The sequence below is a fragment of the Nyctereutes procyonoides genome, unplaced genomic scaffold (assembly GCF_905146905.1).
Source record: "Nyctereutes procyonoides isolate TBG_1078 unplaced genomic scaffold, NYPRO_anot_genome, whole genome shotgun sequence".
Lineage (NCBI taxonomy): Eukaryota > Metazoa > Chordata > Mammalia > Carnivora > Canidae > Nyctereutes > Nyctereutes procyonoides.
In genome coordinates this window covers 32,387,934-32,457,541 of record NW_026575020.1, presented here as the reverse complement: position 1 = coordinate 32,457,541, position 69,608 = coordinate 32,387,934, and the positions used below count along the sequence as shown (strand labels likewise).

At 58.5% G+C, this 69,608-nt stretch overlaps 1 protein-coding gene, 1 long non-coding RNA gene and 1 other non-coding gene across 5 annotated transcripts; 2 read left to right on the top strand and 1 right to left on the bottom strand.

Annotated features, from left to right (window-relative positions):
- The first annotated feature begins 4,092 nt into the window (after positions 1–4,092).
- Positions 4,093–5,850, top strand: LOC129513409 (uncharacterized). Its single transcript, XR_008665243.1, has 3 exons — positions 4,093–4,406; positions 4,583–4,702; positions 5,458–5,850. It is a non-coding gene; the product is annotated as an uncharacterized LOC129513409 (long non-coding RNA).
- A 42,666-nt stretch (positions 5,851–48,516) lies between these two features.
- Positions 48,517–48,642, top strand: LOC129518419 (U6atac minor spliceosomal RNA). Its single transcript, XR_008666191.1, has one exon. It is a non-coding gene; the product is annotated as a U6atac minor spliceosomal RNA (small nuclear RNA).
- A 2,850-nt stretch (positions 48,643–51,492) lies between these two features.
- WDR5 (WD repeat domain 5) lies at positions 51,493–69,406 on the bottom strand. 3 transcript variants are annotated; one of them, XM_055327149.1, is made up of 16 exons: positions 69,324–69,405; positions 68,772–68,982; positions 68,545–68,632; positions 66,351–66,536; positions 65,592–65,700; positions 65,224–65,297; positions 64,736–64,825; positions 64,450–64,539; positions 64,169–64,252; positions 60,444–60,499; positions 57,147–57,193; positions 54,723–54,798; positions 53,901–53,934; positions 53,510–53,584; positions 52,914–53,001; positions 51,493–51,873 (listed from the first exon to the last, which is right to left on the bottom strand). In XM_055327149.1, exons 4-16 carry the CDS (start codon positions 66,429–66,431, stop codon positions 51,773–51,775), a joined length of 1,005 nt encoding a protein of 334 aa, XP_055183124.1. In that variant the 5' UTR covers positions 66,432–66,536; positions 68,545–68,632; positions 68,772–68,982; positions 69,324–69,405; the 3' UTR covers positions 51,493–51,772. The 3 variants fall into 3 exon arrangements, with proteins under 3 accessions (XP_055183124.1, XP_055183115.1, XP_055183121.1); XM_055327140.1 differs by lacking the exon at positions 68,772–68,982 and having other exon boundaries at positions 69,324–69,406; XM_055327146.1 differs by lacking the exon at positions 69,324–69,405 and having other exon boundaries at positions 68,772–69,287.
- Between the last annotated feature and the right edge of the window lie 202 nt (positions 69,407–69,608).

Below are 69,608 nucleotides of genomic sequence, written 5' to 3'. Positions count from 1 at the left end.
CTCTGATCCTCCAGGCCCCAAAGGACTCTGCCAGCCGATTGGGGGCTTGGCATCCCCACTGGTGCCCTACCCTGGAAACTGGCACCAGGGACATGCCACCTGGCTGCCAGAGGGGATGCCACGCAGCCCCAGGAGGGGTCCCTGTGTGCAGGGGTGGCCTGGACTGGCCACATTAGGGGCCTGTTGCAGGGGCCTCTGCTCCAGCCCTGGAGCCCCAACTGCGGACACCGGGGAGGTGAGGGCCAAGGGGCCAGCCCCCCCAGGACTGGCCGTGCTGTTCCAACTCCTCCCCCTCCTAGGGTGGCATAGCTCAACCTCCCTGGTGGTGGTCTCCATTGCCACCGTCTGTAAGGGTGCGAGTCTGCCTTGGGAGTCTCAGGGGAGCTGCTGTTCCCACTTCCAGTGAGGAAACCAAGGCAAAAGGAGGCAGTCACTTGTCCTGGCTGTGCAGGTTGTTCCAACTCAGGCCCATGGGCTCACCTGGAGCTGCACTGCCCGGGACAGGGGTTGGGTAGGGTAGGGTGAGCAGCCTGGAGGAGCAGCCAGAGGGGTAGGTCCTGGGTCTCAGCAGACTTAGACTCTTTGCTCCCTCAGCCCCTCAGGCAGATGTCCTGCCCTGACTGATCCCGAAGTTCAGGGGCCCCCCATGAACTGAGCAGGGCAGCCCCCTGCTCCCAGGACAGCACCCAGCCGGAGACCTGGGCCAGCACCAGGGAGGCACCCGGAGACCTGGGCCAGCACCAGGGAGGCGGCGTCCAGGCTGCATCCTCCCCATGGGCTGGGTCCGCAAGGGAACAGAGCAGCCCCCTGGCCTCTGTCCCGGGCCTTCGATGCCCCTGGGTCAGGCCCAACTGCAGCTGGGGAACCCAGGGCTCACCCAGCTCCAACACCACCCCAGCTCGGCAGGCAAAGGGAGGGTGGGAGCATCCTGGGATGAGCCCACACCTGCCTTGTACACGTGGGAGCTGCTCCTTTCTCAATGTGAGGCATGGGGCAGCGTGGAAAGAGAGAATGGTCTTGGGGTGCGGAGGGGAACGCAGGCAGGCAAAGTGCACGATTCTGCACCAGTAAGTCTGGAGGTGTGCTCGGGAGGGGCTGGGGTGGGCCCTCGGGGAGGCACAGGTCGGGGAGAGGCCCTGCCCTGTCTGGCATCTGGGCTTCTGTCCTCACTGTCAGTGTGGGCTCAGCAAGGCCGAGGATGTGCCACACCGGGGCTGGCTCACCCTGTGCACGCCGCACTGAAAGAATCAGGTCTCCCTCCAACCTGCGGTGGGTGGGGCGTCAGGCCCCTGCAGTGGCAGGTGGCGGTGGTGGGGATGCAGGGAAGCCCTCTGGGTGGGCGGTGCCCTGTGTCCCCAGAGTGGGCCAAGGGAAAGGGACCCAGAGGCCAGGGAGGGCAGGAGGTGCCTGAGCCCTCTGCACGCCCGGGCTCTGCACACGCAGGGCCCTGGGTCCCATCTGCCTCCAACCCGCCCTGGTCCCCAATCTGCACTCAGCCTGGAGCTGCACCACTGCTCTCCCTCCCTGGGCCCAGGCGTGGCCCCAGGCTCCTCCTGCTGAAATGCAAATTATCATGCCCTGAGCCCTCAGCAGGTGCCACCTCTCACAGCAGCTTCCAGCAAGAGCTCTGGAAGAGATACACGTGGGCTGCATCTTCTTCAGACCACCTGCCCCTCCAGGCCTGGATTAAGGATCCTCCAAATAACGTCATAAGAGCCTTCTCTCCCGAACAGGAAGAGCCTCCCTTTGGTCATATGTCCCTTTTTGCCCTGGCTGCTGGGAAGCTCAGCACCACACTCAGGACAACCACTTGGTCCCTCTGCTTGCTTCCCCACCCAACCATGCCCTCAGGAGTTGGCTTGGCTGTTCCATCTGTCTGTCTTCTTTGAAATGTGTGTGTTCCTGGCAAACCTCCCCAGACCTTGGAGGAAAGTGGTGGGTTTGGCCTTCGTTTGCCTGAAGTCACATGCAGCAGAGCTGCACCCACCAACAAGGCTGATGTCCCAAAGGCCCCAGGCTCAGGAGGCCATGGGGCCTGGGGCCAGACCCAGGAGCATGGGAAGGGGCGAAGGGGAAGGTTCTGCAGGGGGCGCTCAGGAGCCTTGCTGGATGTCAAGGGGCCATCGCTGTGGAGGCTGGAACCTGGCGGGGCTGAGCAGGGCAGAGGCTCCAGGAAGAGGCCGTGCGGGGAAAACCCAGACCAGGGTCATTCTCCAAACTGACAGCAGCTGGGGGATGGGGGAGCTGGACCCTCACACTTCCCCTGCAGCCCTCTGCATCCCCACTCGTCTGGCCTGCTCCAGGGTGCACCCGGCTATCCCTTTAAGGAGCTGAGGGCTGCTGCTGGCACTGCGTGCCATGGGCCAGCACAGAGACGGGCACGTTCCTGATCCTTCTGGAAGCCTGGCTTGCAGAGGAGACAAAATGTTCTTGCTCAGCTCAGTAAACAAGCCTGAAGTGCTTTGAAAGCGTCTGCCGATACAAAGGACTGAAATAAAGGCAAGCATTGCAAAAGGAGGCCCAGCTGCAGGGAGGAGTGTGCGCGGGAGGGCATCCAGGCTGCTTGCCGCCCCAGCTCCCAGGAGGTCACCTCGAGGGTCACTGTGTGTGTGCCTGGGCTCCCAGCCACGGCCTGAGTGTGCAGACATGGGCTGTGTATGCGAGCTGGCTAGGGCGTATATAGGCCTGCGTCCCCAGGTAGGAGCCCACAGCACGTATCATCACCCGTGGGGTGCCTGTGTCTGTGCTAGAGCTGAGGCAGGTGTGTTTGCACACGCACGGAGTGCACACACGTGGGTACACACAGCTCCCCGGCTCACCCCAACACGTCCCGGGAACCCCGCTGGAAGAGAGCCAGGGAGCAGGGAGCCCAGCTCTCCAGGGAGCTAATTAAGGGCCTGTGGAGCAAGGAGACCTGGCGTCTGAAGGCGAGGCGTCTGCGGGAACCGGCGGCCAAGGCGAGTCAGGCTTGTCAGGCAGGCTGGGGACCCCTCCAGGAGCATCTTACGCAGTAATCACAGTGCCGAGGGCAGAGGAGCTCCTATGGGGCTCCCCCAGGCGCGAGGAGAGGCAGGTCCTTGCATGGCACCGACGCCAAAGCCTGGCCTTCCTGGGAAAGACCGGGCTCTGGTGCCAGCTCAGGCATTCCCAGCCCCGTGCACCCAAGGCAAGTGGTTGAGGACTCTGAGGCTCACTTGTCTCATCTGTAAAATGAGCAGAAGCCCATCCGCCTGTGTCACTCCCCCTGTCATCGGCTCTTCCCCACCATCGCTCCCCAGCACCCAGGAGCCACTAGACCTGGTAGTCTGCCCGACTCAGGGCTGGGCACGGGAGGGACAACCATGCTACCCAGGCCAGCTCACCCTGCAGGGGGGGCAGGCACAAACCAGGGCCTGGACAGTGGGAGGTGCCAAGCCAAGCTGTGGGAGAGACACACGTGTGGCCTTGGGACCACAACAGGACACCAGCCTGGCATAGGGGGTGAGGGAGGCAGGAAAAGCTTCTGGGAGAAGATAACGCATGAAGCCTGCAGGAAAGGGGAACAGGGTAAAGGCAGACAGACCAGGAGAACTGGCCAGAGCAGCCCCAGGCACACAGTAGGTGCTCAATTAATGCCTGATGAGTCGGTGACTGAGCCTGTGAAGCAGGAGAAAATGGAAAGCCAGGGGGATGACCCTTTAAGGTCACAGTGTCCCCAATTCGCCTGCCCTCCCCACACCAGCCTGCATACCCAGCAAGGGAGAACCACAGCCTGTAGACACCCCGAGGCCCAGCACGCGGACCCTGGAGCCCACACTCTCTCTGCTGTGCTGGCAAGCTGAGCAGCCTGGGAATGGCCAAGTCCCTGAATTCCTGCCCAAACCCGCGGGGCGGCCTCCAGGGAGGCAGAGAGCGTCCCCCGCTCCTGGCCTGGCCACAGCAGGAGACATCCCAGCCAGGAGGCCCATTTAGGAAATGGGTGGCGGGGAGCTGTGGGGGCGTGGGGGGCAATGCCTGCCAACCAATGCCAGGGCTGCCAGGCCGTCCACCCTCTGGTCTCCCAGGAGGCTGGGGGAGCTCCCCGGCAGGGCCCAGCCCCTGGATACCCGCGAGCCAAAACCACTCAAAAGCCACAGGCCAAATGAATCCACTTTCTGAAGTGCCCAGGGAGTGAGGGAGACACGGCTGTCTGTGTTCCCGCGCCCCGGCCCAGTGAAGCGTGGGCAGCACCACCACGGGAAGGGGCGGGTTATGTCTCCCCAGCTGCCCCTACCGGGTCCCCAGCCCTGGGCTGACTGTGGGCAATGGGATGCGCGTTCAGGACACCCTCCTGTACTTGCAGGGCAGGTCCTGGCCCTGAGGGGTCTTCGGATGCCTGCTGTGCCCTCTCGGATCCCAGGGAAGGGCCCCAAGCGTGTCCCAGGCAGGTAGGAGCAGGTGGGAAGGGGTGACCCAGCTAAGCCGCCAGGACTGTCTCACAGGGGCCCAATCTCTTGGCCGTGGCAGCGTTCCTCCTACAGTCTGGGTCCTCCCTCCTGGGAGTCAGGTGGGGTCTCCTCTCCCTGGGCCCCAGGGTCCATCCACACAGCACCTGCTGCCACAGGGGACCCCAGGCTGGGGGCGGCAGGTGCACGCTGCCTCACTTCTCCATCACCTGGGAACCGGGTGCCAGGACCGCACCGGGGAAGCTATGAACATCCACCTATCATGTCCAGGGCACAGGGTAGGTGGAGAGTCCCCCTGAGTGCAGGGGGGCTGCAGGGTGGGAAAATTTGGGGGAGGGTGCAGGGGGATGATTAAGAGTGAGGAGGGCACACAGGGGCAGAGTGCAGGGGCAGGAGGGTACAGAGTAGGGACGGTGCAGGGGGAGGGTGCAGGGGGATGGTGAGGGAGAGGGCATAGGGGTGGAAACATGGGGAGGGAGGAGGACCCGGGGTGAGGGAGGGAATGGGGTACAGTGGCCCCCGCCCGAGGACTGGACAACCCTGAGCCCCTAGGCCCCTCACTGGCCCCCTTTCCCTGTCCGGGAGGAATGGGGAAGCCTCCCCAGGCCCCATGCCAGGCCCTAGGGCAGCGTGACCCCAGCAGACACGGGTCCTGCCTCCAGAAGCCCCTCGGGTGTCCCTGCAGACACGGGGAGGACGCTCTGAGGGGCCTGGTGTCCCAGCCTCCCCCCCCCCCCCGACTGCAGTGGTCCTTGGGAGAGGTGTGGAAGGGTGTTAGGGCCCAGCAGTCCCCTTGGGACTGGCACCCAGGACGTAGGACGCCTGCACCCCACATGCCTCGCTGTCCCCAGCAAAGCCCTGGCCTTACGGGGAACAGAGTGGCCGCGGCAGGACCTGTGGGGGCTGGGTGGGGGCTCCAAGGCCAGAGGCAGTGAAAACCCACAGGGGATCTTGGGTGCCTGAGCCAACCCTCTGAGCACAGCCCCTGAGCTTCTTTTTTTTTTTTTTTTTAATTTTTATTTATTTATGATAGTCACAGAGAGAGAGAGGCAGAGACACAGGCAGAGGTTGAAGCAGGCTCCATGCACCGGGAGCCCGACGTGGGACTCGATCCCGGGTCTCCAGGATCGCGCCCTGGGCCAAAGGCAGGCGCCAAACCGCTGTGCCACCCAGGGATCCCCAGCCCCTGAGCTTCTGTGGTGAAAGAGGGAAATGAGCTGAGCGGGGAAGGGAGGAGGGAAGGGCACAGAGTGGCCCTCTGTGACCCGGGGGCGTCTGAGACGGGGCAGAGGTGCTCTCCCCACCCTCACCTCCGCCCGCCCCCCCTCCCGCCACCTCTGTGCCCCGGAGCCCTTTCCCCGGGGAGGGGGACAGGGACAATGCTGACATGCTGACCTGTCTCTGCCTCTCTCTCTCTCTCTGTCTCTCATGAATAAATAAATAAAATCTTTTTTTTTTTTTTTAAAGTGATGCTTCAGCCTTTCAGGGCCCTCCCCCTTGAGCCCACAATGGGATGGTGATGTGACCAGCCTCAGCTCGGGTGGTGGCAGGGCTGGGTCAGTATCCCAGGGGTCTGGCCTGTACCAGCCCCAGCTGAGAACAGGAGACTGAGAGAGCCTCCTGACCCCCAGAAGTACCCCCGGTCGTGGGACTCCAGGAACCAGAGCAGGGGAGCGATCTGTGGGGAGTGGGTCCCCGGCCCTAGTCACCAGGCAGGCGTGGAGGCCACAGGCCTGCGCATTCCAGGCTAATTGGCGTCTGGCAGAGCACGCTCCTCCACAGCAGGCCTGGCTCTCCAACCCCTCCACACTCTGACACCACCCCCGGAACACCCCCCAAATCCAAGCTGACCTGGCCCTGTCCCTCCTGGGCCACCCCAGAAGCTGCTGACCCTGGCCCTCTCGGAGCCCAGAGGCACCACGGTGGCGGGGGTGCAGGCCTGGAAGGAATGTCTCCCTGACCTGGGGGCCCCAGCATCGTGGGGAAGCCAGCCCGGGGCAGGCACGGACGCCAGAGGCCCGGGAGATTAGAGCCGCCGCCTAAACAGTGATAGGGAACCGCGTCCGCGCTCATCCAGACGCCGGGATGAGGAAACCGAGCTCCGGGCAGAGCGTGGCCCCGCGGGGATTGCCTAACGGGTCTGTCGCAAGGGGTTTGGATTCCAGGGCCGGGCCTCTAGCCTCCCTGCCTCCCGACCGCCCTGAGCACCTAAGGTTTGGGGACGGCAGCTGCCAAGCAGAGCAGAAAGGTCAGATGTCCCTGGGCCCCCACACCCTGTTGTCTGTGGGCTAGACGTGATGGGGCAGGGACAGGGCCTCAGGGCAATGGGGCCTGGGGCTGACCCTTCCCTCCCGGCATGGCCCTGCAATACCCTCCTGTCACGCCCAGGCTGTCAGACCACCATGGGCCTGCCTCTATTTCCCCTCCACGTGCAAGCGGGTGCGATGCCATTTCCTCTTCCCCCCCACCCTGAAGCCAACGGCACCACCCCCTTCCACAGGTGGGGATGCCAAGGCCCAAGGAGGTGAAGGGATGCAGCCGGGACCGCACCCAGAGCCATGGATTTCACTCCTTGTTTGTGGGTGGACAGCAAACCAGGCACCCACAGACAGACCCCATGCAGCCTGTGGGTCAGAGAGACCCCTGTGGCCTGGGCCCTTGGTCCCCATTTTGAAGTGAGGGTCCTGGGAGGATTGGGCACAACTGTCTGTGGAGCAGTGGCTGCCTTCTCAGTCTTTAGGGCCAGGCACCCCCCATTCTGCATTCATTCCCCTGGTGAGATACCCACCATCCAGGGGCTCAACTGCCCACCCCAGGGACACACCTGGCCTGGCACCCAGGAGTCAGGTGCACAGCTCAGCAGTCAGGTGCCCCTGACACCCCTTCAGAGGCTCGGTGTCATCTGCAAAACAGGAGCAGTGGCATGCCCACCTCAAGAGCCAGCTAGGAAGACATGCGTGTGACATGTGCTCAGCACATGGCGAGCCAGCCCCATCCTCCTTATTGGGGGGCTCTGCTTCCTAGGACAAACAGCCCCACCTTTCCCACGCACTAGCCCTCCGCAAGCCACGTCCCTGCAGGGAGCTTGCAAGGCGCGGTGCTCACACTGAGGCGCTGCGGTGGGGCTCCCTATGGGCTGTTGCCTGGGCACCCCTGTGACATGCTGGTCCCTGCCCCCCCCCCCCCCCCCCCGCTCAATCCCCCTCGCCTTTGCAGAACTTCAGGCCAGAAGCAGGACGTTCGGGAAGTTTCAAGGGGCCCGCCATGGCTGAGAGCCCTGCAGTCCAGCTCTGGCTGTGCTCAGGGCGTGTCCGGGCGTGTCCCACGACCCGTCCATGCCAGGACCCATGTAATCCGCCCAAAGCAACATGGCTAGTTAAAAGTTTTATTGATTGAACACAATTGACTGTAAGTAGTAAAAGTTCTCCCGATGTAACCCACTTTTTCTTAATGGGTAATCTCAGACACTCGAGTTTGTATGTTAAAGGAGCTTTAGGACAATTTAATAGCTCATAAAATTTTATAGTCCCAGTTGAAATCAGAGTGATAACTCTGGCCTGCGCAGCTATAGTTCGCTAAACGTCCCTCATCTATTTTTTCCCCCTCTGTTTATTGGAAAGTTAACATCTGCTCTGCTATGGGGGTGAGCGGGGGTGAAGAAAGAAAAACAATGATCTATTTTTCCAAAAAGAGAGGTAAAACATTCCGGCTCTCCTGGCAACATCCTATTTTCCAAACACATGGTTTTCTTTTAAGTCAGAAGGAGGTCTGATAAACCAGCTGACCCACAGTTGGCACCATATCCCAGCAAGCATGGGTTCCCCTGGAGGTACAGCCTATCTGGGGCTACCCAGGCCACACCCATGGCCTGGGGTCGGCCACAACCTTGTGGGGCCCGTCCATAGTCACAACCTGGTTGTTTATAAAGTGCCCACTGTGTGCACAACCTGGGAGGGAGGGGGTGGGCATCCACACACGACGAGGATACAAGCTTCGCCTTACCTCCAGAAGCTGAAGCTGTGGCTGAGGCCCGCACCCAGGCAGACGGGTCAGCCCCCCCGAAGGCTTCACGGAGGAGGTGCACACGGCACGGGGCCCCATGTGCCCGTAATACACGGGAGCTCTGTCCAGGTGCCAGAATCCTGGCTGTGCCCTCGGCAGTGTGTCGCCCGACCTCGGGGAGCCTCGGTGTCCCCTGCCTTTCAGATGGGATCACTCAGTGTCTACGCCTCCGGCCAGTGAGGACAACAAGGAATGAAGCATGTGGAGCGCCAGCCAGAGCCGGCGCTTCAGGCATGTTATCAAGAAGAAGGAGATTCAGGAAAACAGTTTGCGGTTCTTTGAAAAGTTAAAACCTAGAATTACTACCCTGCCCAGCAACTCCACTTCTCCATCACGCACAAGACGGCTGCACACGGGGGCCTCCGGCAAGTCCACGCACATGCGTGGTCATGACTGCCAAGAGGTTGTGCCCGTCCGCTGGGCGGCAGTCTGCCACGGGGTGGGGTGGGGGGATCCACCCGCAGAGCCACAGAGAGAAGTGAGGTCCCGATGCACACCGCAGTGTGGGGAGCCTCAGGAACATCCGTGCCCTGGGAGAGCCGGTGTCAGGTTCCTCCTGTAGAGGCAGGAAGCACCTTGGTGGTTGCGGGGCTGGATGAGCGAGAGAGGGGGCTCCTCCGGGCCAGTGAGCATGATTTGGGACTGAAACACAGAGGTGGTGGGTGCACAGCCCCATGAACGTGCTAAATGTCACTGAACTGCACACTTTAAGATGGTTCCTGTTACCGTATGTGAATTTCATTTCAGTGAAACAAATTTTTCTTGAAGGAAGGAAATTTGGACCGACAATGGGGCGCTCTCCGGGGACAGACCCCAGACCCCGCGCCTCCTTTACCCTTCTGGTCTGTGCAGGGGTCCGACCCTGGAAGCTCGGAGCAGGGTGGCAGGTCAGCAGGGCCGAGATGGGGCAGGCGGGAGCGGGGGCACGGGCTTGCTGCCCTGCCAAGTGCAATCACGAGGCTGTGTCCTAGGGGCCGCGGGAAGGGCTGCGTTACACCCGAGCTCACTTACGGGAGGGTCAGCACGGGGGACAAGCTCTCAGGCACACGGAGCGGGGGGTGCCCGCCCCAGGAGGTGAAAGGACATGCTCCGTGAGAGAACCACAGGGGTCAGTGCAGAGCCCCCACCTGCCCCAGGCATCCCGGGGGGCCTGCGTCTCCCTCCAGTGCCCCCAGCCACTCCTCTCTCCTGCCTTCTCTGGATGCCTCCTAGAGGTCCCATTCCTGATTCCTGCCCAGGCGAGGAAGCAGGGCAGGGGAAGTGCTGTGCCCTTCTCGAAGGCAGCCAGGCCCTCACTGTACCCACGGAGCAATCAAGCGATCAAGCTGAACAGGAGGAGGCCCCGGCCACACGTGGCCAGCCGTGAGCCAGGTCCTGGCCTCTCCCACTGACCCACCGCTCCCTGGACAGCCCTCCTGGGCTTTTGCCCACCAGGGAAAAGGATAAAATGAGGCCACCGGGACCTTTGTCTCCTGCCACATGAAAGCACTCATGCACGGTAGGGCAACACGGTCAGATGCCAAAGAACAAGCAGGTGTTCAGCGGGTTAGTTATGGTGGGACCAGCCCCACCACCTGGTGGGACTTTGGGGCCTGGGGAGGCCGCACTGCCACACACGCCCCAGGTCCTCCAAGCCACCCTGGATTTGCAACCTCACTTGACTGGCAAGAAACATGCCTTCTAGAGAATTCGTAAATGCCCTTGGGGGCGTGGTGACCCTCTGAGATGCAGGCGGGTATCAAAGGATCATGCACGGGGTCGCCCCGCTGCTCGTAACCATCCCGTGTGAACAGCAGAGTCATTTTCCGAGCACACGGCTCTTCTCGGGGTAGACTTGACGTTTTGTCCAAGGGGCAGTTCTGGTCCCTCTGGGGCCACCTACACCTCTGGGGGAGGGTCTGCAGCTCAAGCAGAGGACAAGGTCCATGTCACTAGCTCTGCCCCCCGGCCCCTCAGCCTCCACCACCTCGTCTGTCCCAAGCAGGCACCTGTCCACTGTCTGTTCCCCTAAATCCTCCTCCTCCTCGAAGCTGTCCCGACCGCACACCTATAGACGTACCCCCCAACCCGGGCCACTGAGGTGGCCCCTTGTGGCCCACTCCATGATCTCATCTGTGTTTCTTTCCTGCCTCGGCCTCCGTGGGACCTGCCGCGATCCCCACTGGACTCCCTAGCACGGAGCCCTAGAGGCATGTAAATATTTGTTGAGTGATGCCTGAGTGTTGAAACGGAGAACACGCTGTGATCAGGACACCGGAGCTTGAATCCCAGCCCTGTTGCTGCCTTGCATGGTGGCCGTGGGCAGTGACTTGGTCTTTCCCATGCATAGCACAGAGAGAAGGAAGACCGAGGCCAGCCGCTCCCCACCGCTCCGCCAGCCTGCAGATCCTAAGCATGAAAGGGTGTTTTGAGAGATCTTGATAGCACCCCCACCCCCCAAAGAGAGAGGCTGCCGTGCTCGCTGCTCTTTCAGCTCCTGAGCTCTTGGAGACGCTCTGATGTGTTGGCACGAGTGCATTGTGGGCACCAAAATAATCAGATTGCAGGCAGAGGGCGAGAGGGACGGGGAAGGTAATTGAATATCAGAGAGGAAGCTATCCTCAAGCCGGCCATTTCATGGCTCCTTCCCACACTGATGTTCTCTAAGAGGTCCCCCAAATAAAACAGTTCTATTATTTTAGGACTCATAAAACACATGTGCAAGTTACAGCACATCATAGCCAGAATCATAACCACGCTTGCTAAATACCTACTACGCACCCGAAAACACTCAAGGTGGGTCTGACGCTCCCACTCTGCCTGCAGCCTCACCGCTCTGGCCACAGGGCCACCCTGGTCTTGGCCCCAGGCCACTGAGCTGGAGGCCACTGTCTCCCAGCCCTGCCACCCGTTCCAAGCCCTGTGCAGGCTCCCTGGCACCTGGGCTCAACCCTCTCCCATCACAGTGTGGCGCCCCACCACTGTTCATTTCCAGGCCTGGTCACTACAGAGGCAAAATGAAAAATGAGCCAATAACGCAGGGACTCTGAGCCTCTCGGCAAGAAATGCAATAACAGTGGAGAGGCAGTGCCAGCCAGACAGATTAAGCAGGCGTCGCCTCTGAGAAGCTGCCCTCCCAGGCGCTGGGTGACGTTGATAGGGCACAGAGAGGTCTCAGCCCACCAGATAGACAGGGTCACAGCCTGGGCGGGGGCAGGTGCCTGGGACCCCGCTTCAGCCCGGACTCGCTCGCACAACTCATGAGGGGCCTGGGCAGCTGGCTTTGCTCCTCTGCCCCTCAGCTTCCGGGTCTGCACAACTGGGCACCCATCTGGGGCTGCCCTGGGACCTGAAGAAAGTGCACGGCTGGGAAGTTCTGGCACCGGGTGAGGGCCCCATGAACGCGCCCACCCCCGTTTATGCAAAGACAAGATCCTGCTAATCTAGAATAACTATTCCCCCAGAGAGAACAGGGTGGTGAAGGCGTTTCAAAAGGAATGCATATTTAATACAAGTTACGGGATAACTAGGTGGATCAGCAGTTGAGCATATGCCTTCATTCAGCTCAGGGTGTGATCCCAGGGTCCTGGGATCAAGTCCCACATCAGACTCCCTGCATGGAGCCTGCTTCTCCCTCTGCCTGTGTCTCTGCCTTTCTCTGTGTGCCTCTCCTTAATAAATAAATAAATATTAAAAAACACAGACACGCACACACAAGTTGTCGGTCATCATAGGCCGCGTGCCCCCACCCCCACCCCCGCACCTTGGAAAGGGTCAAGGGGCAGCTTGACGCCAACTCCAGAACAATCTACCCCCCTAGACTCAGAGATCCACTGGCTCTCAATCCTGCTGAACCTCATGGGGGAGGATTCTAGACATTTGCGCTCAGGCCCAAAGACGTATTTTACTGGCTTAGTGTAAGGACCCCAGCCCAGACCACTTGACCCCTGTGCCCCACAGGGCACCCAGCAAGTGGGCCTCCTGCCTCTGCACCCTCCTGAGGGGGCCAGGAGGCTCCCACCCCCCGAGTGGGCCAGCACAGCCCAGTTCCACAGCAGCACCAAGTCCCACGGCCATTTGCATGAAGTTATGCTGCCCAGGTGAACCTCACAGACACCCACCAGGCCCAAGAGCCTGAGAGCTCCAGTAAGTCTTGATGGAACATGGACGCCAACAGGCCAGCACCCTGGCCTCCCACCTCCATGTGAGGCCACGGGACCCTGAGTCTGTCATGTGGGGACCCAACAATGCAGCAAAGTAAGGCCCCACCTTTACTGGTGTCTGGCAGTGTGGCCATGAAGGGAACACTCTGAACATCACCGGAATGCGCCACAGGGTCACCCCGAGCAAGGGAACCCCTCTGCCCAGGAGAGAGCCGGTCAGAGCCGAGTGACCCAACAGCAACCTGCCCCCCCCCTGAGGCGAAAGGAAAGGTCAGTAATACTGACCCTCTATATTTATTGGATGTTTGGGGTATTTTGTTCATTGTGGACATTTTGCTTTAATTTTCATTTTTAAGAATGTTGCACGAAAGCATTCTTTCCCTGGATTGAGGAGTTTCCCAGAGCCTAGGTGGAGTGCCTGGCTTTCCTCACCCCGGTTCCAGCCCTGCATCTCCTGTGCTGTGTCGTGTCGACGCCACCCTGCCCACTCTCTGGGCCTCTGGACACTGTGCCGGTCATGCTGGGGACCCGCCAGGCCCCCCAGCCAGTGAAGACGACCTCTGTACAGGCTCCATATGTCCCCCAGAGTACTTCACGGCGGTTAAAAGCTTCCCCTCCATAGGGGCATTTTGGAGATTCAGGGAGTGCTCTTCGGGGTCATCACAGTGACTGTGGTGGGAGTAGTAAGCAGGGCTCCTCCATTGTGAGGACCCCCACCAAACACAGACCCCCTGAGACGCACACAAACTCTAACAGTCCCACTAGACGATCTGGGACGTGAAACTTAACGACCCCTGAGCATCTTTCGTGCATGTCTAACAACCACCCGATTTCCCAGGAAATCACCTCCCTGTGAATTGAAGGCAACGCGCCTTGCTCTGTTTGGGACTTTTCCATTTGGGGCAGGCACGTCCCAGACACTGCCTGAAGCGACGGCGACCCCCACACACGTCCCCTGCACCACCTGCGTCTCTGGCTGGGGCCATGCAGCAAATCTGTGACCTGGAGCGAGACTCCAGGGAGCCCCCACTGGGGATGGGGGATGGGCACTCACCTATTGAAATACACATTATTTTATTATCCATGATTTTCCTTTAGTTTATCCTTTATGTTACAGTCAGAACATTATACAGATTTTTCCTGAAATTCTACATGAAATGAGTTCTGTTTCCCATGATTCTCCTCTTAGACTGTCAGTTTAGGGGATCCTGACTACACACACACACACACCCCAGAGTGCCTGGGAATGTTACAGAATGCTGCTACACCTGGTCTGGGAGGGGTGAGGGCAGGGGTGAGGCCAAGGGGCAGAGGAGATGCTCTCCTGTGCAGCCCCAGTGGGGACCCTCAGGTGTCAACCCCAAGCCGAGCAGGTGGCCCCAGCCTGCTGGCCTCTGCTTCCTCATCCATACAATGAGAACGTTCCAGATGCCCCCAGAGCCGGGCGCATGGACCCAGGAAGGCCGCAGCTGCTCTCATTGTGGTTCACATCCTCCAGACCACACGAGAGTGCATCTATCCAGTGGCTTCACCACTTCCACAGCCTGGGCCCTCCTCACGGATCACACAGTAGGTGCTCATCAAAGGTGTGTAGTCCCCACATGAGCTATCCCAGGGCCCCTGAGGTGGTGAGAGGCTCCCATTCCTCAAGGGGGGCTGCTGAGGGCTTCCCCTTCCCTTTGGGGCGGGGGTAGCACAGTCCAGGTAGCCAAGGGGATGACATGTCCTGCAGATGCAGCCTTCCCCCTCTCCCCAGCCATGAGCAGCTGTGGGCCAGGACCACCACCCAGGGCAAAGGCTCAGGATTCCCGCGGAGGGAGGGAGGGAGGGAGACCCATCCACAGTCACTACTCCCACCTGCACACGATCTGCACAGGGCTGTCGGTGGCCATGGAGGCGGGGGACTGGGGGTGATGGAGAGACCACCAGCCCCCACATGCAGCTCTGGAGCAGCAGGGAGGGGGGCAGGCAGAGGTGCTGGTCAGCAGGAAATGAGGGATGGACCCCTCCCAGGAGCCTCCTTGTAATCCCAATTACTGTTATGGAGGAGTAAGCAAATGGGAGGCCCCCCACCTTGGAAGAGAGCCCCCGATGCTTAATTAGCACATTATCTGCCAGCCACCCGACTGGAGTGGGAAAGTGAGCCAAGGAGCAGAGCGGCTTTGGGATTCCAGCTCTACACCCCCCCCCCACACACACACACTGCACAGCGTATTTTAGGGGCTGGTTTGTTTGGGTGCCTGGTGAAGGCCCCAGCAGGCCAGGGAGGATGGAAGCAGGGCCTGGAGCCGGGAGATCCCCCCATGGGGGCAGACCGCCGCCTCCCAAGAGCCTGGAGAGAGGCAGAGGGACAGGAGGTCGGGTCCCTATCGTGTGGTCACTGCTTTCGGAGTGGTGTGTTCGAGCCATGACCCCGGCCACGGGCAGCATCCCCCCAACTCTCTGTGCCTACAGTTTGGCCTTAGGCCGTGGAGCCGGCACGACGCACCTGAGGCTGGCCCACGGTGCTGCAGCCCTTTCTCCGCCGAGCGGTATCCTTCGCAGGCTCGGGCCGGCTGCTTGTCGGCTTCCCAGTGTGAAGGACATCTGGGCTGCTTCCGGTTTTTGCTTAGCCAAGTTCCAGAAAGTGGTTTCTCAGCCCAGAACATGCTTCCCAGCCACCAGCTCTGGAAGAGCCCCTTCCACACGGGTGGCGGTGCACAGACATCTGGGCCATCGTGACAATTGCCAGGGAGTAGTCAGGCTTGGGGACCCAGTCATCAGACACCCCCTGCACTTGGCAGGCCTGGGGTGGCTACAGGCCACTGCTGCCCATCCAGAGTCAGTATAGGTGGGGCCCAGGGATGCTGGGGGGGCCGCCACCCCCTCTGTGCACCAGTGCAGCCCCACCCCCTCCCCATGCAGGGCGCACACAGGGCCCATGCCCTTCCAGACACCCTGGGCTTACACCTGGCCCTGGCGAAGGGGATGCGGGAGACTCCGTGCTGCCATTTCTCAGCGTCCCTTTGTTCCCGAGGAAGGGCTGCTGGGTGGCCAGGCTGGCTGCCCCTTTGCGTCCCTGCCACCCGCCAGCCAGGAGATCACTCAGGCGCTGATACGATCGCCGCGGGACAAGCGGAAATTGGAGTGTCCCCAGTGCTTGATCGCATTGCGCCAGCCGCGGCCGCAGGGACATTAGAGGCCCGCGTAATGGCCCACACTCCGCTCCCCGCACAGCCCCACCGTGACCTTGGGCGGTGTGGAGCCCGCTGCTGTTTTAATGAAAAATCAGGACTTGGGGAATGGCTGCAGCTTCGGGGGGGGGCAGGAAGGGGGAGGGCTCTGCGCCGCTGCCCTCCCTCCATTTGTCCACGCTACCGCAGGCCCATCCACCGCAGGTCATTGGCCACACTAGGCCCTCAGTGGGGGTGACTGAGGACCCCTGAGGAGACAAAGAGAGCCCCACCCCATGGGATGGGGGGACAAACCTGTGAGCTGGGGAAAGGCAGGGGGCCAGGGGGCCGCAGGGAGGAGGAGCCCTCATGGGTTTGTGGCTGCCGCACCAGGACAAAAGAACACCCCACCCAGGCTGGGCTGAGGTACCCGCTCCACTCACTGGCCTCAGTTTCCCCGACTCAAACAGCTCCACCCTCTCCAGCTCTCCCGGTAAGAATGGACAGCTTTGATGGGGCACTACCGTGTGTCCCCACTGTCCCCACAGCATCCTGTGACCCTGGGCTGCCATTCACCCTATTTTCAAGTGAGGAAACAGAATTGGCTGCCCATGGCCATGCAGCAAAGGGAGGGCAAGTGGGGGAGTTAGGGGTGCAGAGCTCTCCACCTGGCAGCATCCTGTGGTCCCCACGCATACCCTGGGCTATCTCACCCAGCTCCTTCCTAGAGGCCAGAGCTGGCCGCCTTCCCTGGACCGAGCCCCTGCCAACTCCTGGCTGACAGCAGACCACGCAGGTGGCCACCTACCCTGGCTCTTTGCAGCCACCCCCAGTCCTACGGGGAATTCACATGCCAAAGTCAGGGGACAGGGCCAAAGCATCTCTGCCAGGGAGGCTCCCAGCCGTCCTTCCCCTCCAGGGACCTGGCAGGAAGGCCCAGCAGGCGGCCACCCCTCTATAAACACACATATAGGCGAGCCACCCCAGGCTGATCCTGGAGTGGCCGCCAGAGTTGATGGAGTTGGGGGCCAGGAGAGTGTCTACTGTAAGTGGGCCCCTGTCTCTGGCTGGGCTGGGACAGTGGGGAGGGGGCCTCTCTGTACCTCCCTCCCATACCCAGGGGGGCACACATCATCACAAGGCAGAGCCGGGAAATGAGGCCTGCACTCGGGTCAGGGAGGGGCTTCAGATTGGATGCCCCCAGCCAGATGCAGGATGCCAGCTTCCCTGGGCATGGCCCCCCCCAGACCGAACCCCTCCTTCCTGCCGCAGTGCTGGCTGGCCAACTGATAACCGGGCCAGCTCCCTGAAGGAAGTTTACTGGAAACCTTGGCCTGGGCCCTCTGTTGATGCCTCTTAATTTTCTTCTCTCTCCTCCTTGGCCTCTCCTGGGATTCGGGAAGGCAAGTGTCTTATTAGCTTCAGCCACTCCAAGCAGGCCTTCTCCTGGTGGCTCACGACCCCCTAGGAACTCAGGTCACCCTCCTCTCTAAGAGGGGCTACATCTGAGTGGTTTCCTTGAGGAGACATCAGCTCTGCTCTGAGGCCAGAGAGAGAAAGCAGACTCTCAGTGATGACGGTGAACAGGTCCAGGGCCCTCCCCAGGGACTGGCCCACATGAAGGGCCGTATGTCTGCTCATACCCTGAAGCCCACAGCAACCCCAGAAGGCAGGGCCTAGCCTGATCCCTATGTTACAAATCAGAACACGGAGGGATAAAAGGACTTTCCCAAGCTCCCATGGCTCCCGTGTAGAGGGGCCAGGATGCAAATCCAGATAAGGCATTCAGAATCCACATCCTTAACCATAGCACTGACCCTGGCACTAAATACCACCCACCTCCCACTGTCCTGTCTCTACACTTCCCACACCTTGTCAGAAAGTCATGGAGTGCTCGTTCCATTTTCCTAATGTGACCTCGTGGGAGGCCTCCTGCCTGACCATCACCTCACATCCCACACCCCTCCATATCCCACAGGGCCCCGCCCCCACCACCATGTGTGCTGTCACTTCCACAAGAAGCCTTGGATGGTTCAACCCCTGCCCCAAGATGGCACCCCCTGGCACATTGTACAGCAGACTGCATGCAGTAGGTGCTCAGAAGTGCTGACTTACTCCAGAACTTTGGAGTCACACAGAGACTGTACCCCATAATGGAGCCAGAGACCCGGTGCCAATGGGTCCTGAGGGGCCCAAGGTGGGGACTGGGGGGGACATCCTTTGCTGAGTGCTCCTGTGGCCCAGTGGAGCCACTGCTCCATCTGCAGCTCCCCACACAGCCTGTAAGAGTCTCATGGCACCTCTGAGCCACACAGTCCCCACTTACAGGTTAGGAAAATGAGGCTGTAACAGGCCAACTCACTTGGCCAAGGTCTCCAGCCTGCAAGAGGCAGGGCTGGAGTTTGAAGCTGGCCCTTGACAGCACCTAGCACTGATGCCGTGATCCCTGGCACGTGGCAGGTGTCACCAGCCATGAGAATGCAGAAAGCCCCCTGCAGACGGCTCCTGCTGGAAACACAGCCCAGGCCACCCCAGAGGCCAAGCCCAAGGCCAGCCTGCAAGGGTACCACCTGCACTGGCCCTGGCATGGCCACAGTTCAGAGCCCTGTGGGGTTTTTAATCAGCTCCCACATGGAGCACAGACATGATTTGTAACGTGGGTCTGGGACACGGCTGCCTCCACTCAGCTAATGAACACAAGGTTTTGGCTGCATGTTTGGTTCAGAGTGAATCGCCCTGGACAATCCCCACCATGTGGCAGCAGCAGCTAGTGGTCGAGTTCATCCATCCCCTTTCCCAAGGTGGGGCGGGGGGACATGACCTGGCCTGGTCTCCCCCGGCAGGGGAGTGGGAACAGGGGGCTGGTGCTGCTCTCGAGGCAGTGACACTGACCCTCCTCTACACTGGCCACTTGCTTGCCCCTGCCCCCCTGCCAGGTGGACTTGGGGTCGGAAGCCAAAGAGGGCAGGAGGGCTGAGCTGGAGCGAGACCGGCATGAAGGAGGGACACGGGGGACTCTCCTCACTGGAGCCTTCTTCCCACTCCAGGGCACCAAGAGTGGCAGCCCACTGGGGCACCTAGGTAGCTCCATGGTAGAGCATCTGCCTTTGGCTCAGGGTGATCCCAGAGTCCTGGGACTGAGTCCCACGTCGGGCTCCCTGTGTGGAGCCTGCTTCTCCCTCTGCCTGTGTCTCTGCCTCTCTCTCTCTCTCTCTCTCTCTCTCTCTCTCTCTCTCTCCATGTGCCTCTCATGAATAAATAAGTAAAATCTTAAAAAAAGAAAGAAAGAAAGAAAGAAAAAGAAAGAAAGAAAGAAAGAAAGAAAGAAAGAAAGAAAGAAAGAAAGAAAAGAAAGAAAGGCAGCCTACCTTCTGACCCAGAGTCACCTGCACCCCACGAGTACCCTCTTGTCCTGGCACCTCTGAGGTCACCTCTGATGCAGCCCATCCCCAGCCCACTTGGAGTTGGGCCTGGAGCCTGCACTCCATGAATAGCCAGCACCAAGCAGCAGAACCTCCCTGAGCCTCAGTCTCCTCAACTGTGAAATGGGTGCCTGTGCCACAGGGTCCTAGCATGTTTCCTGTGAGGTGACACGGGTCAAACCATAGATACAGAGCCGGGCTCAGGCAATGCCCCATGACCAGGAGCTATGGTCATTAGTGTCATCACTGGGGCCCAGCACCCCACGGCCTCAGCTGGAGTGGCCAACGTTCTCCTCCTGAGGCAGAGAGGCACTCACCTCGCTTCCCCAAGTGAAACGCCTCAGATGTCTTCTTCCTTTAGTAGGTTGGCCCCACTCCTCCTCAGCTTTCCAGTACCACTGAGAGCTGGCTTCCTCTGGCAGCTGCTGGCCCACCGGGACCCCATCCTTGCCTGTCCACCCAGGTGGTTCCCAGCATGGGAGGCCCCATGGACCCACAGCCTACTTGGCCACATGTTTGCCCACGTGGTCGGGCTGCTTTGTGGTGGAAAGGACACGGGGCTGGGGTCCAAGGAGGAACCGACAGCTCCCAGGAGCAGGACGACTTGGCTCGACGACCGCAGAGAGGCCGCAGAGGCCCAGGAGGGGAGGCCAGCCACACCGGAGGCCACGACGAGCATGCCAGAGGCCCAGGGCCCACAGACAGCCAGGCGCCCCAAGGATCTCTGCCCTGCTTGGAGGCCAGCTACGCCAGCTTTATCCTCGCCACACCACCAGCCAGCCAGGTCCCCAGGAGAGAGTGGGCAGGGGCTGCTCGGGCTGCAGCGTGTAAAGAAGACCAAAGAAAGGAGAGAGTCAGCGTTTGCACCGCATGCTTTCACCCCTGGAGCATTTCTGGGCCGTGAACACCAATTGCGATGCCCTGGCTTGTGGGCCCCAAGATGACAAAACCGGGGAGGGTGCCAGGCTTGGGCTCCAGCTCCCCTGGGACGCCGGCTCCAGCTGCCAAGTCCTGGCAACTGCATGCACACAGCTGCTGGAGGCCATGAGGACCGTGGCACCGCGGCGGAGCCACTGCCATGGCAGACAGCTGGTCCCCCTCAGGTGGCCCCGAACCCTGGTGCCTCCTGGAGGCTGAGTCCAAACCAGGACCCGCAAGAGCCTGGGCCCCAGACAGGGCTCTGGTAGTGACAATGCCTGTGGTCGGCGACAAACAAGCCTAGGAAGTGTGACAGAACACGATGTGCTCTGAGCAGGTTGCCTCCACTCCGTGGGTGCTCGGAGGCCCTTTGTTTCATGAAATCGTGGTAATAGCGCGCGGTCATTGGGCTTTGCTTGTTTGAACATCTTTGCTCAGCAGAGGAAAATGTTAGCAGCTCAGTGCCAGTCCCCCAATGGTTCTCTGGACTGGGTCGGGTCTAGGAGCCGAGGGACTTGAGCCCTGGCGAGCAGTGTGTCCTGGGCCACCCTGCGTGTCTCGCCTGACCCCAAAACGCCAGCTCCTGTCTTTGTTACTAATTCAGTGAGTCCAGTGGAACCTCATCATGAACAGGGCAGAAAAATCTGCTGTTTTAATGAATTTCCATTCTAGGGAGGGAGATGGACAACTCATAAGTAAACAAGGAATGTAGTTTCTGACGAGTATGCTGGATGTTACACAGCAAAAAAGGAGGGTCAGGGGCAGAGCAAGGGCAGAGAGGGGATCAGGGCAGCCCCCTGAAGATGGGACCCTTGACTTGACAGCTCATGAAGTGAAGGAGTGAGCCATGAGAACATCTGGGGAGGCACTCTGGGTAGGGAAACAGCAGGTGCAAAGGCCTGGGATGGGACTGAACCATGTGCCTGGCCAGCGGGCATGCAGAGGACAGTGCCTCAGGGTGTTCAGGAGCATCACGGGGTCAGCAGGGCTGCCAGATGGAGAATGATGGCACCATCTAAGGGAGAGGCAAACACCGGGAAGATCAGGTCTCTGGTTTAGATATGACAATTTTGAGCTACTGGGTAATCTTAAAATTAAGGTGCAAGATGTTGTCACTTAGAGGAATTGAGTCAATGGTTAGATGTACAGGAGTGTGCATCTGAGGCTGGAGGTAGAGGCAGATAGAGGTGAGAGGAGCCATAACCACGTGCGTGGGTGGCACTTAACAGGTCCACGGGGAGGGGGGGTGAGGAGTGGGACTTAGAGGGGAGTGCGCCCTGGCATTGGGAGGACAGGACAGGAGGACATGGAGCAGGGGAACAAGGGCCCCCCAGACAGGCAGGAGCACATGCCTCAGAGCGCTCCTGAGGGGCAGCTCGACTTCCAAGAGATGTGAGGAGGGATTTGGAACAAGACGGGCTTGAGGGGCGTACGGGGCCGGGGGTGGAGGCTGCCAGGAATGAGCCTGCATGGAAGGAGGCCCACGGCTGGGCGGGGAGGGCTCTGGGGCTGTCCTGGCCCCCACTCTAGACAGAGACCAGGTGCATTCCCACTCCTCCCACACCCACCGCCATCACCCTCTGGGCCGTAGCCCCAGGATGCTGACTCTCAGGGAATACGAGCCCTAGGCCTCACCTGCTGATGCTCCCGGGCTCATTGTGTGCTCAAGGTGGGGCCTGGCTTCCTCGAGGAGGACCAGCTCTGGTCTTGCCCCCATAAAGCCCCTCCAGGCAGCCCACCCCGTCCTGGAGCTCTCTGCTCACTGGGGTCCACTCACCTCCACCCCCTAAACTTCAAACTCCTGGAAGCACCAGCTGCGTGGCCGGCCTAGCTGGAGGCCGCACAGAGTCCCGGCCACAGAACCACAGAATGTTACAGCTGGGAGGAACAGTAGTGGTTACGGGCCCACCATGCGCCCCTCCACCTCCCGCCCCTCTCTTGCCCTTCTGTGTGGTCACCTGGCTTCCCCTTGAATGCCCCCTAGGACCAGGGGCTCAACATGCGCAGGGCAGCTGTGTCCCTGCTCTGGTGTTGGTTCCAGGCTAGAGCTGGGGGCTGGTCTGTCACAGCCATGAGTAGGGGTGCGTGCTCCCCAGCTGGAGAGCTCTGCCTCTCTGAGGCCTGGGCCCCCATCTGTCTGCCCTTCACCAGCAGGAGGGCTGCACCTCCACTGACCAAGCTCCCGGATACAGGCTATGACATGTACATTTTCACTGGACCCCGATGTCACCCAGTGGAAATAAAGGACCCGTCAGCCGAGAAAGAGTCACACAGGTGTTCCCAAATTCTCTTTCTTGGAGGCCCGCCACCCCCCATTCGTACCCATCACCCAGGAGAAAATCACATCCTTTCTATAATGCACACCCTCTCCACAGAGGTGCTATAAATATGGAGAGATGACATCGCCAGCAGCACGGTCGTGTGAGTGATGTCATCTCAGGGGTTGCCTAGCAACCCCGACAACGTTTGGGAGGCTCTGATTCTTGAGTAGGGTAAAGTCACATTTCTGCAGCTCAGTTAATCAGCTTCCTGGCAACTCCGCCAAGATGATCTCATTTTATTCATGATTATTTTATGTGAAATGCACTTTTAGCTCTAAGAGAACACAAAGATTTAATTCAAAAACCCGCTATTGCTTTATGTTTCCAGGGTGCCGTTAACACGGCATCCACGCAAATAACCATGGTAACACACGGGTAATTAGTATATACAGCACGCGGCATTAACACGGAGCCAGGGCCAGCTCCCCAATCAGCGCGGATTACGGCACGTTATTACTGGAGTAATTACCTGCAGTAACACACAAATTGAACTAAATGGTCAATTGAAGTAAAGTGAATGGCTTTTTATTCTAGTCCCTAAATAATGTGTCTGCTTGGCTGAGCTGTTCAAGGTAAATAAAACCCTCCGACGGATGGCCTCCCCCAGCCCTGCCCCGCCCTGGGTGGGAGGCGGGGGACGACCGGGCCCAGACAGGTGCAGGGGCACCTCGGGCTCCCCGGCTAACCCCCCTGAGCCTCTGCGCCCGCTCGGGCCTCTTACGTAACCCCCCCACCAGGATGAGCCAGGGCGCACACAGCTGTCGTACTCGTCCCCCCAGGGAAGAGGGCACAGAACTTTCCAGAGAGAGAGGATGGGGTGAAAAGGCAATGGGCCTTCCTCCCAGGGATGTTGTTCTTGCTCCTCTGGTAGGTGGGGCTTCCTGTCGCAGGATGTGAGGGGGGAGGGGAGGTCAAAGGTCACCTCTGCCTTATTAACACAGCGTTTCTCAAATTCCATAAACTTAGAAGATCTTCAAACAGGAAGTTGCACAGGCTCCTCCAGGGTTCTGAGCGGAGCTGCCCGGCCTTCCCAGGAGAGTGGCAGGGAGGCAGAGGCCCCGCAGCGGGTGCAAGGGGGCAGCAGTCCTGTGTCTTGTCCTTCCCTTGGTGGGAGGCACATCCCACACATCAAGGGGGGCCTGGGGACTTTGGGCGGAAAACACCAGGGCCTTCATGTGTCCTTTGTGTGATGGATGCAGAGTGGCTCCTCCACAGACCTGGCCCCAGCGCCAAGACCTCAGCCAACTGTCCAGGTGATGTGGAGCCCCAAGGGTATCTGGTGCCACGAAGGCAAAGGATGGGTGCCAGGGGATCCTTGGAGGGAGTAGCATTGCCGACAGCTGCCAGGTGGATGTGAGGAGGAGGGAGGCCCAGCCAGGGAGCGGGATCAAGGCTCTGAGCAGAGAAACCCACCGATCTTATCACCACCTTGATGTGCCGCGGATGCAGAAATACAGAGGGTGATCGAGATGCAGAGGGAAGAAAAACGTGACTTCAAAACCCACAGCCGTATCTGCACGCCACTGTGGTGGGGCAGACTCATCTCAGGAAGGCAGCTCTGTTTTTCAGAAAGCATCCTGAAAGGCTTTGATTTGCAAGGTGAGGGCACCTCACCTCCTCTGGAGCGGAGAGGCCAAGACAGGCAAAGGCAGAAGATCGCACTCCGAATCAAAGGGGATTTCCAACCAAAATAGCTCATGGTTGCACGCTCTCTCCCATCCTGCTGCTCTGGGCCAAGTGAAAAATGCAGCATAATGATGGCGACCCTAAGCATACAGTGAGGCTGCAAACACAGAGATGAGGAACAGAAAGTAGAGGGTGGTGTGGGCAGCATGGCCTGCTGAGCCCAGGTCGTGGAGTCATGGGGGAGCAGGGGGCCGGGTCTGGACTCTCGGCACACCCTGTGGGGAAAGGGGACCTAAGCCCTGCTGGAGCTGAGACACAGGCACGTGGAAGGAGACAAGAAAGCAGGGCAGCCCCTCACACCAAAATTGAAAGCAGACCATCACTCATAGGTACAGATGCAAAAATCTAAAACAAACCACTAGCATATTGAATTCAGCCATAAAAATGATAGTGTGTGATGAAAGAATTGTGCTTCTGTCAGAAATGCAGATTTGGTGACCCTCAGGAAACTGATTAGTATAATTCACCATGCTGACACGCTAGGAATTAAGTCAGACAGAGTCTTACTACACGCAGCAAAAACACCTGCAAAAATTCAATGTCCATTCATGATTAAAGCTAAAACAGCTCTTACAAACCGGGAACAAAAGGGAACTTTTGTAAGTCACGTAAGAGTGAGTACCTGTAGGAGGTCTGCCAAAGTTAGCATACTCAGAGGCAAAATATTGAAAGCTTCCCTTCTGAAATTAGAAGCATTAAAAAAAAAAATTAGAAGCAAAGCAAAAATTCCTCCTCTCACCCTTTCTGTTCAACATTGCAATAGCAGCCCTCACCAGTGCAATAAGGCAAGAAAAATAAATGACAGGCAAAAAGACTGGAAAAGGGGAAACAAAATATTTTTCACAGGTAACATAATTGTGAACACAGAAGATCCAAAATGACTGACAGGTCAGTAATTAGAACTATGAAGGGTTTAACAAGGTTCCTGGATGTAAACCCAACTCATAAACATCATATTTATGCCTATATAATGAGAGTGAATAGATTTTTTAAAATGAGACTTTTTAAATGATAACCACCCGCAATAACATCAAATGTGATCAGGTACCTGGAACTAAATCTAGTAGCATATGCATAAGACCTCTAGTGAAGAAATAATGTAATTTTATTAATAGACATTCATGAAGACCTAAATAAACAGGGGACATATATCATGCCTATGGTTTAAAAAACTCAACATCATAAGGATGTAAATTCTCCCAAATCGATTATTTTCAAGTCGGGTTCCTTGAAGTATAATGAGCCATAGTAAAAATGTATCCTTTTTGTAATGTTAATGTAATTTAAATTAACATTCTGAGTCTGACTTCTTTCACTTAGCATAAGTCATTTGAAATCTGTCCCTGTCCTTGTGTGTATCCATAGCTCGACCACTGCTATTGCCGAAAAGCGTTTCACAGTACAGATATACCACAGTTTGAAAAATATGTGAATTGCTTCCCGCTTGGAACAATTATAAATTGAGCCACTATAAACATTCACACACAGATTTTTATGTGATTCTCTCGGGTAAATATTCACGAGTGGAATTGCCAGGACATCCTGTAAGTATGTGTTAGACTTTGTAAGAAGCCACCAGACTGTTTCTAGAGTGGCTGGGTCATGTCATGTCCTCACCCATCATGTATGAGAGGTCCAGTTCCACCTCATCCTCACTCAGTATTGTCAGGGTTTGTTTGTTTTTTTAAAGATTTATTTATTTATTTATTTATTTATTTATTTATTTAGGACAGAGAGAGAGAGAGAGAGAGAGAGAGAGAGAGGCAGAGACACAGGAGGAGGGAGAAGCAGGCTCCATGACGGGAGCCCGACGTGGGACTCGATCCCGGGACTCCAGGATCATGCTCTGGGCCAAAGGCAGGCGCTACACCACTGAGCCACCCAGGGATCCCCTGTATTCAGTTTTTAAATGATTACGGGTTATGATGGTATTTCATTTAGCAATGACATGATTACTAATTACACCAAGCAACATTTTATGCACTTATTTGGCAACTTCTATATAGTTTTGGTGACGTGGCAGATGTCTCTGTCAGGTTCTGGTACCAGAGTAATGCTGACCTCATAAAAAGAATCAACTGGTTCCCCCTCTTCCATTTCCTGGAAGAGGTTGTATATGATTGGTATTCTTTCTTTCTTTTAAAGACTTTTTTTATTTGAGAGAGAGAGAGAGAGAGCATGAGTAGGAGGAGAGGCAAAGAGACAAGCAGACGCGCCAGCTCAGCAGGGAGCCCCAGTGGGAGAACTCGATCCCAGGACTCTGAGATCAGGACCTGAGACCTGATCAGAACTCAACCAACTGAACCATCCAGGTGCCTGGTATGATTTCTTTCTTAAGTGTTTGGCAGAATTTGGGAGAAAACTCACCTAAGTCTGGAATCTATTGTTTTTGGAAGGTTTTAAACAACAAATTCTAATATATATGGGAGTTTAATATTTATGAGACTATCATCTGTTTTTTTCTTGAGTGAGCTTTGTTTTTGAAGGGATTTGTCTATTGCATCTGTAAATTGTAGATTTTGTGGGCACAAAATTATAATAATATTTATTAACATTTTAGGGGCACCTGGGTGGCTCCATGGTTGAGCATCCACCTTCAGCTCAGGTCATGATCCCAGGGTCCTGGGATCAAGTTCTGCACTGGGCTCCCTGCAGGGAGCTTGCATCTCCCTCTGCCTGTGTCTCTGCCTCTCTCTGTGTGTCTCTCGTGAATAAATAAAATCTTTAAAATATCTATATTTATTAACATTATAATATCTACAAGATCTGTAGTGTTATCCCTTTTCTCATCCCAATATTGGTGATCTGTGTCTTCCGTCTTGTTCTCTTTGTCAGCCTGACTAGAGATCTGTCGATTACATACAGTCTTTCCACAGAGGCAAGTCTGGCTTCATTGATTATATTTTCCTGTAGCTTTTTTCTTTCCTATCTCATTGATTTCTGCTCATTACTGTTTCCTTCCTTCTGTTTGCTTTGAATTTAATCTGCTTCTTTTTCTAGTTTCTTAAGGTAGAGCTTAGAGCATCGATTTTCTTTCGCTTTGCTTTTTTTTTCCCCTGAGTATAGTTGACACACAGTGTTACATTAGTGTCGGGTATACAATTTGGTGATTGGACACGACACGTTATGCCACCTTCGCCACAGGTGTGGCAACTGCCCATCCCATTACAGCACCATTACAGTATCATTGAATGTGCTCTTTATGCTCTCTTGTTCCTGTGACTTACTCATTCCATGACTAGAAAGTTGTATCTCCTTCTCCCCTTCCCCCACTGCACCCATCCCCCAACCCCTTCCCCTCCAGCGACCGTCAGTTTGGTCTTGGATTCCAATTCTACTTTTGGTTTATTCACTTTTTTAGCTTCCATTTATGATTGGAATCATATGATATTTCTACTTTTGGTTTCTACTTTTGGTTTATTCACTTTTTTAGCTTCCATTAATTATTGGAATCATATGGTATTTGTCTTTCTCAGGTTGATTTATTTCACTTAGCATTATACCCTCCAGATCTATCCATGTGGTCATAAATGGTGTGATCTCATCCTTGTTTCTGGCTGAGTAATATTCCATGGTAGATGTAAACCACCTCTTCTTTATCTATTCATCTATCGACGGACACTCAACTTGCTTCCATGCCTTGGCTATTGTAAATAATGCTGCAGTAAACATAGGGGGTGCATATATCTTGTCAAGTTAGGGCTTTCTGTGGCTATATACCCAATAGTGGAATTACTGGATCATAGGGTAGCTCTATTTTTAACTTTTTGAGGAACTTCCATATAGTCTTCCACGTTGGCTGCATCAGTTTGCAACCTCACTGATGGTGCACAAGGGTTCCTTTCTCTCCGCATCTTCACCAACACTTGTCGTTTCTTGAGTTTTTCATTTTAGTCATTCCCACAGGTGTGAGGTGATATCTCATCATGGTTTTGATTTCCATTTCCCTGATGATCGATGATGTCCAGCATCTGTACGTTTTTTTGGAAAAATGCCTACCCAGCTCCTTTGTCCATTTTTTAATCAGATTGTTCATTTTGGGGGGTGGGGATTTTGATTTTTCTCTTTCAGTGTAAGCATCTAGCCATAAACTTTCCTTTATAAATCTCCTGTATATAAACCTTCCACAAATAAATTTAATTTGCCATAATTTTCCCTTAAACATTGTTTTGGCAGCATCACATAAAGGTGACACATTGTGTTTTAATTTTCAATTTGCAATATTTTGTATTTCCCATACTCTGAACAGCCCTGGGCAGCTGGGATAGTCAGGGATTGGGGACCACCTCCACAGAGGAGCACGGTGGGGGCTCTAGGACTCCAAATCCAGTATCCTGGCCGAGACCACACTCAGCCCCAGGCCAATTCCCCAGGAGCTGTTCAAAGGAGAGAGTAAGGGCAGCCCCGGTGGTGCAGCGGTTTGGCGCCGCCTGCAGCCTGGGGTGTGATCCTGGAGACCCGGGATCGGGTCCCACATCGGGGGTCCCCGCGGGGAGCCTGCTTCTCCCTCTGCCTGTGTCTCTGCCTCTCTCTCTGTGTCTCTCATGAATAAATAAATAAAATCTTTAAAAAAAAAAAAACAAAGGAGAGAGTAAGTCAGGGCTCACTAGCCCCCCTGGGTGTCCCAGAATCAGGGCCTCAGCCTTCCTGATGCTCTGGCAGCAGTTGGCACCCAAGGGCCACTTATCCCATGTTCCAAGGCAAGGGGCCTTCACCTCTGTGTTCTGTGCACCCTGGTCCAAGCACACATGACGACAGCCTGGAGGAGCCATCACTGTGCCCTGGGGGCCATGGACCATCATTCATTATCCCCAAGTCTGCACCATTCCTCTCAAGTGGAGTGTATCACAGCTCCTTTCCCACGTTCCCCGTGGTCACTGGGCCAGGACAGTCCTATGTCAGAGCAGAAGCTGCAGAGCAGAGGTTTTGACTCTGTGACTCATGGAGGCCCCCTCCTTCGCACTTAAGGAGTATTGTCACCAGAAGGAATGAAGCAGGGAGCTAGACTAGGACCGAGCCGTGAGGCACCAGGGAGAGCACGGCATCGTCCTGCCCACTGGTCCCCTATTTCTTTCCTTCTGGTCTAGAAGCCAAGTGGGTGTCCGTGTTTCTGAACCAAGGACATGGAAGTTCTGCTTCCCTCTCCCCCCGAGCCAGCTGCGACCCAGGCACAGGCATGAACACCCAACCCCAGGGAGCCTGCTCACCCCAGGCACAGGGGCGTCCCTGCCAGGGGTGCTGATAGCATCCCTGCCAGGCCTATCAGCACGCACACCCCGGGCCCTCCAAGCCCCACACGAGGAGGCCAAGCGTGAGATTGAGACCTGGAACACGCAGGACCCACCGAGACATGTTAGGTGGGCCCCGGGGCAGCTCTAGGACCATGGCAGGCACAGGCTTTGGCTCTGCCTTCACCCTGACCTGTGAAGGAAAGGCTTCCTTCTCCACCGCTGCAGTGCCCTGGCAGGGGCGGTGGCTGGCAGGGCCTTTGTCTCCCCGCACACCAGACCTCTTGAGCAGCATCCCCCCGCAACCCCACCTTCTTGCTGCATCTAGAACAGGCCTCATACTGGCCCCTGTTTTCTCCAAAATGCAGAAATTGCCAGTGGTGTCCTTGTTTTTGTACCGAATTAGCCACACTTAACTCAAGTGCCTGTCTCCTGCCCGCGGCCCGCCTGCCGCCTCCCTGCCTGCCCACGTGCCCCAGCCCACAGCAGGCCTGACTCACTTGCCTGATGCCACTCGAAGTTCACAAGCAGGGAGCTGCCTCTGACCCACCCCTGTGATAACCAGGCTGTGATTCCTGGGAGCCAGACCCAGCGCAGCTCATCTGCTGTGTGACTTGGAGCAATGTGCTTCCAAGCCTTCCCCCTCTGTAAAATAGGGATGGGGGCAAACTAGGCATCTGTACCCCCACCAAGCCCACCTGCCTGGGAGGAGCTAGAGCGCAGGTGAGATCCAGCAGCCAGAGCCCCTCTGTGTCTCCTCCGGGCCGGCCTTGCACTGAGGCCTCTGGCCAGCCCTGTGTGCTGTTCCCAGGGCTCCTGGGGAGGACCATACTCCTGCCCCCTCCCAGAGAGCCCCTAAGGTCACTGGAGGGGGTGGCAGGATGTGGCACAGCACCTGGCACCCATTACAGGCCTGGGTGTCTACGGAATGGTCAAACGGAAGAACCAAACTGTAGGTGCCGGCTGATGGCACTCTGTGTGCTCCAGCTCCGGGGGTGGGCGGCCTCAGTCCTGGGGGTGCTCCTTGGGGAAGGGACCCGAGACAGTGCGTGGCTGTGCAGAGAGCACTGGACTGAGAGTCCAGAGACCCAAGTCTGCGCCCAGCTTGGTGGCCCCCCACCTGCAGCTCTACCTCCTCTGAGCCTCTTCGCTCACTAGTGGACCCCAGAGAGTAACTGCTGGTGAGGATGTTGGAAGCGGGTCAGAGCCAAGGAGGCCGGGCTGGGGCACCATCTCCTTTCCAGCCAGCATGGCAGAGGTGATGATTCAGGTGGACTCTCCTAGAGCCTACATTTTGTTACATTTTAAAAAATCATACACGAGGGGCACCTGGGTGGCTCAGAGGTTGAGCGTCTGCCTCTGGCTCAGGGCGTGATCCCAAGATCAAGTCCCACATCGGGCTCCCTGCATGGAGCCTGCTTCTCCCTCTGCCTGTGTCTCTGCCTCTCTCTCTGTGTCTCTCATGAATAAATAAATAACATCTTGAAAAAAACAAATAAAACTTTTTTAAAAATCATAAAGTATGCCAAATCTCATAGACCAGTATACTTAAAATTCATGCACTTGACTATATATAAGTTAACCTTAATTTAGAAAAAAATAGTTTTTAAATAAAAACACTAATTCAGGAGCACCTGGGTGGCTCAGTCGGCAAAGTGCCTGCCTTCGGCTCAGGTCATCATCCCGGGGTCCTGAGATCGAGTCTTGCATCGGGCTCCCTGCTCAGCGGGGAGTCTCCCTCTGCCCTTTGCCCTACTCCTGCTCTCTCTCTCAAATAAATAAAAAACAGCAACCACAAAAAACCCAAAACACTAATTTAGCTCACTGGACACAACGCCATCACTTCAGAAACCATTCACTGTCTCAGCCCACCTGATGCCCACTCCCCGGGGGTGGCCAGGGTCAGAGAGAGTCAGGGAGGCAGTCCTGGAACCTGGGATCCCAGAGGCTGCAGATGGCAGACAGACACTTCATCCCCCTGCTGGACACCTTTCCCCCTGGGGTGCTGGGGACACACATGGGCTGCCCCGGGAAGGAGGCTGGGCCTCCCGGGAAGAGAAAGGCCCAGTGAGGACACACATGGTGGGCAGGACAGAAGGGAGCTCCCCTTCCCTGCCTTTCACCTCTGGAACCTGTCCTTGAGTTACAGTCCAAAGCCAACACTGTGCCCAGGCAGCCCCCTGACCCCCGGTCCCAGGAGCCAACACTGGAGCCAACCACACTGTGCCCAGGCAGCCCCCCTTCCCTGCCTTTCACCTCTGGAACCTGTCCTTGAGTTACAGTCCAGAGCCAACACTATGCCCAGGCAGCCCTCTGACCCCTGGTCCCAGGAAACCCCCCGGAGCCCCACTGCTGAGAGAGGAGGTGCAGTCATTAGGGTCCTGGGCTCCCCACCTGGACCCTCAGGAACTGATTGACCTTGGGCTGTGATGGCAAACAGGGCAGCAGAGGTTGCCCGCCAAGGCCCTCAGGAGAGGGTGCCTGAGCCTCGAATGTTCCTGATCCCCAGCCCTTCTCTCAGTCAGGAGCAGGCTAGGGGCTTGGAGGCACTGCCAGACCTGGGAGGACAGGCACAGGGGAGACGGAAGGGGCACACTGGGGCAATGCCACAGCCAAAAATGAGGGAAGTTCCCCCAAAGGGTAGAAGAGGCACCGGCCTCCTTGACTGGGCCCACCACAGTCCAGCCTTTGCTCTGTGCATCCCCCCAGCCCATCATTCTGCCTCCTTGGCACCCCCAGCCCAGGGCCCAGCAGCCTTGGGCATCCACCCACCACGGCTTCAGCCTCCTTGCCTATCACCTGTGAGTCTCTGTGCCTGGTCCCCTCCTCCAGGTGATGCTTCAGGAGCTCCCAGCTCAGGGTCCCAAGTGGGCATCCCTGTGCCCACGCTCGACGAGCCCACAGGGGACGTTTGCCAAGATAATAGGCATCACCTGTGTCACCCCGCAGGGTCTGAGGGCACTAGGGAGCCACGGAGGGCTTGAAGCAGGGGAGGGCCAGGTCAGAGCCAATGGACTGGGCAGCTGCTACTCCTGCAAACCCTCTGTCCCACCCCTCCAGCCCCTACCCCCAGTGCAGAGGGCAGGCTGGAGCTCTAGGCTTTGCCCCAGGGTGGGGGGCGCTTGCTATTTCGACAGCCAGTGTCCCATGGACGTCATGACAGGCAGCTCCAGAGCCAGCTGCGGTGCCTGCGCATGGAAGGCCACGGCCAAGGCAGGTTCAGAGCTTCCCATCCAGCACGGCCCCCTGCCACCTGCATCGGGGCCAGCCCAAACCGAGGCAGCAGGCATATGACACCCATTCCTGATCGCAAAGACTAGCCCCCAAAACAAAAAACCACATGGATCCTTGTTTTATTTTCATGACACCTCAAGATGACCAAGTACAGAGCACATTTGGTCACCTAAAATATATTATTGAAACTTATCTCGCCAGTTTCTTTTTATTTTTATTAATGTGTCTACTAGAAAATGTGTAATTGTGTTTACAGCTCGCACACGGGGGTCACGTGGTGCCTTGGCTGCAGGGGACGGAAGGGCAGAGACACAGAGGTACCTCAGGATGCTGATGCGTTCGTGGGGGACCGGGGGGCCGGGAGGGGCACCCGTGGGGTCGCGGTTATGGCAAACGGGGGTGCCCGACCGCGTGGAGCAGCTGCCTGGATCCCCGCTCCGGGCTCTGGCCCTCCTGGCCGCACTGCGCACTGGCTGGCAGGACGGAGGGGCCGGGCCGCCCACTGCTGCTACCAGGCCCGTGCCCACACTGCCCGCCTGAGAAAGAACCAATTAGCACCTCCCTCCCCCGGTCCTGCGACCCCCGCCACCCGCCTTGTCCCTCTGGTTTTCTCCTCTCCCTGACCTCCTCCGCCTGCCCGCCTCCCTTCCTTTCTCCCTCCTCCTCCCCACCCCTGCCCACGTCTCCCGCCAGCCCCCACCAGCCCCCACCGAGCGGGAAACCACAGCCACCGTGCACCGTGCACAGCAACAAATCTTTCACGTTATCCCCCTCCTTTATTTACACCGGGCGCACAGTAGCAATTCAATCTGAAAAAGTGCCGTGTTTTCGGAGGCGTGCAGCCCGAGAAATTGATGTTTGTGTTAATCAATCTTGTAGGAGCCTGCAGGGCTTGGAGAGGTACCACACGGGAGATTTCTTCTATTGATTAATTGGATTCCAAGCAGGGAGGGCTGGGGAGGGAATCAAACACTCCAAGCGCTTGAAACCTTAGGATACGGGCCGGGGGCCTGCCCCCCATCCTAGGATATGGGCCAGGGGCCTGCCTCCCATCCTGCACAGCTCGACCAGAGTTTGGGGGCCCCTGGGTGCTGGGTCCCCATGACTTCCTCCTCGCTCAGCATCCAGCACCAGCTGGGGGTCAGGACCCTGAGCCCCAGGGTCGGCTCTGCCTGACTCTCATGGGACTCCGCGACTGTCCCCTGTCCGGAACATCACTGCTTGTGCGCTTACCCTCCCACCGCCCACCTTCTGGAAGCCCCAAGCCCTCTGTCCTGACGGGAGCCCGTGTGGCCCCATGGCCAGCCCAGATGGGGACTGGGATCTGCACAGCAGTAGCTTGGGCTGCAGAGGAGGACCAGGGCTCTGCACCCCATTGGCAGAAAGTCTGGGTGCTGGTACCCACATATCAGACACAGGAAATCCAGAGGGCATGCCTCCTCCCTTCAAGAATCCGAGGCCCGGGATCCCTGGGTGGCGCAGTGGTTTGGTGCCTGCCTTTGGCCCAGGGCGCGATCCTGGAGACCCGGGATCGAATCCCACGTCGGGCTCCCGGTGCATGGAGCCTGCTTCTCCCTCTGCCTATGTCTCTGCCTCTCTATCTCTCTCTCTCTCTCTCTCTCTCTCTCTCTCTCTCTCTCTCTCTCTCTGACTATCATAAATAAATAAAAATTTAAAAAAAAAAATTAAAAAAAAAAAAAAAGAATTCGAGGCCCAGGCCCTGGAGCTGCTTTCAGGAGCATCAGCTGACCTCTCCCAGGGCCTAGGAGGGCCAGGAAGCGGCAAGAAACAGTGTGGGAAAGGAGCAACAATACTCTGCATCCACATGTAGGGCTGACACAGAGACTGACCCTGCCTGCTGGTTCTCACCCATTTTACAGACATGAACACAGAGGCTCCAGATGGAGAAAGACCAGGCCAGTGCTCTGCTCCAAGTCACCTGGCCCCCGGATGCCAGCCTTGGCCCCCAGGCCAGTGGTGGGGATGCATTGGTGGGTCCACTCCGGGGCATCCCTGGGAGGCCAGCCGTCTGACTGCTTCCTGATCCCCTACACATCTGGGGGGCAGGGGCACCAGCAGGTGCCCATCAAGAGAGCCACTAGACTATTCCTTCCTCTCCAGGCCAACAGCCTCACAGGAATCACCGATGTAAAATGGTCACAGATACCACAAATCTAATCCTCTCTAGTGTGTCAGCATCACTGATTGAGCACCTACTGCATGCCAGCACTGACCCCCACCATCGGATCTGATCCTTGCCATCGTGATCCATTGCTGGAAGCCTCGTCCCCGTCTTGTGGCCACGAGATCCAGGGCAGTGACACTGACGGCACCCGAGCAGCGCACAGGTGTCTCTGTCTTCCCCTCAGTCAGGTGATAGCAGGCGAGACTGGGCAGAAGCAGAAGGTCCCCAGTCCTGCAGACGCCCCCACTCACCTGGCCTCAACTTCCCCATCTGCAAATGGGTTTGAAGAGAGACCTCACCATAGCCCCACCTAGAGCATCGTGCTAGGAAGAGGCAGGCCTCCTCTGAGGCCAATGTGATCTCTAACCAACTGAATGGAATGCCCTGGAAACAGCTGGGTGTGGGGTATGGGGGCATTGGCCCAGACACCCTGAGATCCCATCTCCCTTGCACTGCCCTGAGCCGGAATCTCATGTTTGCTACATCCCATCCACAGGGCTGTACCGTGACACCCAGAGAGCCCAGAGCTCCAGGGCCCCCGCACTGCTCTGGATGGGCCCCCGCACTGCTCTGGATGGGAAAGGAAATGGATTTGTAAGGATAGTCAAGGCTTTTTTTTTTTTTTTTTTTTTTTACTGTTAATTGGGTGAGTCTCGCCCCATTTCCTACATACACTCGCACACACGCACACTCACATACCTCTGATTTCCCAACAAACAAACAAAGCGTCATCTCTGTTACTGCACAGAATGTCCTGTTTAGGTTGACAAGAGCCAAAAGGGATGACCCCAAGCTGTCCCACCATGAAATGCATTTCCAGGAAAAGGTCAATAGCACAAGTGCCTAACATACCCCGTCCTGGAGAGAGCCCCCGGAGGCCACGTGGGCCCCCAGAGCCATCTGCCAGCTCATCAAGGGCTGCCTTCCCCACACCGCTCCCCAGGCTCACCCTAAAGCCACCCACCACCCGCTGAGATCACCCTGACCAGGGAGAGTGACCGGACTGAGTAGAGAAAAAAAACTAATGTTCCGTGAGGAAAACAAATCACAGACAATGCTAAAGGACAAAGAACAAGTTCAGAAAAATATGTACAACATATATGGCTGAGAAAGATTTTATGTTATGCATATTCACAGGCTTCCTTGCAAAATGTTTAACATCACAAAATTGAAAAGTTAAAAGAACACAGATATCTCTTTGCCCGCACCGAATTGGCAGTGATTTCTTTGCCAACACCTAAAATTAATGAGACAGAGGGAAAAGCACTCGGGGTCCCCACCTATTGTCCTGGAAAGAAGGGCGACTTCCACACACACAGCGTTACACACAGCCTGCCTCCTGACCTGTCACTTCATGTCTTGCCTTCTCCATCCAAGATGTGGGCAAGGATGAACAAATGCTGTTGCTGCTGGCTACAGCAAAAATAGTCAAAATGCTTTGGAGTGGCAGGGGATGAGGGTAGGGTAAATAAGTTGCCAAATTTTTACACAATGTCCCACCTCGTGGGCATTTAAAATCATGTGGTAGAAGGACCTCACATTGGGACCTCACAAGAAACGATAAGAGAGGCGGCAGTAAGGCACCATCCTGGTGACACTTAGTGCACATGTGCATGTACATGCACCTGCATACACGCCCATGCATGCACATGCACATGGACCTATATGTGTGTTCACGTGCACACACCACACAGTCATGCACACACTCACATGTGCATGCATGCATGCACGCCTGAACACATGCACATACTCCCATATACATTCCTGTACACACACTTGCACACGCGCACACACCAGCATGCATGCATGCACACACATACACGTGCATGTATGTGTACACACACCTGTGCACATACACCTGCATGCACACATGTACACACACCTACATTCACGCATGCATAACATCATACACATACATGCAAGTGTATACACTTGGATGTGCACATGCACATACTCATGCGCAAGCATGCACACATACATACGCATACACAGGAAATGGTGCAAAAGGTGTGCACCCAAATGCCCACCCAAGTGGTCTCCGGAAGTTGGAACTGATTTCTGCCTGTCACTTCCTTCTCCCGTCTGTTCTGTGATGCTGAGTCTGTTTAGCTCTCTCATGACCACAAAGTACTAGAACTTACTGCTTTTCCAAAGCTCTGCATGGAGCTCAAATGGGGCCCTGCAAAGGCATGGGAGGTGCCCGCCTGGTGTCTCTGAGGGTCACACTGGAGCACCTCGGTTACTGCAGTGGCCTCTGAAGCCTCGTGCTGACCCCTCCCTCCAGGGGAACTGAGACTCCACCTCCAGGACACTTCAGGATCCAGTGCTGGACCTCATCCCTGCCCTGATGTCCAGGAGCATCTGCATGGAGAGGAGCTCACCCCCAGGGCTGCCAGGGCAGGCCCTGTGATTCTCCAGGGACCCCAAAGCAGGAGAGGCCTCACCAGAGAGCCAAGCTCCCTGCCTGTGGGGAGCCTGCCACTCTCACTTACGTGGCCCACCTGACCCCCTCAACCCTGTTTCTCACGTCAGTCTGAGGCGGGTTAGTGCAGAGCGCGGCTGGCACTGCACAGGCAGCAATGTGGGGCTGTCAGCCCATAGAAGGAGCTAGAAGCCAGGCCTGGAAGGACAGCTGGAGAAGAGACTGGGGTCTGCTAGCACTCACAGCCCATGGGGGCTGAGAAGGGGCAGGGGTCCTGATGGGGAGGGGTCCTGGAGGCCACGGGGAGGGGGGAGGGGGAAGGAGGACCAGGGCTGTTGGTGTGTGATGTAGTCATGGTCCAGTCAGAGGACTGGGGCCTGTATCTCGGGCTGTGGCCGCATGGAGGTCACAAGTGACCTTAGGAGGGGGAGCCCAGCTCAAGGGGAGGGATTGTGGGTGAATGGGTGGGGCCTGGTCCCCTCTGTAGCTCTGGCCTTGCTGGGCGCACACCTACAGCCTGATGCATCCGCACAGGGCAGCGTGGACAGGTCTCTCGGGCCCACCCTGGATGCGGGCCTGGAAGGGAGGAGTCACTGGCAGACCAGAATCCCAAGGTCGCAGGGTCAAGTGTGGAGGATGCTGGTGCCCCGCTGAGCAGAGGCAATGGTGGGGGTTACTCCAGGCTAAATAAATAAGAAAAGCAAGTGAAAAGAGAAGGGAAGACACAACACATCCCTTAGCTGCTCTGCAGGCCAGCTCTGCAGGGAGCCTGGGGCGGCAGCAGGGTGGGCTGCCGGGGGAGGGGGATAAAGCAGAGGGTCCAGGCGCCCTGGGGGGGCTGCAGCCTGGCCCACAGCCCCTCCTTTCCTGTCCTTAGACTCGCAGATTAGGGCCTGAGGTGCCTCGGCTCAGGAAGGATGCCCGTCCTGCTTGTGCAACGTCGGAGCTGCCTCTGCCCTCTCAGCCCTGATGCAGGTGGCCACAGAGCCTGCCGGCCCACCCAGGCAAAACCAGGCCCTCGGTGCCCCACAGCTGCCAATCAGGCCTCCCTTGTCTCGACTCTGCCCTTGCCACCTGGACCCCCTCTCCTGCTCCCTGCCTGCCGCCCCCATCATTTCCTTGTGAACCTGACACAAGCCCCTGGTTGTGACCCCTGGGCCACGAATGCAGCAGACAGAGAGACCATGAAGCCCACCAGCCCCAGGCCGAGGCAACGCCCAGTGGGGGACCCTGCAAGGGAACGGAGAGGGCTGAGGGCGTCCTGGAAGAAGAAAAGGCACTGGCAGGGGTGGGGGGGCGCATGCGGGCATGGGAAGCAGCATGGGGGGGAAGTGGGGGGGTGCAGGATGCCGGGGGGGCCTCTGCATCTCCTTCTGGGCCTGCTGGAAAGGTTGATTGTGAACCCAAATCCCTGGGCCCTGAGCCCCTGGAATCGGTGTACCCACATAGTTGCATTTTTCCAGAGAGGAAACAGGCTTCAATCAGAGCCTGAAAGGCCCATGACCCCCTCCCCAGGAAGAACCTTCCCATTTCACAGATGCAGGGGCAACATCTCCAGGGTCGAAAAGGGGTTGGTGACAGAGCTGGAGCCAAGACCCAGTCGTGACCCCTGGGAAGGGGCTGCTTCACCTGGGAAGGGCAGGCACCCCCCCCCCCCCCGCTCCCACCCCACCACAGGAAAAGGAGGAGGAGAGCCGGGTCGCCTGGGAAAGACAGCAGTGCTCATCCCGCCCCACCCCATCCAGCCTTCATGATAGCCCATTTTACAGATGTAGGAGCTGAGGCCTGGACAGTGTGGGGGGTGAATGGTGGCCCTCCAAAACTGCATCTCCTGGGGCCAGTGAATGGGACCCTATCAGGAATAGATCTTTGCAGATGTAATTATGTTGGGGTCTCGAGATGAGGTCATCCTGGACTCAGGTGGATCTTAAGCCCAACAACAAGTGTCCTGACAAGAGACAGAAAAGGGAGGCCGGGGCAGCCCAGGTGGCTCAGCGGTTTAGCACGGCCTTCAGCCCAGGACGGGATCCTGGAGACCCAGGATTGAGTCCCACATCGGGCTTCCCTGCATGGAGACTGCTTCTCCCTTTGCCTGTGTCTGTGCCTCTATCTCTCTCTGTGTGTCTCATGAATAAATAATAAATAAATAAAATCTTAAAAAAAGAAAAAGAAAAGGGGAGGCCGAGTGGCTGGAGCAGTGCAGAGGAAGCGCTGGGGCCACTGGGCTGGGAGATGCACACTTGGCCAGAGCCTCCAGGGAATCGTGGCCCTGTGACACCTGCTTTGGGACTTGAGGCCATCAGGACCAGGAAGGAAAACCCTCCTGCTGTTTTTGGGCTCCCAGCCTGTGGTCCTCGGTTACCTGCAGGGACCAAGCAGGGGTTCACCACGTGGGAGGGCCCCCAGAGTCCCAGTAGCACACAGCACTGAGCTGCCCTGGACTGAGAGCCCCCGAAGAGCAGAAGCAGGCTCCTTGCTGCCTAGGCCTCAGGGTCCCGCTGCACCCCAGCCCAGCCCCAGCCCCAGCCCACACCTGGCTATCGTGAGGTCCCAGGACTACAGCCCCCCACCCCTGCACACACACACCCCCCCCCGGCATCCAGTGTGGTTCTTCCCCCTCATGCAGACAGCCGGCCAAGCATGGAGCCTGCAGGGAGCTGGGGACGTGATCGGGCCCAGGCTCCACGGAACAGGAATAGCAGAGGCTGCAGAGGCCATGGGCAACTCTGGGGCAGGGTGTCGGGACAGGGTCAGGGACAGGCCGCTCCAGGAGCCAAGAATGGGCCGGGCCGGGCCAGGCCAGGCCAGCAGCATCCAGGCCTCCTACGGGGCCCACTCCTCTGCCCTCCATGGGACCTTCCTAGTCAGGCCCACCGCTGGGGCTGTGCCCTCCATTGTCCACAAAAGGTCCAGAATGGGACCCGAAAGATGCCCCCTCACCCCAGCTCTGCTGTCATCCCACCCTGCGCTTGCTTCCTCACCTGCAAGCTCGGGTGTAGCAGCCAGGGGCCCCAGGCAAGATGGGCAGGTGGGGCAGGGGCCGCCGGGTGCCTGCAGGGGATCAGGGTGGCCAGGCAGCCAGCCCCACATCCTCCCTGACAACAGCAGTGACTCACGGGGCTGCCTCCTCTACGCTGCCCACCTTTGCCCTGTGGCATCTGACTCTATCACCTGTCCTACTCGGCTTGCTGCTACAGCCTCCCCAAGCCCTGTCAGACTCCCGGCCTGGGCCTTCGTGCTTCTCTCCTTCTTCCTGTCTGGAGGCCGGTGCGGCTTTTCCCCACCCCAGGGCCTTTGTACAGGCTGGGTCTTCTTCCCAGAGCCCTGCCCGCCTTCCCCGGACAACAGCCCGTCCTTTCTGGCCCTCTCCTAGATCCTTTGGCCCCTGGAACTCAAAACCCAAGCCAGGAAACATTTGCTCACTGCCCGCTTCCCTCCAAGAGGGTGGGCCATGAATATTGGGGGCATGGTCTTCCTGCCTTGGCAAGTGCCGGGCAACATGCACAGTGGGTCTTCAACAAGCAAGCGCAGGTCCCCCAGAAGAAGAGCGTCAGTGACCAGCGTTCGGCAAGGTTTCCCCTGTGCCCCCAATGGCCTTGCGGGGCGGGCCTCGTTTCTCCCCTCCTGTCACGTTGAGAAGAAGACGGTGCAGAGAGCATGGGATGTGCCCAGAGCCCTGCGGCTCATTCACAGCGGGACATTTTGGACACGGCTGCTCGGCCTGTCCCTACCCTGCCCCGTCACCGGGGGATGAGCCATACTGCAGTTTGGAAAGCACTGGGTGAGCAGAGGGGAGCAGGCTTCTTCCATGCGGGACTTCTCAGGACCTTAGCTGCCCTGCACGCTGGGCCTCGGGGAGAACTGTGAGCAGTTTCCCAAACATGTTGGCCCTGGAGGCATCGAGGCAGGCCAGGGACTGTGGCTTCTGATGGAAGTCTCTGTCCCTGTGAGAGGACAGGCCCGGCCCGAGCTTTGCAGTTACCCCCCAAGCTGCCTTCAAGTCCCACTCTGTCCTCTTCTGGCTGGGGGTCTTCTCTGAACCTCAGCCTTCTCCTCTGTCACAGGCAGGAAGGCAGGCCCAGGTGGCCGTGGCACGTGTACTCTCACAAGCACCTGGCCCCCACAGGCCCCGGGGGGTTGAGGCAGGTTTGATAGGCCAGACTGGGGGTGGGGAAGGCGCAGCTGGCTCCCTCTTCCTCTTGGGGCCACCATGCCCTGACCGGCAGCGTTTTTTACTCTAAATCCTTTTCCTCAGCGTTTTGTGGGGTATTTTGTATATTTTTTTATTGGAGTTCGATTTGCCAACATATAGTATAACACTCCGTGCTCATCCCATCAAGTGCCCCCCTCAGTGCCCGTCACCCAGTCACCCCATCCTCCACCCACCTCCCCTTCCATTACCCCTTGTTCCTCGGGCGTTTTTAAGGACGACTTCTGCTGCTCCCAGTGGAGGATCTGTCGATGCTTCCTCATGAGTCCACCACCCCTGCCCAGCTGAGCCCACCAGGCCCAGGAACTCGGAGGGACTGTGTCTGAGCCTCCCCCTCCCCAGGCCTGCCCCATTCGGCCACCCCCTGACCCCCAGCCCCAGGTCCCCGGCCCTGCAGTGCTGGGAACACTTGCTTGGTCCCCCCTCCTGCACGAGTTTCTCCAGATTCCAACTCGAGGCATCAGAGCCCGGAGCCTCCCGGGAACACCGTGGTGGGACTTACCCACCGTGGGGCGGTGGTGGTAAGGTGGTCCCCAGGCCCCCTGTGCCTCACCTGTGTGACACAGGCACCCGGGCTGGTTGAGGACAGGTGAGGGACCAGAGGCAGAGCACCCAGCACCCAGCACCCAGCACCGTGCCGGCCATGCTGGCCCTGTCGGGGTCATGTGTCTCCAGCTCCTGGAACCCCAGGGCCCCAGGCCCCAGAGGGACACACACAGGCGTAGATCAGACCGCTTTATTACACTCCTCATGTTCTTCTCTGCAGCCTGCTGCCACAGCCAGCACCCACCACCAACCCAACCAGCAGGGAAGCAAACCAGGGCGCCACCTCCAGGCAGCCCCGGGGCCTGCACACACATCTGGGCAGCGGGGCAGCCCTGAGCCAGCTCCTGGAGGGCCATGACCTGGGTCTCAGGCCCACAGGGTCACAGACCTGAGGCTCCTCCTTCCCTCCCCGGCCTGGTCCTGGGATATTTATATCCCAGAGGAAGGGCAGCCCCCGCACTTGGGCCACGCAGAGCTTCCGGTCCATGGGGCCACGGGGGTCCAGGGGAGGACCAGAGGGCTCTGGAGGCTTCCCAGTCACGCAAGGAAGGCCTCCGGCCAAACACCAGCCCTGGGAACACTCTGTCCCCTCTTCCCTCCCCACGTCCGGGGGTCAGCGGTCACTTTATTAATAGCAGCCCCTGAGGGGAGGCCTCACCCCGGACGGTCACCGCTCTCCCTGCAGCCACGGCGGGTGACCGGGGGCACCCCTGGGAGGGAGCCAGGGAGCCCCTGGGAGTGCCGGCCGGGGGACAGCACCACCCTGCCTGGAGCCTCCACATACATGCAGAGAAAGAAAAGAAAAGCAGGTTTCAAAGATCGCGTGTCCTCCGTGCCCCCAACTGCAGACACTCCACGGCAGCTCTTGGGGGCACAGAGACAGTGCGCTCATTGCATAAGGTGACAGCAGCACGCCCTGACCTCCGGGCGAGAGGGGAACCGAGGCTGCTCCACAGGGAATATCCTATTTTAAAACCGTCAGGGGCCATTACTACCCAGAGAAAAATCTGGAAAGGTGTTCACTAAAAAGGCCTGATCCGGGCCCTCCCTCCCTGCCTCCCTCCCCTGCACCCAGAGCTCTGGACAGGTGGCCTGCCTGGGACGACGCCACTGCACACCGCGCACTGACAGCAGCTCCCACTATCACAACTCTGCCATTTACAGGAAATAGGAAACTGATAATAATGCAAATCATTCTCCTCTGCAGAAATGCAAAAAAGCCTGTGCCCACGAATCGGTCGTGTGGTACGGTCGGGGCTGTTTTGCCTGGTGTGGTTGTAAATGCACACGCAGCAAGTGGGTGTTCGAGTATAACAGAGGGAAACAGACTCCTGAAAGGACGAACGACCGAGAAGTGTCCAGGCTGCACCTGACAGAGCTTTTGCAGGCCAGGCCCGTTCCAGGAGCCCCTCAAACCCAGCAGCCCTGGCACCTGCCAGCATCTCCAGGGCTTCTGGGGGCTCGAGAGCCTGGACTGCTGACCCCACCGCCTGACCCCCGCCGCCGGGTACCACCTTCAGACATCCTATAAACACCCAGAGCCTCAGTTTCTCTCTCTGGAAAACGAGACGAGAATAGCCAGCCCTCCTGAGCCTTCCCTGGAGCCAAGCCCCGAGCTCAGGTCCCGTCGGGGAAGGAAACTCAGGCACCGAGCGGGTTAGGCGACTTTCCTGAGGCCACAGAGAGCCGGACTGTGTGCTAAGGAAGTCGGCTGTGCTCCAGGGACTGAGGCTAGCCCAGGGCTCGGTGCCCAGGCTGGTTCGTCCACACCCGCAGCCTGGATGCTGGGAGGTGCAGCCCCGCCCCCTGGTGGGCGCTCCTGGAAATGCCCAGCGAGTTGACCCTCCCCAGACCAGACCACAAAGTGCAGGGGGCGGGCAGGACCTCACCGCCCTGGGGCACCCCCCCACCCCACCCTCACACCCCTACCCCACCCCCCACCCCCCACCCCCGCCGCCTCGCTACTCCTAGGCCAGCAGGACGGGAGCCAGAGGCCCGGGCATCCACAGGCCACCGCCTGCCCTGTTCCAAAGGCCCCTGGTCTGTCTGGTGGCCGTGGGCAGTGGCCTTGAAGCTGATGCCCTGGGCCCCAGCAGTCATGCCAGAGGCTCATGACGGCCCCAGCTAGGTCCTAGGTCACCTTCCGTTCCAAAAGGCAATGAGCCCACAGGGCCTGTGCTCTTCCTGGGAACATCCCTGCTCTCACCTCCCAGCTGACAACCTCCCAGGAACCCAGAAAGGCCTTTGGGGCAGGTAGGCGGGGCCGGGGGCAGAGGAGGTGAGTGGGGGCGGGGGTTGGGGGCCCAGCTTGCCCAGCGCCACCCCCACCCCACCCCATGCAGCTCACAGGCGCTGGCAGCAAGACGCAACTTCAAGAGGAATTCCCTGAATCAAGATGCAGCCCTAACCCCACCACCAAACCCGTTCCCGCAGGACTGTGCTAGGGTGGCAGGTGCATCCACTGGGCTGCCCTTCCTGGACACTGCCCTTCCTCGGGTGGCCGGGACCTCCAAGCCGTGAGAGCCAGCAGGCCTGGGCCATCCACCCGACTGGGGTTCTGGGGAGGGAAAAACCCATGTGGGGAGACCCCAAAGGCCACACACTTCCCTCCCGAGGCCAGGCTTCTCCAGACCTGGCACAGAGACCTGGTGGAGGTCAGAAAATTCAAGCTTTCCAAAGCCTCAGGGGCCTGGGGTATAATAGACAAGGACAAGGCATGGTTCCTGCTCTGAATAACGGGGAGCACCATCCGGTCCAGGCAGCACCATGTTGAGTGCCTCCTGGGCCAGCCCCCAGCCTGCACCCCCGGCCTGGATGCTCAGCCTGTGCCCCCCGCGTGTACCCCCAGCCTGGACCTTTGACCTTCACCTCCAGCCTGCACCCCCAACCTGGCCTTGGCCTGCACCTCGGCCTGCACCCCTGACCTGTGCCCCTAGCCTAGACCCCCGGCCTGCACCACCAGCCTGCGCCCCCAACCTATACCCTCAGCCTGCGCCCCCGGCTTGGACCTTCGGCCTGCACTCCCGGCCTGCACCCCCAGCCTAGACCCTCAGCCTGCGCCGCCGGCCTGTGCCCTGGCCTGGACCCTCTACCTGTGCCTCTGGCCTGCACCCCCAGCCTGCACCCCTAGCCGGTGCCCCCAGCCTGGACCCTTGGCCTACACCCCTGGCCTGCGCCCTCAGCCTGGACCCTCGGCCCGCACCCCTGGCCTGCGCCCTCAGCCGGGACCCTCGGCCTGCACCCCTGGCCTGTGCCCTCAGCCAGGACCCTCGGCCTGCACCCCTGGCCTGCGCCCTCAGCCGGGACCCTCGGCCTGCACCCCTGGCCTGCGCCCTCAGCCAGGACCCTCGGCCTGCACCCCTGGCCTGCGCCCTCAGCCGGGACCCTCGGCCTGCACCCCTGGCCTGCGCCCTCAGCCTGTACCCACGGCCTGTACCCCTGGCCTGCGCCCCTAGCCTGCACCCCTGGCTTGCACCCGCACTGCTACAGCAGAGCCCAGGTCTCCCCAACACAGAGCCTGCAAACCCGGCGGGCAGTGTAGCTGGTCCGGATCAGCCACAGCCGGGACCATTCCTCCTTGCCCCCTCTTGCTGTCTCCCCACTCCCCTGCACTCGCTCCTCTCCCTCCTGCACAGACTCCATCCCACAGCCAAGACGCAGGGCCCCAGGTCTCATTCTCCCATCCTCAAGAGTCCACAGCCCACGCACGGGCTCTTCCCTTAAGGGTGGGGGTGGGGGGGGGGGTCGTGTTTCACACAGAATTTCCCAAACAAGAGACAGCCAGTGTGATCACGTGGTGCGCACTGCTGGAAATGCTGCCTCCTGGGCAAATGACAAAAGTCTCCTCCCCTGTTGCCAAGGTTGCGGGACCTAGCAAATAAAGCTTTGGGACCCCCAGCTGAGTCTGAATTTCAGGTGAACAATGGATAACTTTTAGTATAAGTATATCCCATAAAATATTCGGGACATACCTACGCGGAAACATTGCCATCTAATAAGATCCTGTATTTTATCCAGCAACTGCACAGGACGCTCAGAGGAGGGCCCACAAGGACCGAGGGCTTCACTGGGGCTGGAAGGGAACTGCTACCGCCACCCACTTCCTCCCACCTGGGGATGGGGGGCTAGGTCCTCACCCCAAACACCAGCAACAACCGGCTGGGAGCTCTCGGGTAAGCGCCTGCCATCCCTCCGTTTCGGTGTGTGCAAAACGGACAGGTCAGCGAGGTGAGCGCAACGTCTCTTCTGGAACTTTATCTAGGTGTAGCCTGATTTCACGGGGGGCTGTCAGGGAAGGCCACTGGGGAGGGTCCAGTGGGTTCTGTTTCCGGTGAACTCAGGGCGAGTGCACAGTGAATTGGCCCTCCCCCATAAGGGATGGCTCCGCTTGCCCATCCAGCCCCCTGCCCAGGACAGGAGGTACCTGGCCAACCCTTCCGTGGCCCAGAGAGATCGGGAGGCCTTCCCAGCCAGCGTCTGGCTGTGTGGGGCGGGGCTGAGAACATGCCAGGGCCAGGGCTGAAGGCGGGGGGGTCTCCAGCAGTCACACGGAGACTGACCGACCACGCATTTATTCAACCTACACAATGGGATGCCCTACGGCCTTGAGTCCTGGAGACCCCGCAGCAGACACCCAGAGAAGCAGCCTCAGGAAATGCAGCCAACAAAGCCAGGTCTGCTCCTGGGTTCCTCCCACCTGGGCCCCCCAGCCCCACGAAGCCCTGGTTCTACAAGCCCTTCCTACACCTGTCACTCTCGCTGGGCCCCCTGGAAGATGTGGAGTCTCCCACCGTCTACCCAGAGCAGACAGGCTGCTTAGATGGGGGAGCTGATGTGCCTTGTGAATGCAGATCCCTGGGCCTGCCCCGCCCTCTGACTCAGACTCTGGGAGGTGGTCCCAGGAGACTGCACTTTGACCCCAGGTGGTTCGGGTTCACCCTAAAGCTTGCGAGGCCCGGCCTGGGGTTCCTGAGAAGCCCACGTGGACCAGGAGCTTGAGAAGCCAAGGGGAGGCGGCCCCACATGGCCTGGAGATGGGCAGGAGGCATCACTGGGACCCAGCTGCCTCCGACGGAGTCTCCGTGTGCCCAGACCTGAGGGGCCCCGCGGGCCGAGGCAGAGCCGGCGGTGGAGCACGCCAGTCGGGCACAAGCGGCCGGGGCGCAACACAGACTCCCTATTCCGCTAGTGCCCAGTGTGGCCTGGCCCAAGCTGCCCAACCCCTTGGGCCTCTGCATCTTCAGCTACAAAATGGGGGTGCTGACGGCCTCTTCCCCGTGGGGGTGGGGGAGCTGGGGGAGCTGGAGAGGGTGCTGTGCCAGGTCGCGGGCGCAGCGGGTGGCCTGACGGAGCCCTGGGCACGCCCCGCTCTTCTCCCCCTGCAAGGTGGCACAGTCCTCCCCCACCCTCGCTGGCTCCCCACCTGTAACTAAAGGGCCCCCCCCAACTCCTCATCAGCGAGCAGGTGCCGCCGCGCCTCAGCGGCTGGACCCACCGCCACCCCTTGGAGGCCCCGGCTCCTCCGGCCCCTGGGCTCGGGGGTGAGGGCGGGGGAGAAACTGACGAACTGCTTTAACCAACAAACTCTTGTTTCAGTGCAGCTTGGGAAGCAGACATCCAAATAAGCACAGAGAAACGCCCCCCGGCCGCTCACAGCCCGCAGCCACCCAGAGCCGGCCCCTGCAGGTCGGCGTGTGGATGCGGGCGTGCAGGAGCACATGCGTGCATAGGGGCACGCACACCTGCACACAGCCCTGCGCGCGAGCTCAGTCCCCGTGCTTACAGGGACAACGAGCACACGCGTCCTTGCACCGCACGCACGTGCACACGGGCGCACACGGCGCACACGGCGCACACACGCTCTCCCAGGGCCACGGCTTCGGGGACAGGCAGGCGGGAAGCGTCAGGCTTCAATCAAGCCCCGAGGAAAGCGCAGACAGAAGACGTGGAGGCGGGCGTGCGCCAACACGCCGGCTCTGGGGCTCGAACCCGCGGCTCCAGGACTGGGCGCAGCGCTCATGAAGCATGCGCAAGGCGCGCAGCGAGGCCTCGGAGCATGCGCCCGCCGCGTCCCGCGCCTCCCGCGCCTCCAGCACCCACAGTTCCTAGCGCAGAGCAGCGTCCGGAAATCCGTAGAGGGCATCTCCGTTCCTCGCCCCCTGATTCGCTCGCACTCACGGCCATTTCCGCAGGAAGTTCCGAGCCTCGGCCCGGCCCGTCCGCGAGGCGTGTTCCTGTAGGTCGTGCGCGCGGGCCCTGTTTTGTTTCCGGGGGAAATCTCGTTTTCTTGAAGGAAGTTCGGGACTTCCGCCTGTCCCCCTCCGGCGTCTGATTGGCTGGTTTTATGAATATATTAGCGCAGGGAAAGGCGAGTTTTCCCACCGGCGGCAGCGACGGCGGGGATCTGGGGGATTCCGCGCGAGGGGCGGCGGCTCCGCGCTGCGGGCAGACGTGTGCTGCGGCGCGTGGGCGCGGGGGCGGGCCCCCCCCGCCTCCGCTAGTCGCCGTAAGTCAAAGGCGGCGCGCGGGAGGGCCCTTAAATAGCGCGCGGCCGGAGCGGCGGGTGTGTTGTATGAAAGGAGAGAAGGTTAGCACTCCCCTTGACAAGGATGGAAGAGGCCCTCGGGCCTGACAACACGCATACGGTTAAGGCATTGCCACCTACTTCGTGGCATCTAACCAACGTTTTTTGGGGGGCTGGGGGGCGAGGGGGCGGGGCTTGCCTCCCGGCTGCCGTGCGCTGCGGCCTGCCCCCGGGTGCCGCCTGCCGTGTCCGCCGGCCGGTCCTGCCCCGGCCCCTGTGCCCCCCTGGGACTCCTCCTGGCCGCTGACGGCCCGTGTCCCCCCCCCCCCCCGCGGCCTGTGCGGTGCTGCTCGGCGGGACGCGCCAGCGACGTGCACGCGCTCCGCGGACGCCTCTGCCCCCAGGCCGAGCCCGGGCCGAGCCCAGGCCGAGCCCAGGCCGAGCCCAGGCCGCCGCGGGCTCCACGGCGCGCGCCTCCCGTCAGGGCCCCGCCGTCGGGTCAAGGAAACCCAGCCTGACCCGGAGCGGCCCTGCTGATGCGAGCGGCGCCATCCACCTCGGGGCGCCTGGTCCTCAGGCCCGGCTTGCGGGGGCCGGAGCCGGAAGTTGGCCCGCAGCCCCCCAGGCAACCTGCAGACCCAGGCCTGGGGGCCGGTGGGACGAGCCGGGCTTCCAGACTCGCGGTGGACCGAGCCAGGGGACCTGGCGACCATGGGGCTCGACCCAGCTGCGCAGGCAGGGCCCCTGCGGGCCGGGCTCAGGGCGCCCCGCCTGGGGCACATGCATGGTGCGCGAGCCTGCACGCGTATACGCGAACCTGTGCGTGTGCGCACATGCAGGGTCGACACCTGGGATTTGACTAAAGAATATTCGGGGCGGGGGGGGGGGGTGAGCGGCCCGGGGGGCGCAGCGGCTCAGCACCACCCTCGGCCCAGCGCCTGGCCTGGAGACCCGGGATCGAGTCCCACGTCGGGCTCCCTGCCTGGAGCCTGCTTCTCCCTCTGCCTGTGTCTGCCTCTCTCATGAATAAATAAGATCTTTAAAAAAAAGAGTATTTGGGGGGATGCCCTGGGTGGCTCAGCAGTTAAGTGTCTGCCTTCAGCTCCAGGCATGATCCTGGAGTCCCAGAATCAAGTCCCACATCGGGCTTCCCGCATGGAGCCTGTTTCTCCCTCTGTGTCCTTCACAAATAGATAAAATCTTAAAAAAAAAAAAAAATGTATCTGAGGTGTGGGACGCGTGGGACACCTGGGTGGCGAAGCAGTTGAGCACCCAGCTCTTGGTTTCGGCTCAGGTCATGATCCCAGGGTTCTGGGCTGAAGCCCTGCATATCGGGCTGTGCGCTCAGCGGCAAGTCGGCTTGGGATTCTCTCTCCTGCCTGTGTCTGGAACAAGTCTGCTTGTTCTTTCTCTAAAATAAAAAAATCTTTTAAAAAATATCTTTTAAAAAAGCGGACAAACCTAACAAGGTTTTCTCTATGTTTATATATGCTTAAGTGGTCCACAACAGTTTTCATTTTTAATGAATATACTAGAAGATAATCCCCCAAAATGTTACTGGCAGCAGGAATCCAGGTGGTTTATAATCCTTGCCTGTTTTACATTGTCAATAATTAACACAGATAACTTTCATAGAAAAGGTATTTTTTAATAACTGTGAGCTTTCTGCCAGAACATGCCCACCCAAGCAGCAAAAAGGGCCAGTGGGCTGCCAGCCCCCACCCAAAAAGCTGCACATTAAGAAAGGGGAGTCTCGGGGGACAAAATTACAAGACATGAAAATCTTTATTTTTAAAAGAGAGAATGTATTTTTACACAAATCTACAACAGAGAATTCAAACGTAGAAAAAATAAACTATATCCAAGGGCACAGCGCCCCGCGTCCACGGCCATCTGCGCCCAGGGGAGGCCTGTTAACACCTTCGCGCTTCCTACCAAAATACGCGGCAAAGTGGGCTCCCCAACCCCAAGCCCCTGAGCGCAGACAGCCTGTCACCACCGGGATTCCTCATGGCACAGACAGCCTCCCTGCTGGCCACCTCCAGAGGGCGGGCCGGGGAAACAGAAGCTGGTTTCCAGATGCCCACTGGAGGGGCCCAGAAGCCTGCTGAAGGCAGCCCCCCCACCCCCACCCAAGGACTCGGGGCCTCGGGAAAGGCAGGGCGGACGCAGCCCCATCCACAGTCCCAAGGCAGGCAGGGCACGCGCACCTCAGCCCCAGGTGCCGGTGGAGGGGGTGTGGACACGGCGTGGGGTCCCCAGGCCTGGGCATCCCAGCACAACCCCGCTCTCCCCATGGCACGGAGGTTCCCATTCACACAGCAGACCTGCCGGCTGCTGGCACGCCCCCCACCCCCTGCACCACCGCCTTCCCGGCAAGCCTGCGGGTCCCAGGTGGGCAGGGGGACTGCGGCCCAGCCTGAGCTTCACGCAGCCCGGCCCCAGTGGCCCCTGCAGCACTCCATGGGCCACAGCAGGGTGGCCCGTTCCTTTCCCTCCCGCCCCGCTCATCCCAATGCTCCCAGCTCCCTTAGTTCCCACCTCCTGACCTACTGGGGGGCGGGGGGAAGGGGGGCCAAGTCCTTCCCACGGGAACCCTCAACTTCCTGCCACCTCGGACACTTTCTATTCGAGGGCTGAGCACCGCCAGGGTGGCAGCAAGGCCCCTGCCCCGTGTTACAGCCCATGACTGTGCGTGTCAGGGACACAGGGGGGACACAGGGAGCTACTAGCATGAGGCCAGGCTGTGGGCACCAGGACCACCGACTCCCACACACAAAGGGTTTGTACACGAAAATAACCTTACAGTGCTGTTTTCCAGAAAAGACTTTGAAACACACTGGGCACAACTACAGCAGGAACCAGTGGCCACAGATGGCGTCACTAGAGCATCTACTGAACAGACGAGGGGGCAGGCGGGACGGCCCCGGCGGCGGCTCACGGTGCTGGCACTGGGCACTAAGATACCAAAGGAGGCACAAAACACTTACGGGGAAAAAAACACAACTCATGATAAATTGAACTTCACCCTTCTGTAATAAAAAATTAAAAATTTGCGTGGACTCCGTGTGAACACAATACAGACTAGAAACTTCCCCAGACAGTGTGAGAGGGATTGCCAGAACATCACCAGCAACTTCTAGAACTTTCTGGTCCCTCCGCCACATCGTCCTCAGGGGCGGCTTAATCCAGGCCTCTCCCGACCCCCAGGCCCAGACTGAGGGGTGCCCTTCCAGACACTGTGCTCCCGCCGCCCGGCCACCGTCTTGACCGTCCCCCCTGCGGCAACCACAGCGCCTAGCAGTCACTCTTCCAGAGCTTGATGGTCTTGTCGTTCTCCAGTGCGGCCGAGGCGATGATGTTCTCTGTCGGGTGGCAGGCTGTCGAGATGACGACGTCTGAAACAGAGACCGTAGCCAATGTCTGCCCCCTGGTGCAGAGACCTGCTTGGCTGTCCCAGGGTCACACTCCCACCACCCCCAGGGCCGCACCACGGACCCCCAACTCACAGCCCTGCACTGTGCCACCACACGGGGACACTGAGCAGGAGCACAGCTGGCAGGTGGCATTAACGCAGCGGCATCCACAAATGCCAGGGTCGGCCAGGGGGCAGCAGCACATGCTCACAGGCCAGCATAGGGCGCTCGTGGAGCCCGGCCCAACACCTGGCACAGCGGGCCCCAAGGGTACAGAGGAGCACCTGTCCCGCTGTGTGAGCAACGTGCCCGATCCCACCATGCCCCACCCTGTTGCAGGGCCCGGGCACGCCCCACTTCCACCAGGAAGCCTCCCACCTCCAGCAGGGATATGAGGGCCCGTGAGCTGGCACCTGGGGCCACACCCCAGAACTTTCCCTCTTCCTGTGCGGCTTCAAAGGGGCTGAGTGTCCTGCCCACATGGCAGTGGGCAGGCCAGAAGCAACTGAAGCACGGGGCTGCTCCCTAGGTGCTGAGCCACGTGGGCAGGTTACGCATCGCAGCTGACCCACAGGTCTAGGTCATGGCCCCAGTGGGTGGACATGGCTTTAAGAGATGAAGGTAGAGCACTCAGCAGATTTGAAGATCACTCTCCACCAAGTGTAGGCGGGGGGGTGCAAGGCCTGCGGGAACCAGAGCCTCTAGACCAGAGCGGATGGCTCTGCCCCATGCACGGGCCACATCCGCACAAGAAGCCACGGAACCTGCATGGACTTTGAAGCCAGGCAGCCAGGAAGACGGCTGTGGAGAGAAGTTAAAGCCGGATCCAGCCTTGGCCCGACAAGAGCTCGGACAAAGCCACCTGCCAACTGTCCCGAGACAAACGGCATCCCCCAGGCCACCAAAAGGCCAAGCAACAAGAGCAGCAGGCAGCACAACAATGCAACACCTTGTTTTTTATTTTCCCAGAAACCATCACTGTGTAAATGTGGGTGTGCAGCCAGCTAGATGACTGTGCTCACCTGTGTGGCCCTGTAATTTCTGTACAATCTCCTTGGTCTGCAGGTTCCAGATGTATACCAAGTTGTCCTCTGAACCAGACACAATCCACTAGAATAGAAGACGGGTGAGAAAAACCCAGGTCGGAGCTGCTCCTGAGCAAGGGTCACCTTCCCCTCACATCCACACCCACTCCAGGGTGGCACTCACCCCCCAGCACCGCCCACATTGGGGCCCTCTGGGAACTAAAGGTTTTCTCAAATTGTCACTCTCAGGGTCACGTCCTTGTCTGCTGAATGCCACCACCCACTCGAGTCACCTCCTACCTGGGCGAGCGCAGGAGTGGGGCCCCAGCCTGTTGGGGGGGGGGGGCGGCACGGAAGCACAGCCCCGGGGCAACAGAGCCCTCACACACCTGCCGCCATGCCCCAAACCCCCTGCCTTCAGGAGGAACGGGCCCGGGAGCAGACAGGAGAAGCCGTCCGACCCAGAGTCACTGGAGCTTTGTTCCACGGGCACAGAGAGCGTCCATAGGCATATACGCCAACCTAAGATGGGGTCACCTCTCTGGAGGGACAGCTGGGAGGGCGAGAAGCTCCCTCGCTGGAAAAAAACTTACCTTCCCGCCAGTGACTGAGAAATTGGCAAAAATGCAGTATTTCTCGTTCTTGTGGCCGGTGTATGTCTTCAGGCACTGCAAAGGTGGGAGTATCAGTACGTCCATCGGGTCCCGATGTGCCTGCACTCGGGACAGTTCTCAGCGTCCGGAGTGCAGGCATCTCACGGCCGACTAACCCACGCTCTGAGAGTGCTCTAAGCACCCACAGTACAGAGCCACACAGTTGAAGCTTACCGCGGCCCAGAGGTCTACAAAATCCAGAGTCTGAGGAACATGCACCAGGCCAACCAGAGAAGAGCGCTCTTCAAGCCTCTGGTTTCAGACCCCGGCTCAGCTCTGCCCCCAGGGAAAGCTGCAGCCCAGCCCCCACCAGCCTGCCCCCAGCGCTCACCTTCCCTTTGCTGTAGTCCCAGAGCTTCAGTGTGCTGGAAGGCAGAGAGGGGGGTGAGTCGCCTGCATTCCCAGGGGGTCCCTGCTGTCACTACATGGCCCCGCCAAGTGCTCATGGGTGGAGCACAGCCAGGGCCCGAGTCTATCACCCTCTGTAAGCGGCCAGCAGTGGGCACAGGAATGGATGGTGCTCTAAGGACACCGGAGGGCAGAGCGTGAGAACCCCACACATTTCTGCCACTCAACAGAGGCTGCTGGGTGCTCCCTGAATCATAAGTGGCTCACTCCTGCTACAAGACGGATGTGGGGAGGGTCCAGAAACACCCAGAACAGGTTTCAATGGCCACAAACAATCCCCTCTCCTCCAGTCCTCGCTGGACTGGAATTTGCTCTTCCGGAGAAGGGTGCTCATGAGGAGAGGCACCAAACTCATGGCCCTCCGGCAATCTTGGGGCTCAAGCGCAGGTCCCCAGAGGGCTGCCCAAAGTGCACACAGGGCAGCCAGGGCTGGAAGGCCCGCCTGAAGGGGCAAAACCTGCTCCGAGTTTGCTGGGGTGAAATTCAGGCTGCTCAGAGGCCACCCGTCCCCCCACTCCTGCAGACGAGGGGTTGCCCAGCTCACACAGTCACCACAGAGAAACCCGGACCCCAAATCCTTCAGACCAGAGACCCAGCCCCCAACAGAGGCAGGGCCCTCGCTGCCAGCACAACAGCTGCATCCTGGAACCCTAAACCCACCACGAGTATAGACATGTCTTATCTTTAGAATACTAGTAGGAGATGGATGTCCCTGGCCTGCCCCATGGGAGGTGGTGGCACTTACTTGTCCAAGGTTGCGGCCAGGATGTACTTGCCATTTGGAGAGAACTTCACAAAAGATACAGGAGGGTTGTCGTCATCTGCATGGGAAACGCAGAGACAGGCTGACGGGAGGAGCGCCAGGTCTGCGCCCAGGGGAGGACAGAAGAGTGCCCCCATCACCACACGGGGCCATCCGAGTGGGGACACTGCCACCGGTGCCCACACCACCACCTTCACCCGTCCCTGGTGCCGGTCACAACGGCCGGTTCTCCTCGATGTTTCTCGGGTCCCTGGCGGGGGCCTGACCACCCCCTCTGCCACAAGGGCTTTAGGAGCTAAGGGTCTGTAGCAAATCAAAGTCGGGGTGCCTGGCCTTCTGCCAACATGGGGTTTGTAAGAGGACCCAGGATCAGCTTCCTCATGTGAAACAAAGTTTGCAAACGCCCCACTGGACTGAGAAAGCATTGCCATTGAGGAAAAAAGGACTCAGGTGAATTATCTCATGTTTCCTGATACCTGTAACCAGAGCAAAGATCTGTCAATTCCCTCTAGAAACAGTCCTGCTGGCACGATACCTGCATTCTTGCCTCTACACTCGGGTCTAAAAGCTCACCCCGGGTGGCCTGGAAATTCAGGTAAGAGCCACCACCGGGGCCGCCCAGGACAAGGCCAGCACTTGCAGCCATACGACAGCCCTGTGACCCTCACATCGGGAGGAGCGCGTTTCCCCCCAGGTGAGAAGGACGGAACTGGGGCTGTGAACCCTGGTGCTGGAACGGGGGAGGGCGGCACGCTGCATTACCACCTCGAGGGACCTGGCCACCACGCGCCGGGGGCCGCTGCTCCCTCCGACAGGTCCCAGACACTGCAAAGGCACATGAGAAGGCATGAGGCCACCAAGGGCCCTCCTTGGGGCACCGGGACCACACCAGGAAGGCAGGCCCCGTCATTAGACAAGGCTGGGTAGTGCCGGCGTCTCTTACCTAAGCTCCAGGACCAAAGCGTCACTGAGTCCAAAAAGTTCTAGCTCCCTAGACCTGACGGCAGAAGTGGGCTGCGGGCAAGGCTACGCATCGCCCTGACCTCCAGGTGGATGCTGCACCTGCTTGCCGCCAGCCTGGGTTCATTAACGAACCCCTCCAGGCCTGTTTCCCACCCCGCTGTGAGGACTACGTGTGTTAGCATCAACGAAGCTCTACACACAGCAAGCGCCCGGCGGCTTCAGCAGTGTGAACGATGGCACTGTCCCCAGGCCTCCTGGGGCAGGTACTGTGGACACAGTGTGATGTCACACCATCAAAAGGGCAGCCACATGAAGCAAAAACCGCACAAAGGCCACCATCATGGGCTGAACTGTGTCCCTCCCAAACTTCGCATGTTGAAGTCCTAACCCCAGGACCTCAGATGGTGGGGCCTTGCGAGGGATGACTCAGTTAAAATGTGGGTGGTACAGGGGACCCTAATCCGATCTGACCAGCATCTGTACAAGAGAAAAAGAACCAGACACCAGAGGTGCGTACACAGGAGAACCACCACGTGAGACATGGCAGGAAGGTCGAGGAGAGGCCACAGGAGAAACCAGGCCTGCCCAAGGCTGGATCTTGGATTCCAGCGTCCAGGATGTGGTGATAAATCTGTTAAGACACCCAACCTGGGGTGCTTTGCTATGGAGACCCCAGGTGACCCCAACTGATGCATAAAGCCACATGCATTCCCCTGACAGCCCAGAAAAGGGTGCAGAGCTTCAGAGGCGGCACCTCCCAGGCAAGTGGTGGGCCAGCTCCCTCTCCCAGCCCACCACCCAATTCCTGCCCCGCAGCACAGAACTCTACCACCTGCCCTACCTCACACTTGAACCTGAAACTGCAGGGAGCTTCCAGGCTGACCCGAGGTGATGCATGCTCTCAAAACCCTCCCAGGGCTGCCTCCCCATCACCCTCAGGGGTTCAGGGCTCTGCAGGGGCCCACCACCCATCCTCTGGCCACACATACACCTGCTGGCGGCATTGCCTGTCTTTCCACTACCGACCCCAGCAGTCTGCAGAGACCCCAGTGCCCTTCCCCCAAACTCGTCCATGACACCCCCAGCAGGCGGGACGCACTTCAGGGTCAGGCTTCTATCACATCTGCTCAAGGAAGGATCCACCAAGGGTCTGCCACGTACAGGTAGAGGGTGGAGGGGCTCACGGGGCTTTTGGAGGACACAGCCAGGCAGTCCCGAGCAAAGGCCAATGCAGACACCGTGGGGCCCAGTCTGGAGGGGACGTCACGGTGCCGGAGGTCATCAGGAAGGAGCTGGAATGGGTCAGTAAGGAAGGAGGAGCCCTCCCAGGGGAGCAGATCCAGGCCAGAGAGAAGAGGCTTCCCAAACACCAGGTAAGACAGAGGACGGGAACAGCACCATGCGGCGGGGAGGAGCACCCAGCCGGGAAACTGCAGCACTCACCAATCAGCGTCTTCAAGCACTGGCCCGAGGCAGTGTCCCAGATCCGGCTGCAACGGAAAAACAGCAGCAAGTTTTTACAAAGCGAGTCAGGATGAGCAGCTCGATGCGTTCTGGCTCCTGAGCAAACATGGATGTTGAGACTAACACATGATTAGTCCTATCTCAGTTTTTCTCACTGCTCCACTTCAACTCCCCTGACGCCTGGGGCCACAACAGGCACCTGAGCACAGCACACTGGCCACAGTCACACGGACCCAGTGCCTTCCTGTCTCCACCACAGGTGCACGGTCGCCAGGACAGGGGTGACAAAGGCCATGTCTAGGGCCCCAGGAGCCCCACCTATTTCCTGGCACACACATTCCAAGCACGTGGTTGCTCGGGAGTTTGTTTTCCACCAAAAGAGCATCATATGAGATTTTCTGGATGTCCCTCTTGTGCAGGAGCCAGAGAACACACTAGAAGAGCTGCTGGCCCAGAATGGGCGGGTCAGCTCCAGCGTCTGACTCCCGTCCATGTGAATACGACTCTGGCAGCCAACATGCTTGTTAGCACCTGCCCTTCCAAGCATGGGTGCCCAGCAGTGGGGCACTGGGTCACAGGGTGACACTCTCTGTTCCTCATGTCCTCTGCCCCCTTCCCATCCCTCTGATGTTCGCCCTGGCCCGGGACGGTCTTCCACGTCACTGGCCGCAGGGCCGCTTCCGTGCTAACTCTGTGACTGCTGGGAGTTAGAGCCACCACCTCTCCGCCCTGTCTGCCCCACCCAGCCCCCTCCCCTGGGAGCAACACCCCCAACTCGGTCCAGGCAACAGCACCTCCCCCACCCCCCCACCAACTGCCTGCTGGTTCTCTTTACTCTCCCGGCACCAGCTCATCTATGCTCTTTCCAGAGCCCTCTTCATCTCGCTGAGGAAAGGCCATGGGGGCCACTACGTGGAACTCCCTGGTCTGCCAGCTGAGGGGGACGGGTCCCCACAAGGGGACGTGCACACGCCCCATCCCAACCCCCTGGCTCGCTGCTCCTTGTCCCTTTAGTCACACTCCGTTCATTTCCTCCCCATGGTCCTCCCCTGCTGTTAGATGTACTTCCCCACCATCCATCCTCTGCTCCCACACATCTGCTAACTGCCAACTCCCAGCACCCAGAAAGGTCTGTTTCCAGACCTTCACCTCCCCAAAGAGTCACGTTTTGTAAACGGCAGGGCCTGGCAGTTCAGAGTCAGGGTGCTGGAGCCTGCCATGTGCTGCAGATCCTGGGGGGACAACGAGGGGTGTTCAGCCTGCCTCCCCCGCCCCCCACCACCAAGAGGGGACAGCAAGGCTGAGGATGGGGCCTCTGTGGGGCTAGAGTCTGCGCTGGTCAGGGGCCATGTTTGTGGCTCCAAACCCTCAACAAACAAGCAGCTCATCTACGAAGAGATAAGGCTCTCTCCTGCCTTCACACAGCTCACTGTACTTTTCTTACTCATTAACCAGAAAATCCAAACACCGCTGGGTAAGAGGCAGATGGCTTGCTTTGCTCCTGATTTAGCTAGAAACGGTTTTAGTGTGTTACCACATATCGTAAATGCTAGGAAGCTTCCAGAACAGTCTGCCACACAGGCCTCCTCTGCTGGAGTCTCTGTCAGGGGGTGGTTGCAGGATCCTAGCAGGTGCCTGCCTGGCCTCTACCCAGGACACATCACAAAGGTTTGCCCTTAATGTGTTGACACAATTAATCAGAGCACAGACTTCCCGACATTGATTATGCTATTACAACCCTTTCATTATTCAAAAACCCCACATGGTCATGGACTACTATTTTCTGAGGCACTGCTGGACTCGGCTGGCAAACAGTTCCTTTGGAATTCTGACATTGATGTCATGGATTTCTTTCAGGACTGGCTACAGAGCATGGGGAGAGAGCCATGCTAGCCCCAGCAGGTGTAACCGAACAGCTCCCCAACCTGGGAAGTCTGGGATCCAGCCCAGCACTGGGGGGGGGGGCACAACCGTGGGCAGACCTTCCTCGGCCAGCCCAGCAAACGGGAGCTCCCCAAAGGTGCCCCAGTACCCGCTTCCCTCCCCCCCCCAGAGTCTGCTGCCTTCCTCTCACCCACCTTAACTACTGCACTGGCCTCAGTAAGTACCCAGCGTTTCAACTTTCCTGTTACTTCTCCTCCTTCTCTAGGAAGCTTTCAGAGCCCATCCATGGGTATCCCGGAGACTGCTCCGGGCTGGAGGGACACAATGTTCGCTGCACATGCAGCAAATATGCAGCTGCGGTGTTGCTCGGGCCCAAAGGCCACAGACGCTCTCCCGTGATGTCTAAAGTGACCCATCCAGCCTCACTGTCCTCATGGCCCGAGGCCCCGGGGCACTCCGGGCGGCCATGTACACAGGCCTCTCTGCCAGCTGTGTGCGGCGGGCCCCGCGGGTGTCTCCTTGAGGACGCTTTGTCAGTCCCCCTGACGCCGACGTCGTCCACCCACCCTTTGGTTTCAAACCTCTACTACCACACAGTTGTAAGCATTTCTTGAAAGCAAGAGTCAGAAGGGTTTCTCATGCAACCCCGACAGCCTACATGAGAGTGTCCGGCCACCACCATGACACCCAGTGCAGCACGTCTCGGTCCTTCGTATCAGTCCTTCCATGGCGTTTTCACTGTAGGATTTATGTTGCCCCATTTTCCTCTTTCTTATTTCCTTTTCACTAAATATAGACTAATTCCTAGCCATGCTTTTGTTCCCCCTTCTCTTCTTGGGTCCCCACACAGCTGGCGGCCGCTGCCCTGCACACCCAGCCTGGCTCCCACCACGTGCTCCCACCACGATGTCTGCTGCCTCAGACTTACAACACTTACTTCCACGCTTTCCCTCATGCCTCTCGAAGAATCCTCGACACTTAGGTTACGAGCTCAAAGCTGTATAAACATTATTCATTCAGGCTAAACTGGACATTCCACAGGAAACCATATTCCCCCTCCCACCTCTTTGGTGGGATTTCCGCTCCACGTCCTGCATAGAACGGGAGGCTGGCTGGTCCCGGGTCCACCCAGCAGCTTGTCTAGAGCACACTTCAGCACCCACAAGGAGGGAAGCCCGGAGCCAGAGCAGGAGCACCCCTTCCAGCCCTGCAGTCCGCCCCACGGCAGGGGCTGTGCTGTGTGTCTGTCCATCAGCCACAGCCCACGACAGCAGAAGCTCCTCACGGGGACAGACCTCTGCCTGCCTCACTTCCACTGCAGTCCCCCAGAGGCCACAACAGTGCCTTTTAATAAATGTGTGCTGAGGAAATGAAGTGAGTTTCTTGACTTACCAGAGACCATCATAGCTACTTGACACTATCAAGGATCCATCCCGATTAAAATGTACCTGAGAACAGAGTGGAGGGAAAAAAGACACTTACTTCCAAGTGGTCAATACAGACTCCGTGCTCCCCAAGCGGCTCTCCTACTGACGAGTGCTCTCGACAAAAGCACGCTGTCCTGCTGAGCACTGAGCAAGCAGCGGAGCCACCACTTGCTTCGAATTCTACTAATTTCCCGCAGCTGCCAAAAGACGCTCCAGCGGCATGGATGAAGTGGTTTTTACCAGGCATCTCCAGCAACAGCCCGTTTCATAACGGATGTCTGAACTCAGAAGGAAAACCAACACCAAACACATCTCGAGCAGCTAAATCGCTTACTACAAAACTATCTTTGAAAAGAAACAAATACAACCAAGGCGACCAAGCCCCAGGGACAGGAGGCTGGGCCTCGAGAACCCGTGCACGCACGAGCATCCACTCCTGTCATGGAGGCAGCCTGACCAGGGCAACTGGGCTGCAAACCACCTCCCCAGACCTCACACTGAAGAAAAACCAGGAGAGAAGTCCCCACTTGTTGGGTGACCACCCGAGAAATGCACTCCATGTGCCTCCTTGCCCACTGCAAGGACCAGAGATCCCAGGCACCAGGGTGCTCGAGCCAACCCAACATCCCAGCCCCTCCAAACACTCTGCCTCGGGACGGGTGTGATTCCCTGTGTGCTGGTCCTGGGGCCCCACTGGCCTCTGCTCCCCACACTTTTGGTCACCCGAGTGCCCAGGCCCCAGACCCGCCGAGGCCACACACACCTCCGCACCTGACAAGCCCCAGTCTCACCACTGAGCCATCTCTGTTTCTTTCCTGCTTTCCCAGTAGAATCCCCGGGGGAGTAAAGGAGCCACGATGTCAAGAGATGGATCCATCACCAACTTCTACCATTTTTGAGTCCTGAGCAGACTTTATCCAGAATAAGCCTTCTTACAGCAAATAGCACCTTTCTGAGACTGTCTCACTCCCCGCGACACGTTTTCCACATGAGACCAAGCTGCACAGAGAGGTGGGGGTATTGACCTCCACCCTGGCGCCACTGCCCCACTAGCCCTGTCTCTCTGGTCATGGGGCTGCCCGTGTGGCCACACCCTGCCGGCAGCATGTGGCCATAACAGCCAAGCTGTCCCCAGACACTGCCGGATGCCTCTGGGAGCAAAGCCATGCGCCCAGGAACCCCAGAGAGCTCGTAACACTCAGTGCCGGGCCCAGAGTCACACCACTGACACATTCTTAGTGGATGCAGGCGTCGTTAGGCCAGGGGACACAGAGAAGCTGCGGTCTAGACTCTCAGGGCCCCCGCCTAACCAGTGGACGATTTTACCTTCTCACGTAGCTGCAGCAGGAAGTTAACGGGTGGGATGAACTTGGGTTTATTTAACCTAAAGTCTCTAAGGTACCTACCACCCCAACACGTGACCGGTGCTGAAGTCACCCATGAGGCACATTACGTTCCTTTCCGCTGCACCAAACCTTCAAAGGCCAAGAGCACATGGCACACCTCATGCTCACAGCGCATCTCCATCTAGGCTTGCAGCACTTCAAGGGTCACAGTGCCACACGTGGATGGTGGCCTCTCTGTCTCTGCTAGGGCCAAGAGACACTTGAGAAGCTTTTCAGTTGTCCTTCTATCCCCACGGTGGTTTTGGCAGGATGGGCTTGTGGGCCAGCTACTTAACCATGACCACCCGTTCGTGAGCCCCAAGATAATGGTCTTTTTAACTCACTGCAATCTGTCCCACCATGTTCATCCCTTTCTTTGGATTTGAAAAATACTCCATCGAGGCCCATTATACCAGACACTAAGGAGTTGACACAGGTCTCCAAAAGCTACGATGCCAACCTCATGCTTTGCCTTGTTCCCAATCATATCCAGACATCCCCACTGGCAAATGCAGTGTGATTCTCCCATCCCACCCATGCTCAGGTCCAAAAGGCAACACAGCCACCCTGCACACATCCCTGTACTCCAAAGACACGAGAAAGGCAACAAATCAGAATGCAACAGGGACGCCAAATCCACACTCAAGTGACAGTCACTCAATGCTCTCTGTGGAGGGGACACCTGGCAGACAGGTGAGGTCCTGCAAAGCAGGAAGATACAAGGAAAATCCATAGGCCAAGCGGTGGCGGCAACAGGCTCGGGATGAGACAGATAGGAGGGCCATTTCAGAGAGGAAGCTGATGCAGGAGTCCGGGCGAGAGAGGATGAGGCCAGACTCAGGAAGGAGGAAGCAAGGGACGCAAGGGACGGGGCAACCAGCAGAGTTGGTGCCGGGGGCTTCTCGCTCCCAGATGGATCTACTTGGGAAACTAAGTGAACCTCTTTCACATGATGATGACCTCCTAAAGCTCACCGCAGAAACACATGGTGGGTAAAGTGGCCCAACAAAGACGCTCATCGCACTCCTCCATGAGAAATGCAAGCTACAAACAAGCACCTGCTGGGGCCCCAGCACAGAGTGCCCACTGTCCATAGGGGTCTATGGACACCACAGATGCCCGAGAAACCCTCCCACAGGGACGCATAATAGCTGTGGTCACCCCCACCACTTACAGGACAGATGGTGGGAGATAGCACATATTTAAAATACCGATCGGGGGGGGGGGGGGGGGGGCCTACCAGCGGGGGTCCTGGAGGGCTCAGGAGAGTGACTTTCTCTTCACTGCATCCATTTGTCTTTTTTAAAAAATGAGTACATTTCACTTCCGCAGAAAACAAAGACTCTATAAACCCTACCACTTAGGCTGAGGGTCCCACCCACAGCCCCTGCACCACCTCGCACTGCTGGGACTCCTGGCCTTCACTCAGCTTGCATCCTGGGTCCTGCCCACATTCACCACCATGCCCATCTCAAAGTCAGCTCTCCTGGGACTGGGGGTCCACGGCAGAGGGCAGAGCACCAGGTGGGCCAGGCCCCATCTCCACAGCACACTGCCTTCCTCGGGGCCCCCAAGGATGAGCCCCATCCACACTGGCCGGGACTCTGGGCAGCGAGGGCCCCTCAAGTCCGCTGCGACCAACACGTAATACATGTCCTCCATGTATCTGGGCTCTGCGAATGGTCTCAGCTGGGCAAAAAAGCCCTTTATTGCCTGAAAATACTTAAAATCACTCACCTACACAATTTCAGAAAGTGAAAAGGACCATCTGCTCAGTAAAAATAAGCACAATGTTTACACGATTCCTTCCCCTTTCCAAAAAAAGGCAAACTTGGCTAAGAAACAAGTCTAGGCTCTGCTGACAAAGAAAAAAATCTCTCGGCCACTTTCAAATGGAGGGTTTGTATTTCAGCAGATACTTTAACTACGTACCTCATCTTGCACACTGCTAGTGTGTGCACAAGGCAGGACACAGCACACACAGGGTGCTTGTGGGGCTCCAACCCCCCCACCCCAGCCCTTACCCTCGGCTAGCTCACCCCAGCTCATTCCACCACCACCCCAGGATCAAAGCCAACTCCACTCCAAATTCACTTCTCTGTGGCCACACTTCCCAACACACAGCCCCTCTTCCAGGCCTGGCTGCCCTACCTGTCCCGCAGGATTTGGTTCAGGGACCAAACCCCTCTCCCGCCTCTCCTTTCACAGGCCCAGGATAGGGAGAACTCTCTCGGGGTCCCCAGTGCCCCCTCTCTGGCCATCACCCTGTCCTGCCATGTGGTGTCCAGAGCTCAGCAGGACTTACAGCTGAGACCGGGTCCGAGTGTGCAGGCAAAGTCTTGAGGCACTTCCCTGTTTTCACATCCCATATCCTCACGCTTTCGTCAAACTGAAGACAAAGGAAGAGGTTAAGGCCACTCCACAGGGAGGTGGGAGAGGACAGGTCTTCTGGAACCCAAGGCCTGCCACCACGGCCCCCCATCCCCCAGCAGAGAAGACTCAGGCTCAACTCCTAAGTCTCTGGCTACAAAGTACCGCACCCCCACACCCCTACAACACCCCAGGGGAAGGGGGGGTTAGACTTACAGAGCCCGAGACAATGAGGTTGGATTGGGGATTGAAGTTACAGCAGAAGACGTAGTTACTGTGCCCCTTCAGGGTTTTCAGACACTTTCCCTAAAACCAAGTATCGTCAGACTGTTACTCCTAATGGTTATTTCAAAGCTGAGCCCACAGCGGCCCAATGGCACATACCCCACAGAGCAGGGCCACCCCGTGACCCAGGGTCCCCAGACCCCCCTCGGACTCCCGCCCTGCCCCTTGTCCACGCACACAAGCTCTGCCGGGGCGGGGGTTGGGCAGAGCAGCTCACCGAGCTCACATCCCAGATCTTTAGGGTTTTATCATCTGAAGCAGAAACGAGGAGGTTGGAATCTGATGACCAGGCCACATCTGATATCCCCTGGGGAGCAAAGACACAGGGTCACCGCCTTGACAGGACAAAATACAGTTAACCAGCGAAGGTCAGAACGTCCATCCAAAGATAAATAAGCACCTCAGTCCACTACCCAAACCCTCTAGCTACTGCTGACCACACAGACAAAACACTGCACAGTCCCCAAAGGAGAGTGTGTTCTCTTGCAGTCAGGCAGAAACTTGTCTGGGAAGGTCAGAAGTACTTGCTTAAAAGACAAAAGGCAAAAAAAAAAAAAAAAAAAAAAAGACAAAAAGCAAAGAACTACCCAAAAAACTCTGGGGGAAAGCTTAGACCTTAACCTGCTGAGCTCTGGGGATGGGCCCCACCCACCAGTGGGGCTAAGGCGGCCAGTGGGCAACCTCCACGTGCAGGGATGAACCTACCAGCTTGTGACCAGATATGGTTTTCTCAAACTTTCCGTCATATGCTCCCCAAATTTTAATGAGCTTATCAGCAGCTGAAAAAAAGAAAGACAAAATAACTGTGATGGTACAGTCACCCCAAGGGCAAAATCCGGGCTGCCCACAACAGGAGCCTTGGAAACAGTGCAAATCCCATGGAAAGAAGTAGCCGGCACCGGAGTACCCTCCCCCTCTCCCCTGGGCACATCACCTCAGAGTGTTAAGTAAAGGGCTCCAGCCCCTGCGACACCCCAGTGGCAGCATCAGAAAGCAAGCCCTCCCCCTGCTCCGGGCTTCTGGTGGCAGCACAGACTACCTTTGACAGGAGCGGAGGCCCTGGTGATACGTACACGAACTTGCCAGCCACTCTCCATTCGGGCTGAATTTCACGGAGGACACGGCTTTTGTGTGGCCAGCCAGGGTGAATTTTAGAGCGTAGTTTGGTTTAACAGGGGTAGGCTGTTGAAGAGAGAATACTAGTCATCAAACCATTAACCACCGCCTTGCTTCAAACTCAGAACCACCTTCTAAGTTCCAAATCCTGCTAGAACTCTCTGGAAGTCCTTTCCAACTGGTCGTGTTTAAATCTGGGCTATTTCCCCTCGGCAGCCCTGCTTCTCCTGCAGCCCCCACCTCCGTGCCCAGCTCTTCCAGGACAGCTCAACACAGAGGCCCCTCAAGGCCTGACTCCACCCCAACGTCCGACACGCATCACCAAGTCCGGCAAGCACAGCCTCCCTCAAGGCAAACCTGAAGGCTGTAGCCTTGCTCAAAGGCCTGTATGTGCCGCCTGGTGTCCAGCAAAGGGGTTTGCAAACCTGCCTGGCCACCAGAACTGTGGGCCAGGGAGGATGCTGTATGAGAGGCTTTCTGGGTGCTGCAGAGATCTTACGATCAGGAACAAGGATCTATGTTGTGATAAAGCCCCTTCTCCGGGGGACAGGTCTGGGGATCCTCAGCACGGTAAACAAGCACTGATTAGGTCTGTGGCCCATAAATAAAAACACAGTGTCTAACTGAAGAGGGAGAACAGACTCGGAAGAAGCATCTCCGAAGAGTACTCGGCCTAGGCGCCCCTGGCAGTTCCCCTCAAGCCCTCAGGGACATGCCTTGCTCTGCGTAGCCGAGGAGGAAGGGGTGGGCTGTGCTCTGGCGGCCTCCGTCTCTGGCTTCTTCTCCTCCGTTGCCATGGCTCTGAAGCCCACCAGGCAGGCAGACGCGGGTAGAGTTCACAGCTCCAAGCGAAGACTCACAGTGCAAAGAGCTGTCTGCTAATCGAAACCTACAGTGGAGGACTGAGGCCAATAAACAAACCATATTTTAAAAACTAATTCCCAGCAAAAAGGGTGAAAAACCTTCACCCACCTTGCTGGGCCCTGAGCAGACACACTATTCCAAAACGAGGAACCTATCTGTGGAGCTAAGTCTGCACTAAATACTCTTCAGATGCTAAGACAGGCTGCCCAGGCCCCTTTTGTCCATGTAATCCAAGGCCCCACCTTCAAGGGTGCTCCCTACTGTTATCCTCCTGGTAGGAATGCAGCTCAGGCCAGGCAAACAAAATGCAATTTTCTTCAAAGAGCCCTTGAAACGTAACAAAAAAAAAAAAAAAAAAAAAAAAAACCCTAAACCAACCCAAATTACAGGAGACTGAGCTTCAGGGTGTAGAAATTTGGGAACTCGTCCAAATCCTCACAAGTGATGCAACAGTGCTTAACTACCACGTTTGAAAATATACAAGAGCAGACACCCCCCCCCCGCCCCGCCCCACAGCGGTCTGCATCTCCCAGGGGGCTTCCCTGTCGTCTGGTGTAGACACAAGGCCGCCTCCAGAACCCTGGCAGCTCAAAAGGCGCTCTGTCCCTCGTGAGGCGACTACAAGACACAGCTGAGAAGTGCAAACCAGAGCCAGCCCTGCCTGCTGCTGAAGCCTGAAGTGTACACAGATCGGCTGCAAGCAAGCTCTCGCTGCAGGAGGGGAAAGACCGCAGCTCAATTAGGTTTCAGCGTGACAATGGGAGCTACCCAAGCTGTACAGCAAGCGACTCATTTGCTCTAGCCCAGGAACAGATTCCAGATCCTAGATGCATCTCCTAGAAGCACACCTGGTGACTCTGAAATGGGGGAACCACCATGGTGTTCTTGCAGACATCACTGGTCATCCAATTCCTGGAAGCTTACACCACTGTTAATCTAATGGTTTACACGGTGTAAAATTCTAGCTTGGCACTTAAAACTGAAAGCTTGCACGACTCCTTGTCACACCAAGGCAAAATGGAAGCCATCAAAAAAGACCACGTCTTAAAGTCTTTATCCAAAAGGGAAATTACAATGCAACATACGCATGTAGAGCACAGATGTGGTCCCACTGGCTACCTGTATATAGCAAGGACTTGGGCTTATGCCCAAGGATGGATCCTGCTGCACCCAAAGGCCAAGTCCTGGAGCAGGTCACATATTCACGCCCAGATACAAAAATGCTGGCACAAAGCTGGTGCTCAGCAAATACTAGCTGGTTTGTGAGTAAATTTAGTGCAACCCGGTCATGCCAATTAATCCGAGTGCCACCTTGCCCTAGGTGGACGGACAGACAAGTGGGGGGTGGGGGGAAGCTATGGAAGACAGCTGGAAAGACTGACTCACAAAACCTAATATCTGAAGAAGGTATCAGCAAGAGCTAGGAGAGGTGTGGGAACAGAAGAGACTTCCTCTGGGGGTGACCTGGGCAGCTCAGGGAACCCAGAGCTGCTCCTTTTAACATAAAAATTGAGACCCACCGGGGGGTGGAGTGTGACTCCCAGCAAACTACCTGCCCTCAAGGTGAGGACTAGGGAATACAACAGCTAATCTCACAGAAAAGGTGTGCAACCCCTCCCAGCTCAATCAAATCCAATCTGCCAATCTCTTGGGCTAGCAAAACACTAATGTGCAATTTCTTGACTCAATGCCCCCAGTTTCCATTCAAGAGGAGGGAAAGCCTTGCATTTTCCGTGACGCTCAGGGAAAGCAACGGGGCAGCTGCTTAGGGACTGGCTCTTCAGGGAGTCCAAGAAGGGGAAAGCCTCCAGAGCACATGCCACCTGACCCCTCTGGGCCCTCACAGGTCTTTCACCCAGGTGAGCCTGACCATGCCAAACCGGGGTGCTCCCCTGCACTGCTTGTAAAATGCAGATCCCCGGACTCCACCCGAGACTGGCCCACAGGCCGGGTAACCTGATGACCCGCCGGTGGCCAGACCGAGGGGGCGGGGTATGCCGCTCTCCCCACCTGTTTGTTCTGCGCGGAGCTTCCAGCCTAGCTTACCTATCTGCCTTCTAGGAGGGGGCCGGGCCGACCTCAGAGGCAGCGTCTGGCACAGCACCTGCCAGCGCTGAAGCGCCGGGTCAAGGACCTGGGTGGGCAGAAACCGGTATGAGAAGGCTTGCAGGGAGTGTCTCTGCCGTCACCCAAAATGGCTGTGGCACAGCACACTGCAAGTGGCGCGAGGCGCTGCGGAGCCGGGGTCCCTGGCTGCTGAGGGCGAGCCGCACCTGGGGCCCGGCCGCCTGGGCTGGGGGTCAGCAGCAGGGCGCAGCGGGGGGCGTTTCCGCAGAAGAGGGGAGCCGCGGTCTGCGCGCCCGGCCAGGACCCCGCCGCCGGGTCTGGGGTCTTTCTTCGGAGGAGCAGCGGAGAGCTCGGGGAGACGCGCGCCGGCTGCAGCAGGAGGTCCCAGGCCCCGGCCTGCGGGCTGTCACCTGGCCGCTGGGGGGCCGCAGCACGGTCGCGGGGTACGTTCGGGGAGGGGGCTGGGCCCCGAGGAGGCGGAGGGGTCGCCGCCGGGGGCCGGGGGCGGGCGAGGGCCGCGGGGTGGGCACCCGGAAGGGAGGCGGTGGGGGCGCGGGGCGCCGGCACGGGGAGGGCCCCGGCGGGGAGGGCCGGGACCCGGGACCTGGGACCTGGGACCTGGGACCCGGGACCCGGGACCCGGGACCTGGGCCCGGCCCGCCGGAACACGTGCGGCGGCGGGGCGGGCCGGGGGGCAGCCGGCGTCGGCCCCCGCCCGCACCCCGTGTGCGGTCTCTGGCCCGGCGGGCCCCGCTTACCTGCCGGCCGCGGCGGCGGGGCGGGCGCTCGGGGCGTCGCGTCGCCGCCGCCTGGGCGGGAGCCGGGCCGAGCTGGACGAGGCGGCGCGGCGGGGGGGGGGGGGGGGGAGTGCGCGTGCGCGTGCGCGAGGGGCGGGGCGGCGGCGGGGCGGGGCGAGCGCACAAAGCCGGCCTCTCGGAGGGGCACTACGGGGAGCGGCGAGGGGCATAAGGCCTGGGGCCGGCCCAACGCCTTAAAGGGACGGCGTGCAAAGGGGTAACCTCAAAGTTGGCCGGTGCAGGTCT

Excerpts from the sequence above, each read along its gene's own strand:
- WDR5 (XM_055327140.1), bottom strand. The coding sequence starts at position 66,431 with ATGGCAACGGAGGAGAAGAAGCCAGAGACGGAGGCCGCCAGAGCACAG. Across the intron at positions 65,298-65,591 it reads AGAGTGGCTGGCAAGTTCGT|CTGCTGATAAGCTCATTAAA; the intron begins GTACGTATCACC and ends TCTTTTTTTCAG. Across the intron at positions 60,500-64,168 it reads ACTCGGACCCGGTCTCAGCT|GTACATTTTAATCGGGATGG; the intron begins GTAAGTCCTGCT and ends CTCTGTTCTCAG.